The sequence below is a fragment of the Lissotriton vulgaris genome, chromosome 5 (genome assembly GCF_964263255.1).
Source record: "Lissotriton vulgaris chromosome 5, aLisVul1.2, whole genome shotgun sequence".
Lineage (NCBI taxonomy): Eukaryota > Metazoa > Chordata > Amphibia > Caudata > Salamandridae > Lissotriton > Lissotriton vulgaris.
In genome coordinates, this window is record NC_141693.1 from 110,682,123 (window position 1) to 110,754,211 (window position 72,089).

The following is a 72,089-nucleotide window of genomic DNA, read 5'->3' on the forward strand; positions in this document are numbered from 1 at the left end:
CTGACCCGTGGCCAGGGTTAGTCCTCATTCCTGTCCTAGGTAAATATACTCTATGGGTGTCCGTCTTTCTATCCCTCCTCCTTCTACCTTTCAAATAAAGCCTCTATGCCCATGATATTCTCCTTGTTCTCTCTAAATGTCGTATATGCAAACTGTTTATTAGTGTGTTCCATTTTTTCCATTTCCTGTAGGGCATATTGAAACTGTATTGTCTGATTATTGTGATAAACTTTATTGATGTCTAGAATTTAAGTTTAGTTTAACAGATAGACTAAGATCAGGGTTTGAATCACTTGTAGGTTTTTGAAGTTCACTGACTAATGTGTTTTAAGCTTACCCACCTTAGTATAAGCCTGAAACTGAATAACATGTTCCCTGTTACTCTTACCCGGTAGATTTTCCACTTGCACTCAAATGGTGCTTGCCCTTATCCATAGCTATGTCATATTAGTTATCCTGATTATTGAGGTTTTGATTTGCATTTGTCTTATACTCTTGTCACTTTCAAATTAATTACTATATAAAAATCCTTAAAACCCTTCAGGTGTTGGTGGTCATTATATATCTATCAAAGTAATTGTTGAATGTATAAAGTATTTTTAGGATTACCTTATCACCTGTCCTCTAATAGCTCCTGATCCGTCAGGAAGATAAGTGCCTGTGGTAAGTCAGGTACCATGGTAATGGTGTTAATGATAACACACACTAAGTACTGTTAGCGGTGTGTAAACTCTCCCAACTCACAAAATATTGTCAAAATCACGTCATGGGCCCAAGTGCGTGAAATCTGGTAAACTCAGAGTCGGGTGATCTGCGCGCTCTATCAGTATTTTCTGGTAGCAGAGATATGGTTAGGACTAGTTAAGATAGGTAGATAAGAAAGTTTCTGTTGAACCTGCAAAAATAAAATGTGCTGCTAAAATCTTTGCTGCTAAAATAAGGATTGTTATTGCATTTAAATGTCATAGAATAAGTTTATTATATCTCATGAAATGCTGCTACATTAGTACATATTACTAACCAATTGTGAGTGATTGTTTTTCGTGTTGTGGGGATCCCCGAGGAAATAAAATAGCAGGTGGTGAGTAGAATCCACTTGGCTGTGAGGTCACTGGCTAGGAGGGAGATTAGTGCATGGTTAGGCAGAACTGGAAGCGCTAATTAGGTTTTTTCACGAATTAATTGATGTGTAAATGTTAGCTACGAGTACCCTGATGAAACTCCTGTTGTGATATCACCTAGTAAGGGTCACGAACACGAACGGCAGGAGTAATAGGTTCTTTGGAGCTTGAATGACAGCAAAGGAGGTCGCTGGTGAAAATTTGACTTAGTATACATCCCGGAAAGAAGTGGATTAGTCAAAAGAGTAGCAGGTTCTCTATTGCTTGTGTGAGAGGATAGGCAGAAGAGATCTATCCGTAGTGAATGAAAAGTAGACAAAAGTGGTTTACTTGCAGTAAAAGAAAAACCCTCTTTCTTTTTAAAACCCTCAAGCACAGTGGCGAACGTTATACTTTGTTAACTAAAATTCACACTTGCACTTTAAGGAAAATTCAAAGTTTCCGTTACCTTGTGAAGGAGGGAGTCGGTCGCAAGGCTGCACTGATGTCACTCCGTGCCGCGCTGGTATTGGTTGAGCCAGCGGGAGTGTAGCGAAGCCAGAATTGTAAGGGAGGGGTGAGCGCCGAAGAGTGAGACCGCGTCTCACGAAGGGGCCGCGCACCCATTGGTCAAGAGCTTTTAGCAACCTCGGTGCTGATTGGGTGCCGAGAATTGAAAAACGCGCTAGCATTGGAAGCACATAAGTAAACAAAATTAATCAATCCGAGCTTGAAGATAGTTTTGAAAGGTGTATGTGGTATCCCGAATTCTTACCAAATCCGCAAAACCTAGGTTTTCATAAGGAGCAGATGCTAAGAGGTAGACCTTACAATATGTACGGAGGAAAGAGAAAATTGACCCTTGCTGAAAAGATCAAGAATTATTTCAAGAAAGACAAACCCATTAGAACTAGGGAGGGTGTGATCATTCCACCTCCTAATACTCCCGCTTCTTTTATGATGTTTGACAAAGGGTATCATAATTGTGTGTGGTTGGAAAATTGGGTAAAGTACACTGAAGACGATGGAGTCTTAGCATTTCCCCTCAATGGTACCTTTAATGGCAGAATCCTGTTTAACTTAAGGACCCGAATGAATGAATTATACCCCGACTCAGATTGACCCAGTATGAAGCTTTAGAGGAATGGGAGATTGAGGCTCTAGAACGAGACAGACCCCGGATGGATAAGGGAGTGAGCAAATGGTATCCAAAATTGCAGCAAGAAACAAAAGAGCAGAAGATGAAGCAGTGGAGACAGAATATGATGGTTGAGGGACTATTTCTGATGTTTGGGGTAACCGAACAAGGCGAAGGGAAAAAGACAGAGAAAACTCGACAGCTAATGGCCATGGGGGATTCAGAGGATGAATATCTGGAGGATTTATTAATGAAAAATCCACCTCCTTATGCTGAAGCGTCTGGGACCCTAAGTTCGAAAAATCCTTTTTTCCGACATCCCAGAAGTAGAAGGGCCAGCGAGACAGATGTAACTGGTGCTGGTAGCAAACCCAGTAATAGTGATGAATTTTGCAGACCTAGTACAGCAGTCCCAAATTACCGACCTTTTGGTGAAGACAGACCAGGGTTAGCCATCCCCACTGCCCCGAGTATATACCCTCCTTTAGTGCCCCAAATAATGCATGACAACTCGTCAGAAAGGGTTTTACATGAACGAGAAAGAGATGCCCTGATTAAACAGCGAAATGACCTAATCCAGACTATAGCTCAGATACATCCCAATCCTGACGCCTTGACAATGCCAGTAACTATTGGTCCTGCTATACCTCTTTACGGGATAGGCAGGCTAGTCCAAGAACTCCAGTCATTACTCCAATCACAGCACCCCCAAGAAAGGAGCCACTCATAGTTGATGATCGGGCCAGTGAATGTGAGTCCGTGATCTCCCTAATGGATTTGCCCATAAGGGAGCCTGCCTGGGGGCAGTGAACCGCGGGCAGGGAGTCAGGCTAAGGCAAAGGAAGTCCTAATTGAAACAACTTCAGGGATCCGGAGTGCCACAGTGGTGACTCCAGAAGAACTGGGTAGATGGACTAAAGAGATGGACAGAGAAACTCCCCCGCCCAAACCTTTGGATATTTACAGGCTAAGGATAAAAATGGAAGAACTAATGGCTGGAAATGTGGGATTAGATAGATTGAATACCCTTAACGAAGAAGAGTTGCTGTTTATCAGCAAAAGCCTTACCCGGAATACCAGAGTGCTCCACGAAAAACTAATGGACACTGCTGCGGACATGGGAATTGATGTAAGTCGATCCAAAGTCTTGCAGAAACCCTATAGAGCAGAATTCTCCGATAAAGATTTGGAGAACATGAATGTGTCAGGAAAGAAAATACAGATAAAGGAATTGCTGAACATACTGCAGAAATGGGGAGACCTAGATAAATGGAAAGCCAGATGGGCAAAGAAAAGGAAAGATGGTAAGGTCAAACCAAAGACGTCCAAATACGAGTTAAAAGAAGTAGGCCAAGCAGAAAAACTGTATCCCATGAGAGAAGTGCCAGGTGGGAAATATGTACATGTCCCATGGTCCCGACAAGACATTGTGTCTTTTACCAATGACTTCCCAAGATTAAGAGAGCAACCAGTGGAGTGGTATAGGCAGGTGGAGCGATTTGTGAAAGTCCAAAAGTGTCTCCTGAAGGACCTGGATGGGTTCTTTGACATTGTAGTTCCTGTAGATTTATGGACTGATTGCAAGATAGCAATTGATTGGCACAGTGACGAATATGCGAGAGACTCCCGAACCGGAGCTCCTTCTCCAGATGTAATGAGAAAGTATGACCAAGTCATACAATACCTAAAAGGAAAAGTGCCAGCAAAAGAAACTGTTTGGACCCGAATAGATAGAACTACTCAGGATCATAACGAAACTGTGCATTCCTATTACGAAAGATTACTACAGGTGTTCAAAACCTACAGTGGAATCAATAACATCGAAATGAAGGATATGACCCATTTCATTTATCGATTCGTATTGGGTTTGAGACCAGAAATATCCCAGTGGATTAGAGATAATAAAATCTGTTGGCAGGGAAAACCCATAGAAGAGGTTCTCAAGTACGCTAAGTACTGTGAGGATGAGATGGAGAATAAAAAGAAGGCCCTTAAGGAGAAGGTTATGTGGGCACAAGTAAAATTGGCTGAGCAACAAGAGAAACAGTTAAGTAAATTGAATAGTAATACTCCAAATACCTACTCTGGGGGAGGAGGGAAACCCCGAGTAAAGATGAGTAAAGAAGAAGCCAAAAAGAAGTTTCCCTGTCACGGGTGCGGTCAGATAGGGCACTGGAGAGACGAGTGTCCACATTTGCAGGCTGGTAATGCCCCCATAAATGGTTTAAATTCACAGGTGCAGAAAGAGGGGCCACGAAAGAATCAGCAACAGGTAAACCAGCATCCATTGCCTCGAGCTCCTAGACCTAATTATAAGAATCAGACTCAGCAGAATGAGGGGGTCGAGGTATGGGAAGGAGGGAATGAGAGAAATGCAGCAACTTCACAATTCCTGTTAAATGATACATTCCTCTGTGATGAACCATACTGACGGGGCCTGAGGGGGGAGGAAGAGGAGTGCGTGCTTGGCACCTCCTTACCAGTAGACCAGACAGGGCCATACATTGAAGGAAAGGTTGAAGGAAATGATGTCACCTTTCTGTTGGACACTGGTGCCACTCGTTCGACTGTGAGAACAGCGGACGTTCCAAACCTACCCCTCTCGGGAGAAGCTATCCAAGTAGTGGGCGTATCAAACCAGATCATTTGTACTCCTGTAACTGAACCAATGGAGATTTCTATAGGGAATTTCAAAGAAATGCACAGGTTTGTTGTCTGTGACTCTAGTCCAGTAAATTTACTGGGACGTGATTTGTTGTGCAAAATGAACTGCACTATCTTTTGCACCCCAAAAGGCGTCGAAACTCAGACCCCAGATGAAGATGGCCTGTACAAACTAATGTTGCTAAGGCCCGATGCAGCAGTTAAAGCTCTGACAATTCACGATTTACCTGAAGAACTCCAACAAAGGGTGATACCGGAGGTGTGGGATTTCACCGGGAGAGATGTAGGGTTAATGGCAAATGTGGACCCAGTTAAAATAGCCATTAAGCCAAATGCTACCTACCCAAAAACCAGACAGTATAAAATGAGTGCAGAAGTGAAAGCTGGAGTTGCAATCGAAGTAAACAGATTGCTGGAGGCAAACATAATACAGGAAGTAATGAGCAGTCATTGTAATTCTCCCATAATTGGAATTAAAAAGCCTAGCGGAAAGTACAGGGTAGTGCAGGACCTGCGAACAGTAAACCAGATTGTTGTACCTTGCTGCCCCATTGTGCCAAACCCTGCAGTGATCTTGTATCAGATCCCATGGAATGCGGGATGGTTCACTGTCATTGATTTATGCCATGCGTTCTTTTCCATCCCATTGCATCCAGACAGCAAATTTCTTTTCTCATTTGAGTTTGACAGTCATGTCTATGTCTGGAATCGTGTCCCCCAGGGGTACACAGAAAGCCCTTCGATTTTTAATCAGATTCTAAAAAGATGCCTTGAATCCTTAGTCCTGCCAAAAGAGTCTGTTTTGGTTCAGTACATAGACGATCTTCTAGTGGCGTCTAAAAGTCAAAGCGACTGTGTTACTGATACCATTGCCTTGTTGAATCATTTAGGCAAGGGAGGACATAAAGTATCACCTGACAAATTGCAGTTCTGCAAAAATTCGGTGAAATATCTGGGGCACCAGATAGAAAAGGGTGTCGGAAGGGTTACTTCAGAAAGAATTAGAATAATTCGAGATATGGAATTACCTAGAACCCAGAAGGAAGTCAGAATGTTCCTAGGGGTGGTGGGATACTGCAGACAGTGGATTGTGGGATTTGCTGTTTTAGCCAAACCTTTGATAAAAATGACCAAGAAAGGAGTAGATGATCCAGTTAGCTGGGATGACGAAAACATGACAGCCTGGATAAAATTACGAAATTGTCTGTGCTCAGCTCCTGCATTGGGAATGCCCAATTATTCCAAGAACTTTGAATTGTTCTGTGATACACGAGACAATTGTGCACTCTCAGTCCTAACACAAGAACATGGTCTGACCAGACGCCCAGTGGCCTACTTTTCAGCCAATCTGGACCCAGTGGCTGCTGGGCTACCCGGGTGTCTGAAAGCAGTGGCTGCTACTTGTACGAGTCTGGAACAGAGTGAAAACATTGTCATGGGACATCCTGTAACGGGTTATGTTCCACATTCGGTTGTGATTCTATTGACCCGAACCAAGACCCAGTATCTCACACCTGACTAAGTATGAGAGAATTCTTATTGGTGCAGAGAATGTGATAATTTCCCGATGCAATATTCTGAACCCTGCAACCTTGTTGCCCCTCACCCAAAATGCAGAAGTAGAGGGTGAAATTGAACATAACTGTATTGATTTAACTGAATTCAGCACCAAACCACGACCTGATATAAAATAAACGGCCCTTCCCATAGAGGACCTTGTGATGTTTGTAGATGGCTCCTGTTTGAGACATGAGGATGGCGGGTTGAGTGCTGCCTATGCCGTAGTCACTCTGGAAACGACCCTGGAAGCATCCTACTTAAGTGAAATAAAATCTGCCCAAGTAGCCGAGTTAATTGCATTTTCAAGAGCTTGTAAGCAAGGGAAAAATAAAAGAATAACCATATACACTGACAGTCAATATGGTTACGGGGTTGTTCATGACTTCGGCCAGCTTTGGTTGCAAAGAGAATTCATTACTTCCTCAGGTACCCCTATCAGAAATGGAAAAGTGGTACAAAACCTACTGAGCTACCCAAAGAATTGGCGGTGGTCAAGTGTGCTGCTCACAAATCTGGTAACGACGATGTGACAGCTGGGAATAGATATGCTGACCAAATTGCCCAATATTGTGCCCGATACAAAGTATCCCTAAAAATTAAATTATGGGGAGGTGGAAACAGCTGCCAACTTATGGTGTTTGAGAATGTATCTTCTTGGAGGGAACTGAAAGAGTTGCAGCAAGCAGCAGAGGAGGAAGAAAAGCTAAGATGGGAGACTGAGGAATGTCAGCCAAGGGACAGGGATGGTGTTATGGTTGATAAGACGGGTGTGCCTGTGCTACCAGATAGCATGGCTGCCCCAATGGCCCGGATGATTCATGGAGTTACACATATTGGGAGGGATGCAATGTGCCGAATGTTCCACCAAGTGTTTTACAACTCAAAGTTCAGAAACATTGCGGAAATGCTTTGCCAGAGGTGTTTAGTGTGCCAGCAGTTCAACGCAGGGAAAAGGACTGTAGTAGAGCAAAGTACAATTGGAAAAGCAGAAGGTCCCTTTGTCAGACTACAGGCAGACTTTATTCAGTTACCCATGTGTAAAGGAAATAGATATGTCCTGGTAATAGTTTGCCTATTCTCAAGGTGGGTGGAAGCCTACCCAGCAAAGAAAAATGATGCCATTACTGTAGCCAAGTTGTTACTCAGGGAGCTAATACCTAGGTATGGATTTCCAGAGACAATTGAAACAGACAGAGGTGGGCACTTTGCCAACGAAGTCTTAAAAGAGCTCTATACAGCATTCAAAATTGAGCCTAAGCTACACTGTGCATATCATCCAGAGGCTTCTGGAGTAGTCAAGTGAATGGCACTATAAAATCAAGATTAGCAAAGATGTGTAATTCTACAAAATTGAACTGGATAGAAGCTTTGCCCCTTGTCCTGATGGGATTGAGAAGCATTCCAAACCGAAAGACAGGCTTAAGCCCCCATGAAGTACTAATGGGAAGAGTGATGCGACAGGCATGGGTACCTGGACACAAACTGCTGAGTATTTCTGATGATTTGGTGCTAGAATACTGCAGGCAGCTGGGTGACCAAGTGCGTTCTATCTCTCACCAGATTGGGGAGGCTGCTGTCGAATGGCCAACCACTCCAGCCCATAAACTGAAACCTGGAGATTGGGTTGTGTTGAAGAAGCACACCCGAAAGAGTTGCCTTGGACCAAAGTGGGGAAAACCGAGGCAAGTGATCCTAGTCACTACCACTGCTGTGAAGTGTGCTGGCGTGCCAAAGTGGATTCATGCCAGCCATACCAAGAAGGTAACCGAAGAAGAGGCGGCTGAAGCTGAAGGTGGTGCAGCTGAGGAGACTCCAGACGAGGGTCCGGATCTAGCTGATGTAATACTACCGAGCACCAGTCAAGACGAATGGTTTCCAGCAGACGATCTGATTCTTGATCCAATAAGAACCAGAAAATATTCTTACCTAGATAGAGAGTGGGATAGTGAGGATGAGACAGGACTAGAAGAAGAAGGTCAGGCTATCAAGATTCACGTCAGACCTGATCAGGAAATAGGTCAAGTAGGGACAGACCAAGTCATTGACACCCCTCCAAAGACTCCAGAAACTGAAAAGGGACAGATAGTAATTAAGGCCGAAGTTCATGCGGAAGAAAATCAAGGGTTCGAAGTGCATGAACAGGAACAGATAGACATAGACGAACGTGTTCAGGAGACAGAGCCAGAAACAGTTGAAAACCAGAGAAAACTCCAATATATACCTGAACAAGGCCAGCTTAGAAACCAGGCAGAAGAAGCTGAAGAAAGACCTGGAACTAGTCAGACAGGAAGGGAAAGAGACACTGCCAAAACAATAGTGCCACAACAGAACGAAAATAAAAGAGCTCGTGAAGAGGGCCAAACTACAGCAATAGTTAAAAGGCTCAAGAAGAAAAGTGAACCCAGATACATAAAGAGACTGAAATTAAGACTAAAAACAGTGGAAGAGAAAATAGAAGACCGGAAAAGAGCTGCTAGTGAAAGACAGAGAGCCGGAACCCAGCAAAACAGACGCAGTACCAGAATAAAAAGACTAAACAAAAACTACCGAAGTCCTGAATGGACCTATTTGGTGTTGGAAGAAATTGATGATTCCGAAATAAACGACAAAAGCGACCAAGATTCGATTGAGGATCTGAGTCCTGAGGAAGAAGATCCAACTTGAGAGTAAAACTGAGTAAGCCTTTTGTGTTGAAAAACCAAGAGGGGTTGGAAAGCCACCTGTAAGCTAAAATGTCTGATTCAAATGTGAATGGAAGACCTAGAGGGAATTGTTGTAAAACTTGCTGTAAAATATGCTTATGTAGTGTAGCAATAGTAATAGTAATATGGATAGGACTAAAAGTCTTTATACCTTTTATGATAAGTAAAGATACTGACTTATACCCTACTAAATCGATGACGCCAGACACATAAGTTGTACAGACTGATGAAACACCACAAAGTGTAGAAAGACGTGAAAATTCAGTTAGCCTGAAACAAACACAACCTGACTTAGAAGCACCAGATGAGGAAGGATTACATTTTCACAAAATGAGAAACAGATCACATTTAAATGTCTTTGCAAATCTTTTAGTGCATTACCTAGAAGCTATGGAAATAGAAGATTGTTATGTCTGCATGAAGCTACCTACTTCAGTAGCTGAAGGTGTGACCTATCACCATTTACCCCTGACCTATGGAATTTCCTGTAGTATATTAGCAAGCTTGTTTTATAGAAGCACTTTACAGTACTACTATTCAAACACTGACGTGATTTTTTCTGAACTGCCTATTCGGGGAAACCTGAACATTGTACATGTTAGAAGCGAAGTGACCCGTTACATGGGAGAATACTTTCTGACTATAGGTGACATAGATTTAAATGAAGCTCGCAGAGATAATTTGACTTGTTCATTACATGAGCAAGAGAAAATGTTCTTAAAAATGGCAGAAAAGAGAAGGGAGAGTTTCCAAAGAAAGGCCAATGATAAGAGACAGAAAACTCCTAAATGGGCTGAAAACATGGAAAGCACCTCAAATGGCGAAGCTAATCCTGCACTGTTGCTGGACTTTGAACGGAAAGGGAAACTCTGTCTTGATAGAGAAAAGACTAGTTATTATAACTATGTATTCATCGATTCCAGTGAATGCGAACATAATTACAAGGTAATTGGAGGTTGGGGTTTCAAAAATGGGTCAGAACCTGTGTTTCCCGGAATTTATTATATATGTGGAAACAAGGCTTATTTCAAATTGCCGGATCACTGGTATGGAAGCTGCTATTTTGGCATTGTCTTCCCGAAAATATACCATGTGAACAACGCCGCTGGAAGCAATGAAAATACTAATGGTTTAGTACGTAGTAGAAGTGAAAGTGTAGGAGAAATTAGAGGTGATATATTTAGTGCACTGATACCTGGAGTGGGAGTGGTTCTGAATACTCACGGTATTTGCAAATTATCTACAGTAGTGGATCGGTTGTCAACTGACACTGCTGCTGGATTTCTGCTGGTCAATACTGAAATGGTTGCGATCAGATCAATGGTTTTACAGAATCGCCTTGCTCTTGATACCTTATTGGCAAAAGAGGGCGGAGTCTGCAGGATGCTGAAGGCGCAACATTGTTGTACTTACATTCCTGATAAGAGCATAGAAATTAAGAAATATGTACGAAACATAACTAATTTGGAAAAGGAACTCAAACCACTGGAGGTTGATAGTGCCTGGAAGAGACTGACTGATGGTCTCTCCTCTGTAGGTAGTTGTTTTTTTTAACATAGGGCGAAGTCCTGTTGGGAAAATACTGATGCCAATAGCTGGAATAAGTTTGATTGTGTTTGTTATAATTTTTTGCTGCAAATGTCAAAAGTGCAGAAAGAAATATATGGTAAATAAGAGAGGAGTCAAAAGAAATATTGACGAACTTGAATTAGAAGAGTTGAGAAATCAAATCTACAAAAAGGCCAAGAGTTTCCATCCTAATAAGGATGCTGAGAAGAAGCTCAATAACAAATTTGTTGAAATCGAAATGAGTGATATGTGAGAAAAATGAAGTTGGCATCTGTTTCCATTAATAGTGATGATAGTAAATATCATCAAAGAGGGGATTGATGGAGCAAGGATTCGCACGTAAAGCGACTTGCTCACATTCATGATCCTCGTTAACTTATAATAGTATTAACCAATCCTGTTTGTCATTAATATTACACTTTTTACAGTACACACGGGTGTCCCAGAGACGCTTGCCTATGTGTCTATTAATCCTAACAACGCTTGCATACTACAGAATGGCTGCTTCGCAGAAATCCAGTCTGCGCATGCGTCGGTCATACCCATGTGATGTGACGCACTCGCAGTTTTGGAGGGATATTTCGCTCATGCGCAATGTAGCTAAAATGGCCGCTTGTCTCTAAACACGCTCTCTGCTTGCCCATGCCGCTTTGCATTTCTATCTATTTCTGCTTAACTCTTAACCGCTATAGTTATTATGAAGTAAAAGGTGCAGTGTAGATTATCATGGTGTACAGTGTATTCATTTTTTCTGTGTTTCTAATTTGTTTTCGCTTACTTTTCATGTACCACGTATTTGGGGGCCTGGGAGTGGGGAGCCTCTCCATCTTAGAAGTCTAAGTGGACCCGATCACGTGACATGAGAACCGAGCCCAGCATCAGTGGAATTCAGCCAGCTGGCTACCGAAGCTGAGATGCTCCTGGGAACCTGCCCCTTAACCCAGGGAGAAGAAGCTGAATTTCACCTGAAAATGTTACATTTGTTTCTTTCCACTGTGTGCTCTATTGTTCTCTTCTACACGTATGCCTGGGAACAGGAATGTAAGGGGTGGGTACTGAAAATTGCATATTAAACATGGGAACCCAGAATTTTAGGTGGTGACAATGACCTAACCACCTCTCCTGACCAATTATAAGTTGGGGACCCTGTCACTTGCAACATTTGTGGGTGGTCTAGAGACCCGAAAAGGGTATAACTAGCCTAGTTTTAGCTAGAGAAATTGTCCGACTTGTCCGAGTAGCAGACCTGTCACCGACCCTACGAATTCTATAGGTGATTGATACAGAGAGCTGCGGAGCTTTCTGTCCGAAATTTCCACAAACTCCAAGGGGTGGAAAATAGTCTTAAGTGCTGGCGAAGCACTTTGCTGGGAGATTCGAGAACCCAATTGGGGTTACTGACGGATTCCGTGCAGAGAGGGGGTAGCGCAGGCGTTGCATCCGAAGCTGCAGGTGTTGGTCGTGCCCTTTGGTGAGCCCAGTCCTGACCCAAATCCTGAGGGGTATCCTGTCTTAAATGTCCGTGAGCTGTACCTGCTCACCTACTGACGTCCTAAATCCTTGAAGGTCCTTATCCTCGTCTTTGCCAAAGCTGACCCGTGGACAGGGTTAGTCCTCATTCCTGTCCTAGGTAAATATACGCTATGGGTGTCCGTCTTTCTATCCCTCCTCCTTCTACCTTTCAAATAAAGCCTCTATGCCCATGATATTCTCCTTGTTCTCTCTAAATGTCGTATATGCAAACTGTTTATTAGTATGTTCCATTTTTTCCCTTTCCTGTAGGGCATATTGAAACTGTATTGTCTGATTATTGTGATAAACTTTATTGATGTCTAGAATTTAAGTTTAGTTTAACAGATAGACTAAGATCAGGGTTTGAATCACTTGTAGGTTTTTGAAGTTCACTGACTAATGTGTTTTAAGCTTACCCACCTTAGTATAAGCCTGAAACTGAATAGCCTGTTCCCTGTTACTCTTATCCGGTAGATTTTCCACTTGCACTCAAATGGTGCTTGCCCTTATCCATAGCTATGTCATATTAGTTACCCTGATTATTGAGGTTTTGATTTGCATTTGTCTTATACTCTTGTCACTTTGAAATTAATTACTATATAAAAATCCTTAAAACCCTTCAGGTGTCGGTGATCATTATATATCTATCAAAGTAATTGTTGAATGTATAAAGTATTTTTAGGATTACCTTATCACCTGTCCTCTAATAGCTCCTGATCCGTCAGGAAGATAAGTGCCTGTGGTAAGTCAGGTACCATGGTAATGGTGTTAATGATAACACACACTAAGTACTGATAGCGGTGTGTAAACTCGCCCAACTCACAAAATATTGTCAAAATCACGTCATGGGCCCAAGTGCGTGAAATCTGGTAAACTCAGAGTCGGGTGATCTGCGCGCTCTATCACACTGATGGCTGTACTATTGGGTGTGATGCTGTTATTAAAAATATCAGCCAGAGTGTCATCTAAGATGGAATCATCAATAGTCAAGGGCATTGTCCTAGGGCCAACCTCTTCTTTCCCTGTGTCCACTTTGGAAGCTCCCCTCACTTGTTCTTTGATATTATCGGCTCCCGTTTTATGCACAGTTGCCGATTTTGTCTTCTTTGAGGTGGTAGTATTGTTTTTAGTATGCCAAATCTTTGGAATTGCTCCCTCCCTTTTCCCTTGCGACTCATTATTATTACTACTTTCCGCCTGGGAGTCTATTTGTGTGTTAATGAGGATGTTCCCCGATGGTACCAGGTACTGAGAGTCACAGAGAATAGAATCCCGGAGTGCCAGCTGAGTAGACGTGTTATTATGGACCTCTACAAGTGTCTGCAAAGGGATAGTATTACTTGCTATATTGTCCGGGCTACGGGCCTCAGCAATGTGGCCCATAGATGACCTCTTTGCAAATGCTAGATCCTGGGATACCCTTCTCTCCATAAGCACAATTCCCTGATCTATTAATGTGTTTGTACGTACTATAAAGTCGTCAAGGGTTCCTGTCAGCTTTGTCCCTCCTGCAGCAGCCTTACTTCTAGTTTCACGAGCCATTGCTTAGGAAGAGATTAATCAACAATCACAGTTTTATAGTCAGCCTCAAGTGACCGTAATGTACAAAATGAACTAATCTGTGTATTGGAGATGTATGCTTACATAGCCAAGTTGATCCAGCGGAGAATTGAGCAGAGTTTCCGGCCCAGCCCAGCCTCCTTCGGTCTCTGACGGTCTCAGACGGCCCGCCCCTTGCCTGGGCTCAGCCCGACGCTCCCGCGCGCTCCCGCGACGCAGGAGTAAATGGCGGTTATATGTCACGCCTGGAGCTGTGGGCGTGGTGGTGGTCCTGGCCAGGTGGGCTTGGCCAAAAGGAGACTTGGGACTTGCAGTCCCCCACAGGTTGGTGAAAAAGAAGTTCCAGTGAAAGAAAGCGCCACTCGCAATAAGGGCGCTACACGGCTGCCACTCCTCCCAGTCTATCCTCACAGGGAAACAAGCAGAAACGCCGACAAATGAAGGGCTCTCCCCGTGTTTACTCTCCTCTCGCAGCCACGCTCTCAGTCAGCTTCTCGCAGCGGCACCAGTCATTAGCACTGCATCCAGCACTGTTACATACTTATTCACAATCACTGCAATAATCAGTGTGCAAGCATCTTCACACTGAACCAGCACTTTTCAGGCTCATTTACCAGCACTGTATCCAGCACTGTTGCATACTTATTCACAATCACGACAATAAGCAGTGTGCAAGCTTCTTCACACTGACCCAGCATTGTTACAGGCCCATTCATCAGCACTGTATCCAGCACTGTTACATGCTAAGTCACAATCACTGCAATAAGGAGTGTGCAAGCTTCTTCATACTGATCCAGCACTGTTACATGCCCATTCATCAGCACTGTATCCAGCAGTGTTACATACTGATTCACAATCACTGCAATAAGCAGTGTGCAAGCTTCTTCATACTGATCCAGCACTGTTACATGCCCATTCATCAACACTGTATCCAGCACTGTTACATACTGATTCACAATCACTGCAATAAGCAGTGTGCTAGCTTCTTCATACTACTGGCCCAGCACTGTTACATGCCCATTCATCAGCACTGTATCCAGCGCTGTTCCAAGGGGTTCAGTCTGGACTCAGCAATGTTACAGGCACAGTCATAAGCACTGTATCCAGCACTGTTACATACTGATTAATAATCACTGCAATAAGAAGTGTGCAAGCTTCTTCACCCTGATCCAGCACTGTTACAGACCCATTCATCAGCACTGTATCCAGCACTGTTGCAAGGGGTTCAGTCTCGACTCAGCAATGTTACAGGACCAGTCATTAGCACTGCATCCAGCACTGTTACATACGGTTTCACAATCACTGCAATAAGCAGTGTGAAAGCTTCTTCACACTGATCCAGCACTGTTAAAGACCCATTCATCAGCACTGTATCCATCACTGTTGCAAGGGTTTCAGTCTGGACTCAGCAATGTTACAGGCCCAGTCATTAGCACTGTATCCAGCACTGTTACATACTTATTCACAATCCCTGCAATAAGGAGTGTGCAAGCTTCTTCAGACTGCTCAAGCACTGTTACAGACCCATTCATCAGCACTTTATCCAGCACTGTTACATACTGATTCACAATCACTCCAATAAGCAGTGTGCAAGCTTCTTCACAGTGATCCAGCACTGTTAAAGACCCATTCATCAGCACTGTATCCATCACTGTTGCAAGGGTTTCAGTCTGGACTCAGCAATGTTACAGGCCCAGTCATTAGCACTGTATCCAGCACTGTTACATACTGATTAATAATCACTGCAATGAGCAGTGTGCAAGCTTCTTCAAACGGATCCAGCCCTTTTACAGGCTCATTCACCAACACTGTAGTCAGCATTGTTACAGGTTGGTTCAGAACTGTGACTGCAGCATAAGCGGGTGGGTTACTGTGATGGGTTTGTTGATGATGCAAGATGGTTTGAAGCTGGCGCGGGCCATCAAGGAGAGCCTAGGAAGGTTCTATCAAGATAAGGGGGATGCAATAATATTTCACCAGGAACTCCATAGACATGCTTGTAGGATGCCCCAAATAGCCAGTGTAGAGTCTGAGAGGCTATAGAGTAGGCCATTACCCTCATCCAGATGTGAGCGTACTAGGGTTTGAAGAGCAGTTCTGAAGTTACTTTCTGGAAGAAACACTTTGACTTTCTTTAGAAACATTAGCTTGTCTACGGAGAAGTCTTTGAAGGATCTCAAGGTTTGATCTTCTGTCTTGTGTTGACCTTGGTTTGTTAATGAAACGTTGAACAGTGACTGCAAAATGGTCCACTCAATCCAAGAGTATGGGTGGTTTGCATTGGATTGTTGACGATTTGAGAAGGCAAGGTCGAGGGTGTGCTGTCTGTAGGGGGATTGAAGTACCCCAATAGGGTGATGTGGGTATGTTGGATAGACGAGGTGGTGAATGAAGCTGATAATTCATCAATGAAGCCGTTGTTCTGCCTTGGAGGCCTGTAGATGCCATGGACGTTGGTGGTCTGAGTTGCAGACAGCGGGAAATGGCATGTCAGCAGCTCCATGAAGTTACATTTTATTTACTTGCTAGGACAACTTATGGATGACTGCAAGACCTGCTTTCTTCTTATGAGTGCAGCCCAAATGTTGTCTTCTGAATATAGGGGTAATTCATGATGTTGGATATTAATTAATATGGTATTGTATGTGTGGACATGTATCATGTTAGACAATGTAAATGTAAATGTAAACAGGTATTTGTAGAGCGCAAACTTTCGCTCCGGAAGGAGCATCCTGGCCCTAGAAAAGTATCTTCCATGGAATATCCAGAGGAGTGCTAGATGGCAGCAAACACATATGAGTCTGGCAGGTTATATATCCAGGTTTTAAGTTTCTTTCTTAAGGCTGCTTCGGTGTGTGGCATTCTAAGGTCATTTGGCATGGCATTCCAGGCTTTGGGGGCAAGGACGCCAAATGATTTACCTCCTTTCATTTTAAGATGAAATTTGGGAACTTTAGCAAGATTGAGCCCCACGGATCTCAAAACTCTAGTTGGATTGTAGCGAGATAGTCTTTTCGACAGATACTTAGGTCCAATATCATTTAAGGCTCTGTAGGCAGTTACTAAGATCTTAAAGAGAATTCTTTTATGCATCAGGAGCCAATGCAAAGTTCTAAGGGATGCCGATGCAGAAGATCTCCTAGGAAGTTTACACACTAACCGTGCTGCCGCATGCTGGACACTTTGCAGCTTCTTTAATGTTTGTTTCTTTATTCCGGCCTTTAGGCCATTGCAGTAATCTAGGCGGGAAAGTAGGAGTGACGCTGCCACAGACTTTCTCGCATCAATAGGAAGAAAGTCAAAGAACTTCTTCAGGGATTTTATCATATTGAAACAGCTGCCTGCTAGGTTTCTCACATGATGGTCAAAAGAGAGGGAGGAGTCAAAGAGAATACCAAGGTTTCTGGCTGACTCAACCACGTCAGGAGGTGGAGAGGTGCCTTCGGGCCACCATTTACTGGGGCAGAAACTATTATTTTTCCCCATAGGCAGAATTTCAGTTTTATTTGAATTGCATTTAAGGTGGTTGATTGTCATCCACCGAAAGACCTTCGTTAAGCAGTTTTGAAAGTTTGCCTCTGCTCAAGTGGTGGTTTTATCCAGGGATAGAAGGAGTTGCGTATCGTCGGCATATGAAGTATCGCATATGATAAATGATTCAATGAGAGTGATAAGGGGAGCCATATAAATACTAAAAAGAAGAGGGCTAAAAATCGATCCATGAGGGACCCCTGCATTTATTTCTTTTTCTTTTGAAAAAAAAAGGTCCTAAAGATACCTTCTGTGGTTTATCTGTAAGGAAGGAAATAATCCAGTCAAGAGCTATGTCCGTTACACCATTCCCTCTCAGTCATTTATGAGGATGTTATGAGATATGGTGGAAGTGATAATGAAGGCTGACTGCAGACAGCAGGGGTTGGAACAAATATTAAAACATTTTCTAAAATATTTATTTTTTAAATGCTGTGCTTTAACCACTATTATACACTGGAGAAGTGTGGCCCAATGATTAGAGCAGCAGACCCTGATGCAGAGGTCTAGCCCGGGACCAGGGTTCAATTCCCCGCCTCGGCGGGTCTTGGGCTCAAAATTCCAGGTACCTGATAATTCTCGCCTCGGTGCCTATTCCAATCATAGAGTCCCACTCTGCAACTCTGGGCAATAGCTTGCTTAATTCCCACAACGCTAAGGATGCCTGGCCTCTACCTTGGGGGTGCCCAGGAGTGGACGCCTCACAGGGAAAGCCAGGATGGGTTCCACAGCGGTATTCGTACAAGCGCCTTGAGACCCTTGCGGGTGAGTAGTGCGCTATACAAGTATCAATTGACACTGTCAACAATAATTCTCCTTTGACATTAGTTTTTTTCTCCAGGTAAATTCATGTATTTAGTTGACCATCTCTCTTAATGGTGAATGTGTCTTTGTTCTTCCTCACCTTAGCCGAGAGCAGATGAGGGTGCTATATTTGTATCGCCAATCTTTGGGTAAAGGTGGATGAAGTTATAATGCTATTTTAATGGTGGATACCACTTTGTTTGCCCCCTGCCCTAGCCAAAGGCAAAGGGTGTGGTATAATTGTTTTTGCCGCCATCTTGTCCAATGGTGAGGAGATTTAGTATACTTGCCCTGGGGTAAAATGTACTTCCAACTACCTCGGGTAAAGATGCTGTTCTTTAATTGCTCCACTTCCTTGCAAAAGATCTGAGGGTGTGTTGGCTCCCCACATTGGGCAAGGGCAAATGGGGTATCTCGTTTTGCCATCACACCTTTCCTAAATGAAGAGACGTTTCCACCAATGTGGGGGTGTATTTGCTGCACTACCTTGGCCAAGAGTGGCCGGAGTACCTTTATATACCCACATACCTTGCCCAACAAGTTCGTTGGGACCACCCACCTTGACCTTGGGTGGGGGATTTGTTTCTATCCCTTTCCAAATGACCTAACTGTGGTGTATATTTTTTCCATATCCCTGCCTTCAACAAGAGTAGTGGTTATCTAAGTGACCTGCCTTGCCCAATCACGATTGCCTGTACTTTTGACCCTCACACCATTCCTGCCTTGCACATAGACAGGGGGCATTTGTTTATTTGCACACCCTCCCTTGCCCAAGAACAGGGAGTGGATTTGATTGCGAACCTGCTTTGCCAAGGGCAAGGATGGGTTGTGTTAGGACCCACCCTCCCATCGGCACAGAGACCAAGCGTGCATTTGGTATTCCCTCATACCCCCCCATCTCATGATTTTAACAAAAATATTCATAGACAAGAATGAAAAAATAAAAAATTGTAATGCAGTCCCTTTATTTAAAAAATAAAGTTGAAATTTCCTAATTGAAAATATATAGCTTTGAGAAAATTGCGGTCATTTCTCATATGTGGTGTGGGTGGAATATTGCTCTCCGTCACCAAAGTCTGTCCAAGGGAAAAGTGGTGTGTTTTGAAAATAATCTCATTGATCAATGGCAAGGAGGCATTATGGGGCATCTATTGGGAGAGGTGCCATTTATTTCCACTCCCTTGCATGAGGGTGGGGGTATACTTCTTTCCCATTCCATGCCCAAGGGGAGGACACCTCTGATCCAGCCGCCGCCGCTGCAGGTGAGATGGATGGGGCAGTCGGGCCAGGTGAAGTGGTATATTGAGAGATGACCACGAGGGAAAATTAAATAAAGAAATAATTTTCCCTCGTGGTCGTCTCTCGAAATCTCCCCTCACTTCGCCCCACCGCTCTTACCTGCAGCGCCCGTTGCTGCTCTGACTTCCCTCCCCTCGACCTTACCCAATGGACAGTCCACTTGCAGAATTAAGGTGATTCGGCATTGCAAGGTTGTTTCAGTCCAGCGCCAAGACACCTCTGGGTAATCGTGCCCTATAGAAGTTACAATAACATAACATAACTTGCCATCTTGATATCTTGGTGTTTGTGAACACAGCGCCGTGGCTGCTGTTAGCTCCACTAGTCTCCAGTACTGTGCAATGCTGTCTGTCAGTACCATGTTCACAATTGCAAACAATCTTTGCTGTGCACATCCGAGAGAAGGTTTGAAAAATTAAGTACATAATAAAAACGTTAAATTCCGTTGAAAGAACACAGTTAAAAACTGAGGGGCAGATTTATGTTGGGAATGCGCCACGTTTGCGTCACGCAACTGCGGCGTAAACGCGGCGCATCCCTACGACCCTTTTACAACGTGACGCATCTAGGCAGATGCGTCACGTTGTAAAGCCCTGCGCCACTTGTGGGCGTTCCGGCGCAGGGTAGGCGTTCCGGGGCAGGTGCGCCTCGCAAAAGTGGCTGAGTGAAATCTATAAGATTTCACTTAGTCACTTTCAGGCCAATGCTGCGTCAAAACCCTGTGCCTGCTTGAAGCAGGCGTAGGTGTTGATGCAGCATTGTAAAGATTGGGCACCCCCGAGCCTTGCTGGAGCTGCATCTCGCTTGCGACGCAACTCCAGCAATGCGCCACCTTTACAGCACAGATGCATCACGCATCTGTGCTGTTTTTGCCCCATGGTGCGCCGCATTGTAAATGCGGAGCACCATTGGTGGTGGAGCAGCAACGCAAAATAACTGGCGCATCGCTGGGGATGCGCCAGTTATCAGAAATCTGCCCCTGAGTTACGGTGCGGGCTCAAACGTGCACCTCCACTAAAGTTAACTAGTATTGGCGCAAACCAGAAATCACTCATGTTATCACTGAGGACTTCACAGGAGACATCATTGATGGCATTACTTGTGATGTCACCGCTATCATCAATGTTGAAATCAATACGCAAATACAAAGAAAATAATGAACCAAAAACACACAAAGATGGAGCTTGGGTTGGGCGTGGAGGGTTGTATGACGGAACAACGAGTTCCTCAACCCCGCATACCTAAACAACGCTGTCTGTATAACGATCGCATCTTAACCACGCATTGCTTTACCACACATGCGATTACCACAAATTTTCGTGGTAAAGGCATGCATGGTAAAGGGGTGTGCATGGCTACAGTTGTCACCCCACTCCATACCGCCCTAAGGTACAAACTCCCTGCCCACCCACCCCTTCCCGCCCTGAAGTGCAAATACCCCTACCCCCGCACTGTGTCCTCCCCTTGCACTAATGCCTAAAACCCTGCAACTTAACCCTGTCCCTTAACCTGACCAGCCCTGACATACCCCTAAAAACTGTCCGCCCTCCCCTAAGCCCTAAAAATAAACCTGACTACCCATTCTCCTCCCCCTGCCCTGAGGCCTAATACCTTAACCCCTAATTAAACAAGCATTGGCATAGCCAATAGGTCTCGCCTTTGGGACCGTGTAAGTGTTTAGCCTTGCAACAGTTAATGTTGTTGCACCAAGGATTTTCTGCTGCATAACTAAATACTTATAAGGTCCCAAAAGCAAGACCTATTGGTTATGCCAATGCATGTTTATTTTTATTCTTAACACGCTAAAAGAATACATTGTTTTTAAAAGGGCTAAAGGGCACCTCCAAAATCAAAACAAAGGTTTTTCAGCACAACTATAAGGACGATAGTGCATGGGCACTACATTTCTTTCAAGAGCACCAAGTCTCACAAGAGGTGAAATAGTCTGTGAAGAATGTACAACTTCATAAAGCCTATGCAAATTTCTAGCCTTGGAAAAAGCCCCTGTCTGGCAGGCCTTATGTGGGGAGTAACAGGTGTTGATCATCAATTAAAAAAGGTTTCATTACCCATATAATGGAAAGGATGCCTTGCAGATATGATATTTGTGAAGAACTGTGTAATAAAAAGCTTCAAAATAATGAAAAAAAGTCGTCTAGACTGTATTTACACCAAGGAATTGGACACCTAGAAAAAGCGAATCAGAACTATACAATGACTGTCTTGAGAAGGATAATAGGAAAATTGACACCCAGCACTGTAACAAATTTTTACATATTCGTAACACACCCATTGATCATCATCACGTGCAGAGGCAGAGTTTGGCCATGCATGTGTGTGCAAATAACATGCAAATTAGGCTTACTTGGTTGTTAAAAGGGGTTCAAAGACAACCAGTAACCAAAGACCCCTTTATGTTGCCCGGCGGTGTCGCCTCTATGACCCACCAATATTAATCAATGAAGAAGCAGGCGCTGGAGACTGGAAGGCAGGAAACGAGGATTTTATTTTCTCCGGAGGAGAACACATCAATTCAGACAGCAAGTATCGTCACGAGGTGCTCTAACCACATCTCTGAGGCCTGGCCTCTTATACTAGGGTTTACGACCTTTATTGCACGTAACACATTCTCGCAACACTTTGATATTTGAAAGACCATCCTCGGAATCTCCCCTTCAGACCCGTTCCCACATACATTTACAGTTGAATTCCCCACCCCGGTCACAACAGGTGATGATTGTCGCGCAGCAGGGCATTCCGCCGATTCACGGAATGCGTGGAGTTGATCGGATCTCATAGGGTGGGGGCTTTGATCGGCTCGAGGGTCTTTTGATGGGGAGGGGAAGCTTCCTACTGTACGGGGTAATAAACAGTATCCGCAGGGCCAGGTGGCGGCCTGGGAACAAGGAAGACAAACGGGGACGCAGGGAAAGGGGGTTTGCATCAAAAGGATCTGAGACCATGAAAGGAATGAGGGGAGGTGTCGCGCTGGGAACAGGATGGGATTCTGTGGTGAAGCTGCGCTGAAGAGGGGTTTATGACCCAAGGCATGAGAGAGCGGGGGTTGTCAGCGTGCGGGGGATGCTTGCGAGGTTAGGAGAGAGAGAGAGAGACGCGCTGGCTATCAGCGAGGGGCAGGGAGGCCATGGTGTTTAAAATGGCTGCCGCTTATGCGCAAGGCATGTGAGAGTGGGAATGACCGGTGCGTGGGGGTCTTTCGTGAGGGTGATTCTGATCGTAACGGCTAAAATATGGCGGATGTGCATGACGAAAAGTGTGGCATCGGGAAAAAGGCAAGATGGCGTAGATAATGTTCACCAAACTGTATTAATTTTCCACAGTCCTCCCTTTAACATTTCCAAGACATCTTGCTGGCCTATTTCCTATCTATACCTATTGCAGCGGTCATAAGTAAGGGAGAAGGGACTTAGGCAAAAGAACTGTACATAAACATCACATTATAAACATCACATTGAAAAATCTCATCATCTAGTAGGCGGGTTCATCGTTAAGTTGGTTGCAGAAAAAGTCACAGTACTGCAATATCAGACTAGAATTATGTAGCGAAGGCGTTGGGTACAGATCATAGATACTTATAGTCATTTGGAATAGGAACTGGTAAGTTATCATATAAGTAAGTCCTTTTTGTACTCGGCGGGAGCATAGTCAGTCCAATGGTGGTTGGGAGAGAAATGAGATATAATAAAAATAAAAATCAGAGTTCTCAGTGTCTTTGTCGTCTTCTGTTGGCACTGTTAAGCACCTGGATTACAATTCGTTCTGTCAGCAGGAATGTTCATGTGGATTGAGTTGTTGGAGGTCTGCGGGCAGGGGTACATTTTGTTTTGTTTCGCCAGATCTCATAGGAGAAATGCGTTACGGTTTTGGAGCAGGTGCATTTTCTTCCGTAACCCAGAGCATAGTTATTAGGAGGCAGAAAAAGGATTGTGATGAAAAGTGCAATTGTCTTTGAGTTGTGGGGTCTGTTTGTTTCTTGAGTCTCTGTGGTGGGTATTTCCTGTTGCTTCCATCATCATCGAGGCGTTCAGCAGCGGGTAGAACCACATACTTCGTTCATCTTCTCTTTAGGGGCGACCCTTGGTGGAGTTCTAGGTCACCGTTCTGAGATTAACATAGTTCGTGGTCTACTTAGTCGGAGCTCCCTCCCTTTTGACGCAGGGAATACCCTTCTCTGGATAGCTCAGTAGGATTTGGAGGAACTTGGAAGTTCAGGTGGAAAGGTGTGTGTGTGAACAGTCCTTATGGTAGGTCGGAGGAGGAGGGGATGGAGCAGGGCCAAGTCGGGAACAGATCAGGGGGACGGAGAATTTGAGACAGGCGGGTCCATAACCAGGTTCAGAGAGCGGGGACTTTTTTGGCACACGTCGATCATAGAGCAGGGGCTTCAGGTCAGCCCTTTCCTTAGCTTTGTCTGAAACAGTGCCTCATCCTGCGACTCCTTACTGCTGTGGTCTCGCCTTGGCCTCCGTCGCTGAGGTTCCACGATCCGCAGTCAGGCCGCGTGCTCCCACATCCGGTCTCTTTCTCCTCCGACAGTGGTACCCTTAAATGAGTTCGAAAAGACAGTATTTAGAGATTTTGCAGAAGAAGGTAATTACATAAACCTATTTCTCTCCCAACACCAAGCAACTGGGGTAAACATCCGCTACATTGAGATTTGCAGCCAACGTATAAACAATTGATGATAGGTTTGCTGGATTTCCTACAACTTCCCTTTGTGGCTAATTCTTTGGCATTTTGTTGGTTATTACATTCATTTGTCGTGGTACAAGGTCTGATACCCATTCATTGCATTCGTCTATTACAGTAGATGTCAGTTCTTCTGGTAGAGACCCATTTCCCTAGTACGAGTCTTGCAAGGCTAGGCCGGTCTTCAGGGCTTTGTATCTTACGGAAAAGTGCAACGTGCTATTCACCATAGTCTGATAGGCATCCTTCTGAGGGATGAACATAGGCTAAACGACTCTCCATTACATCAATGCGTCCTATCTTTTAGCTAAACATCCTATTTTCAACAAGGTTTACTGCAACAAGTTCTTTCAGTTTTCGATCTAATTTTAACTTTGCACACATCTTTCTAACTTTCTATATAGATTCTCGCAACCTGGCTACTACAAAAACTCGGGGGGGCTTGCGATAATTATTAAACTTATCCTTGGGGTGGGTGGGATCTTATGGAAAACAACTAGGAACACAGCGAATTGGAGCAAGGGGCGTTTTTCAGATTCTCGTTCAGGGCAGCTGATACCAAACTGGGGGCATTTTGGGAAGACGGGGGTGTCTCGATCATTTCTTACTGCTTGGGGTATGGAGACAATTTGGAATGGGGAAGGTCGCATTACCACAGACATTTATTTTTTTATCATAGAAGCCACTGACAAATAGTTCCCTGACTGTGGGTCAAATTTAGGGAACCTTAGTCGTCTTACCTGTCCCTTTCCTTTTGGCCAATTTAATTTTCATCCATATTTAGCAGAAAAGGAGAGGTAGTAACGTGGTATCGATACAATTTTATTTAGGACGAATTTGTGCAAATACTTGTGGTATTTGGGGCCAATCAGGAGGTGCACCAGGTTCGCCAATTAGGTGCCAGTCGCTAGGAAGAGGGAAAGTGTGGAGGGGTGAAAGAGAGAGAGAGAGAGAGAGAGAGAGAGAGAGAGAGAGAGAGAGAGAGAGAGAGAGAGAGAGAGAGAGAGAGAGAGAGAGAGAGAGTAACAATAGGCCAAATAGTACACGTGTGACATGGAGAATGACCGTGTATTGTTTGGGCTATTCAGTGCATTACCCAACGTTAGACGTTTCGGGTCTGTGTTAGGATGTAGAAAGCATGCAGTTTTGGGACGGAAGAGCATTAGGTCCGGTACAAAAAGGTCGCGCATTGAGTAGGGCGTCTTTTTGTGTCGTCTTGCAGCGTTAGTCCGTTTTCATGCATCGGGCGTGACGTGGCTCCAGATCCTTTACGATACCCTAATCGGGACTCCAATGTAACCTGCAGAGGGAAAAAGGAGGAAAAGGGAGGGGGAACAACATTCGAGCACATCAAATGTACGGGCACGAAAGTCCTTTACTTACCACATACTTGTACTTATCTCCCCGGGATATAATCCCTAGGGTCTTGGTTTCTGAAGTCAAGGGGGCGGGCAGTGTGATAGGTGGTTCATGGGGGGTTCGAGGGTGGCATTATGGATCGTGTGTAGGGAAACGCTAAAAAGAGGAATCAGAGGTGCCTAGCGCGAGGTACCTGGTTTTGTAGATGTATCTGGCCATCGGGATCCTTAAATCATTCCCAAAGCTGTGATGTTCTAAGGCATATCAGTTCTTCGGTCAACCCTGTCCCTTAGTACCTTCGACCACCATACCTTTATAACATTCTATCAATCACACCGCTTTACTTTACCCATTCTCAGAAGTCGAGGTCCTTCTTCATACGTTAGTTCCTGAGCTTAGTCGCATATTTTGGAGGCAGCGTATCATACCTTTGATTCGATCATCAATCCAGGGCCGAACAACCATTTTTCAGATAACCTTAAAAAAAAAAGCAGAACGATTGCGCACAGAAAAAGCCCTCCCACCAATTCCCACATTTACAAAAGCATGTGATGCCTATTCATAGTTTGGAAAACCTTTATTTGCATAATCGTTCAGTACGTAAAATGTGAGAGTGCAATCATATTTTGGCCGGACATGTCGACGATGGAAGCACATACAGTAGGGGGGTTATTTTGCGGCACAAGAACATGTTAAAAAGGCCTAATTAATTATTTGCAAGTAACTAAAAACGTTCCATTGCGTGATGAGGGATCAGGGGCATTTCAGTTCATAAATGGAAACACAGTCAAGCTCATCGTAATCGCATTTCCTAGATGTATACCGTGGGTGTGCATCATAAGCGACGTTATGTACCAGTTACAATAAATATCAGAATAAATCGTTCATTGAAATCAACATTTTTACGGGACCCCTTTCGAATGTTCGCCAAGTGAACCCTCCTCCCTTTTTCATCAAGTGCACAAAGGTTCGTATATAAATCTTAGTACATCAAGTTTCATTAGCTAAGGAACACCACGAGGCATCCGTTAGTTCCTATTGATACCGGCGCCATTTTGGGCGAGGCCGGTTTAGTCCGGAAGAAGCATCAGGGGCAAAAATGTCTCCGACGATTGGCGGTTGGACCAGGGTCCCTTTCGGCAGTTCAAAAAACCTGTGCTAACAGAGGGGCTGGTGGTGTGGACCGTCAATCAAGAGAGGGCGGGAGGCAGAGTCTTTCTTACCGGGTCATGTTGATGTTCAGCCGGAACTTACTCGAGTTCGTTAGCCCATAATGTTCCTGGGTGGTTCAGACGGAAGCTGATGCAGACACGAGAGCACCGCCATCTTGTTGCTGTTCCGTGGTTATTTCATTAGTGATCAATGCAGCTGTTCCCCACCGGAGGCCTGAAGGGGCTGAGGGCTCTTGGGACTTTGGTAGAATCTTCAAAGTCGAGGGGATGTTTGTCGATGGTGGGGGCTTGCGCCCAGGTGGGCAAGTGCCCGAGTTGCAATTTCGGACAAAGTTACTCCAGCGGCCTAGACCCGCCTTCCAGAGGGCCCAGGCGCCATTTTGAGACCCTGCAGCTGCCGCCCTTCGTCGTATCTATCAGGAGTGGAAGAAACTTCTTGTGGTGATGAAAGCGGAACATCATGCTGTTGGAGCAGGGCATTTTGGTTCGGGGCGCCAGGGTGCAGCTGTGGAGCCTTCATCTGGGGAGGTGAGGGAGGCTCGTCCGTGCCGTCTCCCTCTCCCGGCGCATCCCACGCCGTCCCTTTGAATCAGGGGTGTACATGATGACCACCCTACACCCCTGATTCCGACTCTTGGGGGACCATTGTACGTCCGGTGCTGCGCAAGTATGCCCGTCGGACATTGTATGTCCTGTGCTACGTAAATATATGTGCGTCGGACATTGTAAGTTCTGTGCTGCGCAGGTATATGGCCGTCGCCCGGCTGGAGGACATCGGCGCCGGGCCAGGGCTGGGAAACCTCCTACCTGCGGAGGCGGGAGAGGCTCGTCCGCGTCGCCTCTCCCTCCCTGCCCACCCTGCATCAGTTCGATGGAGGAATTCGTGATGGCCGGACCAGGAGATACGAGGGAGGGGGTCATTTGCATCCGCCCCCTCCCTACTCGTGGCCCGGGGGACGCCATCCCTGGAAGGGTAGTATGGGAAGACCATTTCATTGCCTGCTTTGAGGAGCCTCCTGTACCTTCTCGCCGGCGATCTCTTTTGGTCTATGGCTGTTGGCAGGCCCCGCCCCACACGTGCTATGTGTTTCGGGTGGGCGGGACCGTCGAACTGTTACATTTCGAGGACTTCCGGAGTGAGCGTAATATGTTTTGTATTTCTCCTATTAGTACAGTTTGCTTTAGAGAGTGTTCTACTAGTTATTCTATTTACCGTTGGTTGTGTGTTATCTTTACCGTAATTAAATCCTAAGTTATATAACAGATGCTTGGCTTCCTTGAGTCCTTTCTCTAACGGGGGTTGTTTACACTGGCCTGTAATTGTGTTTGTTTTTCAGAGTGGGGGAGCAACAGAGAGCAATCAGTCCCAGAACTCTAACATGTCGTTAAAATTGGTCTGACGAAATCTGTGCCATCGAGCATAATCAAATGTGGTGGTTCTATCCGTCCTGTCCGTGCTAGTCTGATTGGTTTTTATCTCGCGCCTTTTCCCTTTCTGTCGGCCAGTTCTTTCTGTCGACCCTCCGCTCTTACCCATGCTCTGTAGAGTCGGGCATTGGGCTTTCCAGTGCCCGAGGCATCTACAGAAAGCACATTGGTTTTGTTTTAAATCTGTTCGTCCTGTGCATAGTGTCGGGGGATTATTTTCGGGTTCTTGTGTCCCGGGGTTGTTCTGTCGGCACATCCCTTTACACCGTTCCCTTTTCATGTCTACTCCTCGGGACTGTGCCATCACTGGCCCTTCCCTTTGCCTACTAGACGTTTGGAGGGTTGTCCGTCGTGTCTCTTCACCCTTTCTGACTTCATCGCTTTCCTTTCGTCGTGTGGCTTCTTTGCGCCACATACCGAGACTGTCAAGCATAGTGGGCGTCGTCTTGTTTTTACCAAGGACTGTTTCTAGTGCGTTTATTTTATCGTCTTCAAAGGATCCTATCAGTGGCCACTGACTTTCTCGATCCTTTTTCGTATATTTATGCCACAGTTGGCTATAGGCTATAGCGATTAATCCATGCTTCATGAACATGTCCTTATTAGGGGTGCCTTCCAGCGGAGCCGGATGGTTCATCTCTAATAAGCGGTCCGGGCTAAACAGGCTACTAACCAGTGGGGAGAAGACAGGCATGACGGATCACAATGGGGATAATAGTCAGCACTACCTATCTTATCACTGCGTGCAAAGACTAGACAGAATATTTCTATTCTACGTTGTTTGCAGGCAGTGAATACCTCATGAACCAATCTTGAGCAATCAATGTTAGGTCAAAAATAAAAAATCAATATGGTCAATGGGGAGAATAAGTAGGCTCGCAAAGGTCCGCGTCACCTACCCTTTCACTATCTGCAAAGAGGGGACCTATTCTTCCCTGTTTGCAGACAGAGAATCTCCAGAAAACAATCTATAACAGTTAATCAATGGGGGAGGGGCAATTGTTCAGTGGGGGAGAAAGATAGGTCCGATGGATGCGTACCTATCCTTCACTGTTTATAAAGGGAGAGCCTGTTGTTTCTCCGTTTGCAGACAGTGAATCTCCAAATAAATTAAGAAAAAGTAATACTAGTATTTTCTCATCAATTATCAATCACTTTCGCAATTCGTCGTGTTTACACGACCTTACCCGGACCGCATGGACAGTTTCTTGTCTTCCGAATCCAGCGCCCGATCGTCCTCTTCTCTTCGTACTCCTTGTGGCACTCCTGATGGTTCCCAGTCAGGACCGCAGATCACTCGAGAGAGGTCTGTTCGGAACCAGTGAAGTTCGGATGATCGGCTGTCAGACGAGGGTCTATCGGACAGGGTACCTTCCGATCGTTGCAGTCGTTCACTCTGTCGTCAGGACCTCTCCCACTGGATCCACGAGTCGGTGATGGGCCCCACGCTTGGGACGCCAATTGTTAAAAGGGGTTCAAAGACAACCAGTAACCAAAGACCCCTTTATGTTGCCCGGCGGTGTCGCCTCTATGACCCACCAATATTAATCAATGAAGAAGCAGGCGCTGGAGACTGGAAGGTAGGAAACGAGGATTTTATTTTCTCCGGAGGAGAACACATCAATTCAGACAGCAAGTATCGTCACGAGGTGCTCTAACCACATCTCTGAAGCCTGGCCTCTTATACTAGGGTTTACGACCTTTATTGCACGTAACACATTCTCGCAACACTTTGATATTTGAAAGAACATCCTCGGAATCTCCCCTTCAGACCCGTTCCCACATACATTTACAGTTGAATTCCCCACCCCGGTCACAACAGGTGATGATTGTCGCGCAGCAGGGCATTCCGCCGATTCACGGAATGCGTAGAGTTGATCGGATCTCATAGGGTGGGGGCTTTGATCGGCTCGAGGGTCTTTTGATGGGGAGGGGAAGCTTCCTACTGTACGGGGTAATAAACAGTATCCGCAGGGCCAGGTGGCGGCCTGGGAACAAGGAAGACAAACGGGGACACAGGGAAAGGGGGTTTGCATCAAAAGGATCTGAGACCATGAAAGGAATGAGGGGAGGTGTCGCGCTGGGAACAGGATGGGATTCTGTGGTGAAGCTGCGCTGAAGAGGGGTTTATGACCCAAGGCATGAGAGAGCGGGGGTTGTCAGCGTGCGGGGGATGCTTGCGAGGTTAGGAGAGAGAGAGAGAGACGCGCTGGCTATCAGCGAGGGGCAGGGAGACCATGGTGTTTAAAATGGCTGCCGCTTATGCGCAAGGCATGTGAGAGTGGGAATGACCGGTGCGTGGGGGTCTTTCGTGAGGGTGATTCTGATCGTAACGGCTAAAATATGGCGGATGTGCATGACGAAAAGTGTGGCATCGGGAAAAAGGCAAGATGGCGTAGATAATGTTCACCAAACTGTATTAATTTTCCACATGGTCTGCAACCTAACCTGTGAAAAATACCCTTTGTCCAAGTGGGTCTGCTACTGTCATACAGGATGCTCAGTGAGGTGGTACAATAGGGGGCAAGAAAGGGAACATGAGCCGAGGATTCAGGGGGACATGGACATAGAGGCAGGGTGGGTAGGCCAAGACATGGGCACCCGACAGGAAAACAGGCGTTATGGATACAGAAAGACAGGCATACACAGATGCAGGCAACATCACGGGGTCACATGAATGGGAAGACGGGAATAGTGGTACTCGGACATAAAAACAAGAACATACGGGGAGAGAGACAGGGCACAGAGACATTGAACTGAATGATTTCCAGCTTGGCTGTAGATAAAGTGATGCCGATCCATGTAGCATCTGGGGTGACATGATGTGGCATAGCTTGCTCGAGACTGTGTTGAACATGTGTGCCAAGACCTAACATGGACGATGGAGCTGCCATGTGCACCCTTGTGACCTTGGACTCCATCATGCATCTTTTCTCATCCTACTACATTTACATCTGACCCACTGTGTGCAGCTCCACGCCCAGCAAGATGAGTTGTAAGGTGGAGCATTGTTCTGCTGCTCGTAATGTTCCACCACGTAGGAAACTAGGGTTTATTTCCACCCATACTTCCTGTTCCGGTCGTGGCACATGTCAGGGGACTATGCCTCAAGCCCATGCTAGCTTGTTAGCTGCATTTACAGAAGAACAGCCCCTGGCTGTGGTTTATTGCTATTTATGTTCCATGGGTGACTGCTTTCAGGTCTGTGATTCCTCACCATTGCGCCCAACATGCAAAATCTGTACCGTGCAGCGTCCCGCATGCAAGTCATTTTTTTTGTAAGCAGAATTTTCTAGTTTGCCACTGTGCCTTACCGTATATGGGCGCTGATGCGCATTCAGATTTATTCATAGAAATTGGCATGTGTGGAAACTTACGTACAAAACACTTGTGTGTTAAGGTTCACAATCAGAATTTACAAGTATAAATAGCTCTACTTGCCATAAATTCTAAATAAAGTCTTAATAAATCCCTGCTTTCTCTCAACCCACGTCCATGCAGAGTCATATTAGAAGCTATAATATTCATTTTTATTATGTGGCCTAGTATGTTTGTAATTCTTCACATAAATAAATCTAAAGAGAGTAGACATACAAATGGCGTTTTTAAACGAAGACAGCCCCCCACACTCTACTCTCACACAGAGACATGGGCACAGATTGAACACTGTATATCTGACTTTATCTCAGCCGTGAAGTCTAAATGTGGACAGTGAATACCTGAAAGACAGATCCAATTGTTGAAGTAAATCGATAAGCACACGTTGGCTGACCAAGGGTGAAACAAAAAGGTTCCGTGCTAATGAAACAAGCGGTCTTCGACATGGACACAGACAGGGCGGAGTGAGAATAACTGACCACTGGCTGCAAAATGTATAACAGCGTTTAAAGACAAAGCATACATTTGCCACACGCTGGCACGCACAGGCAAAACATGTTGCCCTTAAATCCCTGTGAAAGATTCATCTATAGGAGTGAGATTTTTTATACATAGTGTTAGATATGAATGCAAACATTGCTTACAAATGGAACCACAAGCCAGTAACCTCCATAATGTTCTTAGTAGTGGACAGATTATTGTGGGTTATAGTTTTCTAAATGTCTACCTTAAAAAAAAATCCAAAATTGGAAATGATGTGCTAGTAACCCAAAACAACCTTTCTCCCAGAATTACGTCTATTTCGGAACATGCACTAAATCAACGGGCAACAGACAACAGCTCGTGTGACTCATCAGCTGAAATTTCGACACTGAAATGGGCCCAAAAAGAGGTGGATATATATTCGTTCTCCTGACAGAGAAAATTGTGAAACCTCATGCCAGGGGGAGTTCATCTGAGAGCCACACCAGGTGACGCCAGGTCTTAGAAGCGGACCACGAGGAAGCCAAAATGAGGAAGCTGCTCCTTATATTTTTAAACACATACACACAAACGCCACAGACCAGTCCATCGTGAACGTGCCTCTGGAAGCCCTGATCCCGGTCTTCCAAACAAGAGAAAGAATTGGCGAGGAGTTATCCTAGATGCCAAACAAAGCGATTTAGGGTGTTCCAATGAGAGGATGAATTACTTGGCTCCCTCTCATTAAGAGTACAGTGCACAATAAATCCCAAAGTCAATTAGGTGTAAACTACCACTAGAAAGCAGCCCCACAGCAGCGCCTGTGCACTGAGATCATTTTAAAATAGGTACTGGACAGGGCGGAGCGAGTGGGCGCGCGCCTGCAAAAGCGAAAGCAACTGCAGCGTCCACATGCTTAATGACCCGTGACAGACAGATGGCGGCTGCGCGCGTGCATGCTCGTGTGAACGCAAGCGCTAGGCCAGCCAAAGCGTGAATTAGCACTTTGAAAACCCCCTTACTAAAAGTCGAGCAAGCAGCGCATGCGCTGCTCTAGGCTTGACCTAAAAAACTACCCCAACACTTTCCCAGCCCTAAAAACTACTCTGACCCACACAGCCCTGAAAACTACCCTGAAACCCATAGCCCTAAAAACTACCTCCAACTCCCAGCCCAGAAAACTACCCCCAACCCACCCCCAGCCCAGAAAACTACCCCGACCAATCCCCATCCCAGAAACCTACTCTGACCCCCCAGCCCACAAAACTACCCTGAACCGCCTAGCCCACAAAACTATCCCGTCCTCACCTCACCGTGGATATCTCCCTGCTTCCCTCACCCCCAGCGCACAAAACTACCCCCGACCCCCACAGCCCACAAAACATTCCCGAGCCACTACCTAGCCTAGAAAACATTCCCTACCAAGCCCACAATCAAACACCCACCCCCCTAGCCCACAAAAGTACCCCAACCCCCCCCCCCCGGCCTCACTTAAAACAACCCCGACTCACCCCCAGCCTACAAAACAACCCGACCCCAGCCCATAATATTACCCCGACTCACCCCCTTGCCCCACATATCTTATCGCGGAACTCTCACTGCTTCCTGCTTCCGTCCGTTTGCAAGACCTATCGTGCAATGTCTTAACCACACACATGCGTGGTGAAGGCATATGCATGGTTAAGGCATGTGTGCTAGGGCTTGCGGAGTTGAAACACTCGGTGTTCCGACTGTTGGCGCGGAGTGGTCATGCATCCAACCACTGCTGCACTCAACCAAAGGCCGTTACCAGTGAGTGTTGGGCGCAGGGCCTGGCCAGACTTGTAGTCCTGGTTCTATAACTGGATAGAAAGGGCAATAAGTCCCAGAATGCAAAGCAAAATCCTGAACTAGAGGAGGTTCCAGAATGCAAAGCAAAAACCCGAAAAAAATGAGCTGCTTGCAAAAGGACCATGATGGAACGCAAGAGCGCAGTGATAACCACAAGCGGATCACAATCTAATTCTATGGCAGGACGGAGGCTCCGATTATGCTATCTCTATTTCTTTACTGAAGAATACAGCAGCCAATCAGTACACAGTAAAGAAGAAAACTACAATACCCATGAATACACAGTCAGTATAAATAGGGTCACAGAGGTCATAACTTCCTCTTTTTTTGCTGCTTCGCAGCCAGTTAAGTGCCTTTATTCATATTACTTGTACTTGCCTTAACGTTCATATTGTGCATTTGTTGACCGCTTTGTGCGCTTCTTCTTTGCATATTGCGCTTGTTCCTTGCAGCGTTTTCTTGTTACCGCTTATTGGCTGTGCTCAGTTTTTCCGCGGCTTTGTTTGCGGGTTTCGGCTTCTCAGCCGCTGGCTTTGAGAGCGTGTGAACACCTCTCTTTACGGACACGCTGTGTCGCGTCCTTTGGTCTTTGGTGGAGCGGGAGATTTGGGAGCTGGAGAGACGCGCGTGTGTCGCGCGCCCCTCCTATGGGCAGTTCGCTGTTTGCGCATGCGCGACAGCGTTTGTTTAACTTCTGTGACGATGCGCATTCCTGAGGGTGCTCGTCTCACACGAAGGAATTCGGAGTATTTTACAGGACGTGCCCGGTATTTATTTGCCGTTTGAGCTCCATTACGCCCCTTTTGTGCTACAAATCGAAGGGGTTGTATAAATTATTGCATAGGCTCTGCCTATAGTGTTTCAGTGCAAGCCCTCCCTCCACATATATATATTTTTCTTTGCTTGTCAGGTTTTTCCTGCAGTTTGGCTTGCACTAGGGGTACCAATCCCCCAAATTCGGCTTTGGCCATTTAAATAATTTGAATTCTTTTGAATTTCTTCCTGTGGGCACTGCTGGGCAGACTTTGTCGCCATGGCTGATTTCTATGATGAAGAAGGATATGAATATTATAATGAGGAGGAGCCTTCTGCCTCCATGGATGACTTCATGGGGCAGGCATTATTCCAAGCGATTGCGCCTTTCAAACGGCATTTATCAGAGTATGCTGCGCAACTGGGCAGGTTGCCTCCTTCCTCTGGGCGCACTAAAAAGTCGCCCAAAAACCCCCATCATTCCGACTTTGCGAAGTTGGCGAAGACTTTATCTTCTGCTCCTGCAGCTAAAAAACGTCCTGCTCCTGCTCGTAATTCTCCTTCCTCTGATTCCGACAATGGATCGTCTTCATCCTCTTCCTCCTCAGAGCCTTTGACGCCGCCTGCTTCCAAGAAGGCTAGAAAAGAACATTTTGTGGATGCCCCTTCAACACCACAAGTATTGACTTTTGACCCGTCGGATATTGTTCATCCAAACTCCTCCTCATGGCTGCCCTCTCCTGAGGTGGCAGTTTATGTCCAAGACCACATTCGCACCCCTTTTGAGAAGGATGTGCGGGCGCGTTTGCGCTCTGAGTGTCCTCGCCCAGATCTCCCCAATAAACTTGCTGTCACTCCTGAGGTGGATCCGACCATGATCACCTACATGAAAAAATACTCGAAGGATCCCACTAAGGGTTTGGATCGCTCTTGGCGCTCATGTCAAGATAAGCTTTTGGATCTGTTGGGGCCTCTCACGAAGATTCTTGATCTGGCTTACCGAGCCAAGGAGTCTGGAGCTATGATTGACCCCGACGAACTGGTGGGGTGGTACCAACGCGCTGTTTGCATTCTGTGAAATGCGAATTGCGCCTTGTCTTCAGAACACCGTCGTTCTTTTCTAATGAAGCTGGACCCCAGGCTGACTGATTTGGCATCTTTGGAATCGGGTCCCCAGGCTCAGGGCTTACTTTTCGGGGCTCCTTTTCTTAAGGAGTTGACCAAGTTAGTATCAACATTCAGTGGGTTGGATAAGGCCCAGGCCAATCTCCGTAGAGCCTTTCGTCCACTTTTTGGAAGGGCCGGACGAAGGGGACGTTCGTCCGGCCGTGGCGCGGATCAAGCCTCACAGCGAGGCAATAAGTCCCAGAGAGGAAATCAATCTTACTCCAGCAACAAGTCCAATTTCTACCCCTCCAAGAAGGGCAGAGGTAACTACAGCAAAGGTGGCTACAACGGTACCCAAGGAGGACGTCAAGATTCCGCCTTAGGTGAGCTTGATTCTCGCTTCCGATGTGGTTTTGGGGGGCAGAGTGCAATCTTTTCTCCACAATTGGCAATTGCTCTCGAACGATGCCTGGGTGCTGGAGACGGTACAGGTACAAGATAGAGTTTTACAGTCGCCCTCACCAGCATCTTCGGCCTCAACATCTTGTTTTTTCCCAACAAGATCAGAGGGTTATCTCCGCAGAGATCGCCTCCCTTCTGGCCAAAGGGGCCATCGTGTCCATGACTCCTCATCCCGAGGCTTCGTCAGCAATGTTTTTCTCGTCGAGAAAAAAGGGGATGGGTCTCGTTTGGTTCTCAATTTAAAGGATTTCAACGGCGGAGAGGTATACCGCCATTTCAAGATGGAGGTCATCCATCTTCTACGAGACCTGCTTCGGGAGGGGGACTGATTGGTTCGTCTAGATCTCAAAGATGCCTATCTCTCGGTGCTAATTTATGCCCCTCATCGCCGTTATCTTCAATTTCAATGGCTCGGCAATTGGTACGAGTACAAGGTCCTTCCTTTCAGCCTTTCTTCAGCTCCATGGTGTTTCACGAAGCTTCTTCGCCCTGTGATGGAATCTCTGAGGTCCCGTAGAGTTCGTCTGATTGTTTACTTGGACGATGTCCTTCTCTTGGCGCAGTGTCCTCTCCTTCTTCGTTCTCATTTACAATGGTCCATAGATCTCTTGCAGTCTTTGGGTTACCTGGTGAATCCTCTGAAATCCGACTTTTCTCCATCTCAATCAATGGAATTCCTGAGCTTTCGGATAGATTCTGTCTCCTGCCAACTCCTTCTGCCCGGGCAGAAGATCAGGTCCATCAAGAGGGACTTGTGTCTGCTTATGGCCAAACAGACTGTTTCCTTACGCTCGGTGGCTCGCATTATAGGCCTCCTATCCTCTTCGATCCAAGCGATCTTTCCGGGTCCACTGCATTATCGAGCGCTTCAACGTCTCAAAATCAGACATCTTCAGAAGGGTCTGCGATATTCCGATCATGTTCCCCTTTTGGAGGATGCCCAAACGGAGATGTTGTGGTGGCTGGCCCACACGGAGTCTTGGAACGGCCGGGCTCTGTTCGGGAAGACACCCGATGTTGTGATCGAGTCCGATGCCAGCCTCTGGGGTTGGGAAGCCCGATGTGGTTCGGTGACGATGGGAGGTCGTTGGTCACCAGAGGTACTGTCTTTGCACATCAATTGCCTGGAACTTCTAGCGGGTTCTTTCGCAATTCGGTGTCTGTCTCTCCATCGCACGAATTGTTGCATTCTTCTCAGAATGGACAATATCTCTGCAGTTCGTTATGTGATCAAACTGGGGGGTACCAAGTCCAGGCTCTTTCGGAGATTGCAAAGGACTTTTGGCACCTGTGTCTGCAACGCAAGATCACAGTTATTGCAGAATACCTGCCGGGTTCCTGCAATCAGATTGCGGACTGGAATTCTCGCCATCTACGCGACTTCAGCGATTGGAGGCTTCATCCTCGGGTCTTTCGGAGGTTGACTCGCATTTGGGGGTCTTGTCAGGTGGACCTGTTTGCCTCCCGTCTCAATGCCCAGCTTCCCCATTTCTTCAGCTGGCATCTGGACCCAGAGGCCCTGGCGACGGATGCGTTTCTCCAGCCTTGGCCTCCTCTCCTGTGCTATGCGTTTCCTCCATTCCTAATGATTCCCCGGGTTCTGGCCCGGGCGCGTCAGTTCTCTTCGGAACTTGTTCTGATCACCCCTCTCTGGAGGGCCCAGGCGTGGTTTCCAGTTCTTCTGGAGATGAGCTGCTCAACGCCGCTCCTCCTTCCGCACATGTGGAACCTGCTTTTGGATCCTCTTCGCAAACCTCATCCTCTGGTGTTGTCGGGCCAGCTCCTGCTGGTGGCTTGGAGGATTTCGGGGGATGCTGGCAAGTCCCTGGATTATCGGGAGACGCTACCCGATTTATCAATGAGGCTTGGGCCCCCAACACACGCAAGCGTTATGCGTCTAGTTGGAAACACTGGTGTGCTTGGTGCTCACAACGGTCGGTGGATCCCGTATCAGCAGATCTCACTTTGATTAGCAATTTCTTGGCTTCTATGACATCTTCTGGTCTGGCTTACAGGACTGTGAATAACTTTCGTTCTGCCATTTCGGCAAGTCATCTTCCTATTGATGGCAAACCAGCGGGAGAACATCCCTTGATTTCTAAATTGCTGAAAGGCATTAGGATGGTTAAACCTCCTTGTCCCAAGTACGTTGCTTTGTGGGATGTGTCTGTTGTACTGCGTTTTCTTTCTTCTTGGCCTTCCAATTCCTTCTTGACCCGTAAACAACTTTCAGCCAAGCTGACTATGCTTTTGTGTTTGATATCCTGCAAACGGGTTTCTGATGTGCGGGCTTTGGACCTCGCCGGTCGCACGTTCTCCCCTGAGGGTGTCACTTTTGTTATTTCTAAACGGATGAAATGTAATGCCTCGTCCGTTTCCTATCCTTCTTTACCTCACAACCCTCAATTGTGTGTGGTCCAGTGTATCAAGGATTACGAGGTAAGCACTGCATCTTTTCGACATGATTTGCAGTGTCAGCTTCTTATTGCTTTGCAAAAGCCTTTCAATCCTGTTACTCCAGCTACGCTAGCTCGTTGGTTACGTTGGCTCATGCAGGAAGCGGGCATTGATACTTCCCTGTTTGGTGCTCATTCTGCAAGAGGTGCTATGGCTTCAAAAGCTTTTTCTGTGGGTGCCAGTCTTCATGACATCATGAGGGCTGCGGATTGGTCCTCTGAATCTGTGTTCAAGACTTTTTACTTTAAACCAATTGTTGATGTTGCATCTGTCGTGGTGGATAAGCTTCAAACAAGCATAATCGGAGCCTCCGTCCTGCCATAGAGTTAAAAATTTGCTAACATTCGTGCCAAGAATTTTCAATTCTATTAAGGACAGGAGGCGAGGATTATCCCACCCTTGTTATTCTGATTGATACTTGCATTGTTCTATACAGTTATGATGTAACTTGTTTCTGTCTTTATTATGCAATGTTTTATGCAATGTATCCCGCCCTCTCATGGTTTTTTCCTTTATTGAGTTGTGGGTGTAGGTATTACGACTATGTTTTTCTATTTTCAGGTTCCGACCTCAAATGAACATTGGATTCGGCGTCTTCGGTTGCTGCTTTGGTTCGTCCCTCTGGTCCTTGGATTTGCCTGTTTTCTTGACCTGTGGATGACCTGCGGCCAGATGTTCTTCATGGATCCTTGGTTTTTTCTTCTACGATTTTGACTTTCATTATTATTTAACTGTTATTGACAAGGAAAGAGGAAGTTATGACCTCTGTCAACCTATTTATACTGACTTTGTACTCATGGGTATTGTAGTTTTCTTCTTTACTGTGTACTGATTGGCTGCTGTATTCTTCAGTAAAGAAATAGAGATAGCATAATCCTCACCTCCTGTCCTTAATAGAATTGAAAATTCTTGGCACGAATGTTAGCAAATTTTTAATTCTTAGACCTGCGTAAACTCCATGTTAACGTTCCTGCAGACACGGTTTACAATGATGATTCCACCTCCTCAGTGCACGTATTTAACCCCTGATGCTTACGTTGCATTACAAAATGACCATGCTCAGCGCGCAGCATGGATGTGCAGCGAGCCTTTCTTCGTAATTTGCACTCTGATCTTGAGCTGTTCCTCCTCCACACCCCAACGCTTCCCTCCCTCCTTGTGCCCGTTCCTGTCCGGCGTCCCCCGCTCAAGCTGGACCTCATTAGAATCCGCTCCTCGAGACCCAGCGCGCGCGAGGCTGGCGCGAGCGGGACAGCGCAGCCGCAGCCGCTTCCCACGGCTTGATCAGGATGGACAGATATTCATTGATCGGCTGTAGTTTATTCTCGCCTCCTCATTTCAATAACGGGCAGTTGGAGAGGAGTAAGGGGGTGAATTAGGAACGAGTTCCTGCTCCTTTGTGTCATGGTTTTACTCTCCTAGATTTGCAACTACCTAGAACAAGAATGTTCACGTTTTGAGGACCCCCCTGTTTCTCTGCATGGAATCGTCTTGCACAAAACTGTGCATTTATTACAGTGAGTGAAGAAACCACACATGGGCTTAGGTGGTAAGATAACATAGTGGGTTGTGCGCCTACCTCAAAAAGCTTTTTATTATCTGCACAGTCTTTCTCTCGAGTTTGATGGAGTAAGCGTAAATAATAATAACAAAAGTATTATTGAGAGTGCTTGGAACTGCAAGAATGTCGTAAGAAGTTCTATAGAAATACAAAACAAAAAATATGAAACATCTATTTTGGTAGTGTACACAAGACGGGTCATCGAAAAGTTCTATTGGCTCCACTCAGGCAAACACCGTAACCAATCATCGACTTGTTTGATTTCCTGCCAAGTTGGAAGTTACAACATTGTTTCTTTCCTGCGTGTGTGCTCCGTGACTTTCGTTCTAAATAGCGCGCAAAGGGATACTTTCTCTGTGGATCATAATATCGAAAAATATAGTCCTAAACAGGGCACAAGTCCTATAAAACAAATTAGGAAGACTGACCAAGTTAGGCAGTATGCAAGTGGCATCTTGACAAGTGCCATCATAGCACATGATGTCATAACGCGTGACTTTCCACATGGCATCACAGGAAGTGACCTTAGTGGAAGGGACAACACAAGAAGTGACATCAGATACTAAGATCTCACACATATGTTTATCAGGTGTATCATGGTGTACATTTAAGTGCATTTAGATATTTAACACATGAGATTTGGAAAAAGTGGTGCAATCCTGACGCAAAATATGGGCCTCAACTAATACATTTTTTTAAAACCCTTCCACAAAGAAATTAGCAACAAGAAAAAGCATGGTAGCAGATCTGTTCTGCTTAATTGGTTGCAAAGTCTTGATTTTAAAATATTTTATGGTGTTAAGGCATATGCTGCGGTGGTGTCCAGTACATCTCAGGGAATAATAATAACGGTTGGATAACTTTGGAAGCTAACGCATTTGATGAAGAGATCTGCATTTTGTGAAGTCCCAAATTTGAATAAAAGTAGTATAGAAGACTAAGTTGTCTCCTGCAAAACACAATCACCCACTGATAGGGTTAGGGGGTTGGGGATTGTTGAACCTCTATGTTGTTGCTATCATCTTCGGGTTTGTTATTCATGATATTGCTACACACATGATGTGAACCTTATACAATGTTGTTAGCATAAATACTTCACTTAATTATGCAATAGCGCTCTGATATGTGTATGTTATAACATGTGCCAACTGAAAAGTAAGTGGATTGCTGCTTTGAACACAGAGATCCTTTTGTTACCTGCAGTTCATAAAGTGTACTCCTTCTAGTAGACCACAGTGAGGCATGAAGGGCATTTGACTCCCACACCTAATAATCCTGACTGTGTCATGTAACACATCTTGTACATTGATTTGTACACTTACATGATTAATTTTGAATGGATAATGTGTATGTTATGTAAAGCGCTCTAACACTCTGAATTGGGATGAGTAGCGCTATAAAATAAATAAATGAAATACTGCTCTTTAACATGTTATTTGTGTAACTACTGGGACAGAACAACACATCTGACATTCATACAATGCATGGACTTATTATATGTACATGGACTGAACAAAGTAAAAATCATGCATCCCTTAAGTACCTGTAAAGAGATAGCACACACTATGTTTTTGTTTTACTCTTTGGTGCCTTTGCATTTCAGTTTGAGGTTCCAGGTCACCTCCAGTACGATACTAGATCAAAAGGAGGCCTGAGGGCCCCTTCACTTTGCCCAGCTAGAGGTGAAAGATAAAAGCCCCCTTGCTGCCTGCATGTTGCTGCTGGGAATGGAAAGCAGGCAACGTACAGGCGGTGCTGAACCTATCCCGGTGTCTGAAAGTTACAACAGGACACGTTCAGAAAATTTCTGTGGGGTACACGTGGGCGGACGGTGCCCACCTTGTGAAAAGAGTGGGTGGACACTGTCCACTCGCGTGTACTCCCCAACATGTGCCCTGGTGCTAAGTTTGCAACAACAATACTCCAGTGTCCTCGGCCTGACCCTTAGATTCTTCGCGAATTTTTTTGGGTGTACATCTATCCTTTTATTATGTTATGCATGCTTTGATCCTCTAGTTGCCGATCGACAGATGTCTCACCTGAAGGGATATCCTTACTTTTCCGCGGCATTAAAGATCCTTATTTGACTTTCTACGGTAAGCGCTGCCTATGGAAACTCCTCTGACCCTTAGACTTCACGCGGCATTTTTTGTGTAAATCGATTTTTTTATTATGTTTTGCATGCTTTGACCCTCTAGTTGCCGATCGACAGACGGCTCATCTGAAGGGATATCCTCTCTCTCCCGCGGCAATCGATATCCTTTTGCAAGATCGAGTCAACTTAAGGTAGATATTGTGCCTATTGTGCATGTGTAAGATCGCCATGCAGCTATGTTAGAGATTTATTATTATTTCATACCCTTCCTCTGTTAAATGAACCCTGTATAACAGATATTCCTCTGTTTTCTCTTTTACCCCCCTTTCCCCCCTTTTTTGATTTGGTCCATAGATTTTATCGGTTTTTAGACCTACCAATTCTGTGAGCATTTTCTTTTTTTTTTTTAAATTTTTTGAAAACCTTTATTGTGCACGAAATAAAGAACAAATACGGGCCCACAACCATCCGGCCGGCCACGAACTCTCATGTAGCACTAGAGCATGCAATACGGTGACATAGTAATACAGCAGCACATCGGTTATTAAGCAGAAATCAAACTGGAGGACGCCGCAAGACCATGACACAGGAGTAATTAAGGTTAAATTTTTAAGTTTTTTGTGCAACTATTAAGTTCAGGTCGTATTGTTCCGTACTCATAAAATAATAAAATAAGAGCAAGGACCATGCAGGTGGGACATGACAGTAGCTACAGTTTCGGTTCAGTCCACATCTCGACAAGCAAGTCCCGACCAGGCAGGATGGCCACACAATATCCACGCTACAGGGTAGCAATCTCAACATCCCACTCGTATCTCCGCCGCCACCCCTCGCCCAATATGCCTGAACACGGGCCAAGAGAAAGGAAAAATTATAAAAGAAGCAAAAATAGGTCCCATAGAAACTAACAAAAATGAAATATAACCCCCCACCCTACACACATGCAGAGGCTATGGCCTACCCCCCCTAGCAGAGTGTCTGTCGCCCCATAAACCCGAAATACAGCAAGAGAAGAGAAGAAGAAGAAAAAAGGCGAGAGAAAGCAAGAAAAATGTAGAAAGAAGGAGAAAGAAATTGATAATAAACGAAGAATTTCAACACTTGAATATCGGGAGGAAGAAAAGAACAAGCTGATCTACCACTCCCAAAAAGAAGGAGGTGGGGAGGAGCCCTCACAATAACAGAGCTCCCGGACTCCCAGCCATCTGCAACCCCTACGCCGTTTTAGCGTTCCGGTCCGGATCCCCCCCGGCTAATCAAATACAAGGTCCGCAGCCATCAACCGCAACATCTGTCCCTGAACCACCAGCCCGCAAAAAACACAGTCGCCCCATAAAGAAGAAACGAAAATGGTAAAACACAATAATTGCGGCTTGAAATGGGGAAGAGGCCAGCGAGCAGAGCAGGGAATACAATCTGAAATGGGTGATAGTCGCACACAATGCGTAATCAATGCTTCAACAAATGTTTCAGTCCGCGGTCACAACCAGGCAGACAGTCAGTGCCAGCGAGGGAAGAATCATCAGCCCTGTCCCGAACGTCGGAATCCCACTAGGCATAGCCACAGCAAAACAAAGAGACAATATGGCCACAGAAAGAGTGAGAGTGTCTTAGGAACACAAAATGGCCGTCAAGAGTCACCAGTAAATCCACCGACTGTAATAATGAGTTCCTCAGAGACCTGCAGAATGTATGAGTTCTTCAAGAACAAAGTCGGAGGGCATAACCCAGGAGCCGGTGATAAGGTCGGCAATGTCGTGGATAGGTCCCAAGGCACTCGCGATGAGAAATCCAACAATGTTGCACTCTCCGGTGAAAGGGGAAACAAAGTATCCCAGATAGAGGTATCAGGCGGACGGTCTCGGGCGCCAATAGATTTGGAAGCGGGCACTGCAGTCCAGCGGGCAGAAGGAAGCACTTTATCCCCATGGAACGCAGGCGGAGATGAGTGTAGGCTTTGCGGGGTCAGAACGTTGCATCCCTGCCGCAGCGCCGACGCCATGTCGTCCAGCTTCCTTCGCAGTACTTGGTAGCCCTGGTGCATATCAGCACGGAAGTCGCGCAGGGCAGTCAGGATGATATCGAGAGAAAGTGTAGGCTGAAGCCCCTGCCCCTCACTTCCCAAGGAAGGTGCTTGAAAATCGGACCCCATCTCAGGCGGGGCAACACAGGCCACTGGCAGGGACGGGCGCTCTCCCCCACACCACGGAGCACCAAACAAAGCCATTATGGCGAAATTCCGGGGCAATCGCCAGGATAAGTGTGGCACAGGCGAGCGTCCTTGCAGGGCTGCAATATCACCAAGTACAGCGCCAGTGAGACATACATCACGGAGAGGCGCCCCGTAACAGAGCAGGGTAGTGAAGCGCGGGGCCAGGCAAACGTAGGCAAGCAAACATGGCCGAGCGACACTCTCCGCATAGCATCTGCCCCAAACAAAGGATCCGTTTCGGTAGGGTGCCGCAACGCAGCAGGCGCTCACTTCTCGCCGCCAGCTTCAAGTCCTCGCAAGCGGCGCAGCACGGACAGTGCTTCGCGAGGTCCCCACCGGTGCTCGGGTCATCAGCGCCGATCAAGTATTCTGGCCGCCATCAGGTCTCCGGGGCACGGCAGAGAGCGAATGTGCAGGCGGGGTCCAGGGCTGCAAGCAGTACCGCAGCTATCTCCGGCCGCCGGGCAGGTCGAGAGACCGGAAACACACCGCTGGAATCAGCGCCGCGCCGCACTCAATCCGATATTAAATTACACCAGGATATATGCCAGGATAACGGTGCGGCGGAGAAAGGCTGGAGGAGCCGGGAGCCTACAGGTCCGCTCCGGTCGCCATCTTGGCTCCTCCCCTCTGTGAGCATTTTCATCGATAAAGCGTCCTGTAACGCTCTGAGGACATATTCGACAGGTGCGTGGAATAGGTAGTTTGTTTATTTATTTATTTTTATTTTATCAGTCGTTTATTACTTTCTGTTCCTAACCAACACGCATGTTAATTCTGCTAGTTGTTGGTTCCATTTGTAGTTTTTTTTACATCACCCCAAATCTAAGAGCCATCGGGTTCCGTTTATTGACATATTTGTGACTATGAAATATGGAGCTGCTTTATGTTTTTCCACACGTTCCTTTTAATCCTTTACATGTAGTGTACCATTGTTTACTTATCGATTGTCCTATAGTTGATCTTGGTCATTGGTTACTTATTGGTTTTCTCAGGTGTATTCGTATTACTCCATTAATGGATATCCGCCTACAACCAGATCCATCATTAACTTGTCTTCTCTTATCTGTGATTCTGGCAGACCACGTTTATCATTTACCCCCTGGTATTTGCAGTTGGATGTCTAGGTTCCACATGTCTGTGTCACCTCATGTAATGTCCATTTGTTTCTTTTTTAGTCTCTTGCTCATTGAGCCCAGAAACTACAGTCCTTTTGATTGTTTGATAATCTGTATGCTTTAGGAACATATTCGGTTCGTGACCTTTGCATCTGTTGATTACCCAAGAAACGGATCGTCTCCCCAATGTACACAGTTTTGGCTATTTTTCTGAGAATAGTGAGTAATCTGGACTGCACTATATATGTTCCCTTTTTAATAACATCCATGTTTAAATGTAATGTGATCAATTCAGATGGTGATATATATGTATTAATGTTTATAAATTGAATGAACTTGTGTATATACATAAAAGAAAGAGTTTTATTACCATCATGAATGTATATTTGCTGCATATTAGATCTCTCTATATAAGAAAATTCTTCATTAGTTTCCGTTGATTTCATGAAATGGATAAATAGGTTTCCAAGTGTTTTTGTATATAGGTTTGTCTATTCTTGAAATTAGAAAATATATTTTTTCTATGAGTATGGCACAATTTTCTCTATGACTATATCAAATTGTTGTGGCAACATAATACTACATTTTCTCTTGACAGGGACTACTTAGGTTTTATATTTTTTCTATTTATGAACAAATGCTTGATTATTTTCTCTATGAATTTCGTATATAATGTAACATGAGATGTAATACATTGTCTTGATATTTTCTAATGTGTGTTTCAGATATCACCACGTTTGTGTGGCTCCTGAAGAAGGCGTCTTTACGCCGAAACGCGCATCGAGTTGCACTTGCCACAGTGTGATTTTTTTATAAATTGAGTGATATTAATTTTTATATGTATAAATAACAATGAAATGTATGTTTTTTAAGTCCTATGTTTATACTGTATGGTTCTGATTATGCTATGTATTTGTATAATTTTTAATTGTCTACATTAAAGCTTTGATTATTTTTAATTTTCCTTTCTTACCTTAAGTTCTTACTGTCATTTGATATTACTTGTTTTGCCACTGTTATTGACTGCTTAGGGTTTTTGCTCACACAGGCCAGATTTATCAAAGAGTTGCATTGTCTTTGGGTGACGCAAGGCAGCACAATTCCTTCATTCCGATTAACAAAGTTATTTAAAGAAATGCCGCGCAATGCAGCTTCTTGTTCTGCATTACATACATTTACAGCTGGGAGGCATTCCATGCGTGGAACATGGGCGCACCCTTGCATCCCCCCATGAGTATGACATATTTCCAGATATACAAAGGTTTGTAAACTTGGGATTCCATGAAATCCGTATGCCTCCCAGAGTCTGGCATAATGAGGTAAAAAAAATTGTTTTCCTCCTCTTTCTTTCCTCTTTCGGTGCCTGTTGCATTGTGCATCTGCCTCACACATAGAAAGAGAACAATGCCTCGTTAGATTGTTTTTATGCAGGTAGGTGCACAGAAACAACCCTGCACTATGGCGCAAGGGTCCCTGTATTGACAATGGTAGGCACACAGTGCGCTAGCACAAGGAGAGAACAGAAGTGCTCCATATCCTAGTAAATATGGAGCATTTCTGCTCTCTTTCTTGCTCTGCCCCGTTGTGTGAAATTACCGTAAATATGTCCCTCCTTGAGTAGCAAGTCCAATCTAGGTTTTCTTTTGTTTTTATATTTTTGTTTTCTTTTGTATTTTTATAGCATCTTGTCAGATTCTGTGACATTTAGTCATGAATTTATAATGGAATAAACAGTCTACAATACAAGAATGAGAGCAAATCCTGGGCTGGGTGAGCTACTCATAGCTCAATAGTTTAGCATTCCCCATTATAGAGAGTGGACATCACCTTTAAGAATTGGTATAAATAAAGGGAAAGGATGCGTTATTCACACTTTTTTAAACACAAACTTTATTGCATTCAAGTGATTCGTACCAATTACACATATGTTACGACAGCACGTATAACAGACAGGCAATAAAAAAGTCAGAAGTACCGCTATCAGTACAATAGACATGTTGTCGAAGAAAGAACATTGTAAATACCTCAACCAAAGTCACAGGTGAAATGTTATGTAGAAACGTTGAGAGTAATATAAGATTCAGGGGCATGGAATAGAGTTGACCTGACATATGAATGTACCAATGTAATCCAAACGAAATCAATCAATTAATCAATCAGGGGTTTATAAAGCACACTACTCACCCGTTAGGGTCTCAAGGTGCTGGGTGGTGGGGGGGGGGGGGGGGGTGCAGCTCCGGATCAGTAGAAAATCCAGGTCTTGAGGTCCTTCCTGGAACAAAAGGCCCAGTAAAATAATCCATACATTCCCATAACACCTCACAACTTCCCTCCCTCTTCTACAAACTCGTCATCGCCTGCATGCATAAGTGTACATGGGTGTTGCGCAGTAGAATGGAAACATCTGTACTGGGATGGAGCTCATGTGTCCTTATATTCTATAGGGGTTGGGTCTAAGTGTTCTGGTGCAGCTCGAATGATGTGTCTAAACACATGGCTGGTGGTGAAGACGTACCGGGTGGGCAAAGGGTAGGTGGCACTCACTATAGGCCATCGGTACTGAACCTTGGAGTAAGAGACAGTCGCGGGGTAGTGCATTCCCAAGGCAGAGTGAGGGACAACAGGTAGAAGCATGGATAGTTTTATTCCTCAACCGCCTCCTGGGACCTAAATGTTTCAAGCAGTGCATCCCATTCCATGGCTATGGGGCATTTCCGTAAACCTCGATATTCTTTCCTACTCAGTGTGCAGCTTTCATACGTACTCCAACCCAGAACCTCCTCCCACCACTGGGGCACAGCCGCAGCAGGTGCAGGCAAGAGCAGTGTGGCGGGGTAGAGGGCAGTCGATAGACGAAGACAAGGGGAAAAAATGGAAAGCCCTTAGACTTAGGGCATAATGCGTTACTCACACTTGACTTGGAACAGCTTAAGGTATCCCAATCAAGAGTCTGACAACAAGGGCAACTTAAAAACACACATTGACAAACCCAACATAACTGTCCAGTGTGCCAATGCTATGCATGTCACAGCAAGCCAGTCCTGTTTTTTTAACCACTAGGAAACTACATTTTGGGACACACAGTTGTGTTATTTTCAAATATGTTCTTTAATGGTCTCAAAGATCTCAACTGCAAAGCTGAGACCAACTCGAGGTGTTGTCACTCATGGCATGGGGCCACTTGGCAGCAATTAAAAGCTTTTGGATTCTATAAAGAGAGGGTTTTCTGAAGCTTCACTGATGCTCACAAACACACAGCAGCAGTTCAAGCTTAATGTGCCCTTGTCTTGTGGCTGCAAACCTGCCACACCTCACAAGTGACAATAGAGTTGCTCTCCGAAATGCGTTATCTAGATGGGGCAGTAAGAATTGTTCATTAGGTCTCACGTGGCGTACTGCGCACATGCGCAGTCGAGCTCACGAGGTTTTGTGTTTTAGAGTGAACTTCACTAGCGAGGGTTAAGCCCTGCCCCTCTTCTCCATTGGCTGGCCTCCTAAATGGTGGCCAGCCATTGGAGAAGAGGTCCTGGTGACGTTCTCCTTTCTCACTAAGCCCTGTCTTTTTCAGACTGGGCTCCTTGACTTACTGCTGAAGTAAAAGGTTTCTTATCTTCTTTATGGGTCCAACAGATGGCCCCATAATGAAGATAAGGAACCTTTTACATCAGCAGGAAGTCAATGAACCCAGTCTGAAAAGGACGGGGTTGTGTCATGGCAAGCGCTTGTTTCGAGCGCTTGTTGCTGGTTGACCATTGCTTGTTGCCCATTAGCAGTCCTGTACGGACTGCTAATGGGACTATTACTATGCTGACCTGGGTGTAATTGCTGAAATTGCTCTAGTTTCAGAGGGAGTGAACAGAACAACCAAAAGATGGTACAGATACAGAAACTCTGGGCCCACACAAGTCCTCGTGATATATAAGCTATAGGGGGTGCCAGGTACAACAAAAGGAAGTTGGTCCAGTTAAAAACGACTATCATTGCAGTACTCCTCCACCCACGCATCAACTGCATACCTATTCAAAATGTTGGCAATAGCTGACACACTCACAAATTCATTCCACACGGCAACAAACAAACCACAGATCATTTCGAAAACCGAACTCGGTGAACTTCAGGGGCGGGCGGTGCTGAGGTACTGGGTGAAGCGTGGGACCGCCGGCTCGCGGGCCCCCACCACTCTCTTCTGCGCAGACCGCACATCTGGCACGCAGCGCTCCCAGGCACTTAGGATGCGCACTAATGACCATATTTACAAATACCCAGCTCTGGCCCATCAATTACGAAGTCCAAGACAAAAGGAAGCGATCACACAGCAAGGATTCATTGCTCCTCTGGGTGTTACCTTCTGCTCCATGAAGGACACCAGGGAAGCGGAACGGTGATTGGCTCGCGGACGCGGACAGCAGTGCTGCGCATGCTGCTCTAGTGTACAGTAGCCAGATCGCTCTCTCGAAACTTGGAAATAAATGTGCCTCTGTCATTTGGTCCAACGCCAGCGTCTTTGCCGTGATTTCCATCATTCAGTGACAGCTCGGTGTATAAAATGTCAGAATTTACGGTGACGGCAATGGGGCTCGTCTGACTTTAGGTATGCCACTGACACTATGGGACAACAAACAGGGTGTGTAGCCAGGCCTGCTCAGACTTGAGTCAATCTCAGGCATTCCATAACGCACTCCATATTGTTACTAAAAGCAACTGGTGGTTTTGTCAGGTTTTTCGTTTCAAATAGGTCAGTTGTTTTTATCCATTTTTTACAAAGAATTTTCTTTTAAAAGGAATATGTAGCTTTTTTTTTTTTGACCTGATTGGTTGGTCTTTGTTTTAAGGAGGTCAACTATTGGCTACAATACAAATTGAAAATCTCTATAAAGCAGTCTATAAAACACTTTGTGATTAAGGTTTAGAAAATCAAATAAGTAAATTATTTCTGGTATTATAAAAATATAATGCAAAGTTTTTTGTTTCAGTGACTGCTCAGGCGCGACTTGATTTCTAGATGGGAGGTCGGCACTATGGAATTTGAGGTCTTCAACATAAGTGTTCACTGGGCTGCAAGTATATTGCAAACTCTAATGAGAAGTGACTGGGCAGGAGGTCTACGCAGAAGGAATAATGAGACAGACCATTGAATACTGATTTCTTTGTTTTCATAATTGCCTATAACATTGCATTGCTCTTTATTACTGGCAGTTTTAATTGAACATTGATGGTCACACCCTGTTGCAAGGTTTTTTGCTCCGATCCCGACCCCCTTTGATACTGTGATGAGCTATATCTGTTTGGATCTAAATTTTGGGTGTGGAGCTTCTGTCCATGTGCATGTATGATTGGAACGTGGATGGCAATTGTGGAGAATTAGGAAGGAGCAACAAGCGGTCACAACCATGCGCTCTGGATGTATACAGCGTGTGTAGACTGCAACAGAAGACGAACTCTGCAGTGAGATAGCAGCAGCAGAGAGGCGTTGGAAGGGGTGACGTCTTGGAGACACTATGGCAGCACCCGAGGTGAGTGAGTGTGCAAGGGGGTGACTTCATGCAGCAGCGTAGCAAGGAGGCCGCGGCCCCTGGTGCAAGCAAGGGGAATGTCCCTTTAGACTGCGCTTGGGGTAGTAGATTCAGATATTATCCAGGTGGTCCGGCGCCGGAGCCTGCTGTCTCGTGAAGGTGAGTTCAAGGTGCATTGTGTGTGGCTCTGTGTGTGTGACTCTGTGTGTGTGGCTCTGTGTGTGTGGCTCTGTGTGTGGCTCCGTGTGTGTGGCTCTGTGTGTGTGGCTCTGTGTGTGTGTGGCTTTGTGTGTGTGTGTGTGTGTGGCTCTGTGTGTGTGTGTGTGTGGCTCTGTGTGTGTGTGTGTGGCTCTGTGTGTGTGTGGCTCTGTGTGAGTGTGTGTGTGTGTGTGTATGGGTGCAAATGCAATAGGTCTCGCATTTGCGAGAGATTAAGCTATTGGCATTGTTAATGACCATGCCATTTATTTATCTGTTTTCAAAACCAACACATAAATAAAAATGTTGTCATTTACAATGCCAATAGCGCTAACTTTTGCAAAGGCGAGACCGTTGCATTGTAAATGCTTGTTTTATATGCTCCTTTCAAGGATATGCTACAGTAAGGTGAATGGTTCATGGGAGGGTTAGTTAGGTTTTAAGTCATTTTACACTGTTGTCAATGTTTTTACTGTTTTAGAATATTTAATGGACAGTTGTTTTCTACCCACCACAAGCCTGACAGAGATGCAGGTCATTAAACCATTCCTCCATCAGATAGGTTCTTAGTACTTAGACCTCACTCCTGCATACCACTCATACTCATTGTCTTGGTGCTTCACAGGGCTGGGATTCTTCATAGGACCTCTCTCATTCTATTCAAGGGCATGGGTGCCAGGCGAGGTGTGCTGGGGTTTGCACATGAGGGGGATACACCTTGTTCCTTTTGAGATCTGGAGGTGGGCAGTGAGTTTTCTTATTGGAGTTGGGAGACTTCCAGAACTTGGTAATCTGTATGAAATACATCCACACCTTTCTGTAAATGGGAACGATAACACAATGTGCCTCTTTTGTGCTCAGCTTTCGCCACAGCAGATGCATTTAAACCTTGTGTTTTTATTAGATCCAGTCTACCCCATAGAGAGCCCAACATGTGAATAAGGGGGCTTTGAACAAGATCCGCCTGGCACTGAATAGATTGAAGGACTGACGTGCTTTGGTCTCATATTTGCAGGTGCATTCGGCACAGGTCTGACATGATGTAGTCCTATGCTTGCAGTTACAGGAGGTAGTGTTGTGATGTAATGTGGTCCCATGCTTGCAAGTGCAGTAGTCAGCAGGATGACATATTTGGTACCATGGTAGCATGTGCAGTAGGTAACAGTCTGACGTGATGTGATCCTATGTTTTCTGGTGAAGTAGTCAGTGGTTTGACATGATGTGGTACTGTGTTCGCATGTGCAGTAGGTAGCAGCCTGACGTGATGTGGTCCCACACTCGCGGGTGCAGTAGTCCGCAGTCTCATGTGATGTGGTCCCATGTTCACAGGTACATTAAACATAATTCTGCCATTTGCAGGTGCAGTAGAAAATGTTCTGACATGACGTGGTCCCATGTTCGCTACTATGGTAGTCAGCGTTATGACATGATGCAGTTCCTTGTTCACAGGTGCAGCAGGCAGGATATGACGTGATGTGGTCCCAGGTTCACAGGGGCAGTAGTTTGCAATCTGACGTGATATGGTCCTATGTTAACAAGTGTAGTAGCAGTGCTCTGACGTGATGTGGTTCCATATTTTCTGGTGTATTAGTCAGAGGTCCTGCCTGATGCGGTTCCATATTCATTGCTGCAGGAGTCAGCGATCTAAGGTTATGTGGTCCCATGTCCACAGGTGCAGTAGGCAGCGATAGGACGTGATGTGCTACCATTTTCGCAGGTGTAGTAGTTAGCAGTCTGATGTAATATGGTCCCATGTTCACAAGTGTAGTAGGCTGTGCACTGACGTGATTCTGTCTCATATTTGTTGTTGTAGTAGTCAGAGGTCTTATGTTATGTGGTCCCATGTTCACCAGTGCAGTAGGCAGCAATATAACGTGCTGTGGTCCCATGTTCACCGGGGCAGTAGGCAGTGATCCGATGTGAGATGTGGTCCCATGTTCACTAGTGCAGTAGGCAGCAATATAATGTTCTGCGGTCCCATGTTCACCGGTGCAGTAGACAGTAATATAATGTTCTGTGGTCCCATGTTCGCAGGTGCAGAAGGCAGCGATCCAATGTGAGCTGTTGTCCAATGTTCACCGGTGCAATAGGTAGCGTCTTGATGAGATGTCATTTCACGTTTGAAGGTGCAATAGGCAACGTTCTGCTGTGGTGTGGTTCAATATTCACTGGTGCAGTAGTCAGCGATCAGAGGCTATGTGGTCCCATGTCCACAGGTGCAGTAGGCAGCGATATGACGTGATGTGCTACCATTTTTGCAAGTGCAGTTGTTAGCAGTCTGATGTGATATGGTCCCATGTTCACAAGTGTATTAGGCTGTGCACTGACGTGATTCTGTCTCATATTTGTTGTTGTAGTAGTCAGAGGTCTTATGTTATGTGGTCCCATGTTCACCAGTGCAGTAGGCAGCAATATAATGTTCTGCGGTCCCATGTTCACCGGTGCAGTAGACAGTAATATAATGTTCTGTGGTCCCATGTTCACCGGGGCAGTAGGCAGTAATATAATGTTCTGTGGTCCCATGTTCACCGGGGCAGTAGGCAGTGATCCGATGTGAGATGTGGTCCCATTTTCACTGGTGCAGTTGGCAGAAATATAACGTGCTGTGGTCCCATGTTCACCGGTGCAGTAGGCAGTAATATAATGTTCTGTGGTCCCATGTTCACCAGTGCAGTAGGCAGTAATATAATGTTCTGTGGTCCCATGTTCACCGGGGCAGTAGGCAGTGATCCGATGTGAGATGTTGTCCCATTTTCACTGGTGCAGTTGGCAGTAATATAATGTTCTGTGGTCCCATGTTCACCGGTGCAGTAGGCAGTAATATAATGTTCTGTGGTCCCATGTTCACCGGTGCAGTAGGCAGTAATATAATGTTCTGTGGTCCCATGTTCACCGGGGCAGTAGGCAGTGATCCGATGTGAGATGTGGTCCCATTTTCACTGGTGCAGTTGGCAGAAATATAACGTGCTGTGGTCCCATGTTCACTGGTGCAGTAGGCAGCAATATAACATGCTGTGGTCCCATGTTCACTGGTGCAATAGACAGCAATATAACGTGCTGTGGTCCCATGTTCACAGGTGCAGTAGGCAGCAATATAACGTGCTGTGGTCCCATGTTCACTGGTGCAGTAGGCAGCAATATAACGTGCTGTGGTCCCATGTTCACCGGTTCAGTAGGCAGCAATATAACGTGCTGTGGTCCCATGTTCACCGGTGTAGTAGGCAGCAATATAACGTGCTGTGGTCCCATGTTCATCGGTGCAGTAGGCAACAATATAACGTGCTGTGCTCTCCTTTTCACCGGTGCATTAGGCAGCATTATAATGTGCTGTGCTCCCATGTTCACCGGTGCAGTAGACAGCAATATACCATTCTGTGATCCCATGTTCACCGGTGCATTAGGCAGCAATATAACATGCTGTGGTCCCACGTTCCCATCTTGCAGTAGGCAGCAATTTAACATGCTGTGGTCCCATGTTCACCGGTGCAGTAGGCAGCACTATAACATGCTGTGGTCCCATGTTCACTGGTGCAGTAGGCAGCAATATAATGTGCTGTGGTCCCATGTTCACCAGTGCAGTAGGCACCAATATAACGTACTGTGATCCCATGTTCATCTGTGCAGTAGGCTACAATATAACGTGCTGTGGTCCCCTTTTCACCGGTGCATTAGACAGCAATATAATGTGCTGTGGTCCCATATTCACTGGTGCAGTAGGCAGCAATATAACGTGCTGTTGTCCCATGTTCACGGCTGCAGTAGGCAGCAATATAACGTGCTGTGGTCCTATGTTCACAGTGCAGTAGGCAACAATATAACATGCTGTGGTCCCATTTCCACCGATGCATTAGGCAGCAATATAACGTGAGGTGGTCCGATGTTCACAGCTGAAGTAGGCAGCGATCCAATGTGATATGTGGTCCCATGTTCGCAGGTGCAGAAGGCAGCGATCCAATGTGAGCTGTTGTCCCATGTTCACAGGTGCAATAGGTAGCGTCTTGATGAGATGTCATTTCACTTTTGAAGGTGCAATAGGCAACGTTCTGCTGTGGTGTGGTTCAATATTCACTGGTGCAGTAGTCAGCGATCAGAGGCTATGTGGTCCCATGTCCACAGGTGCAGTAGGCAGCGATATGACGTGATGTGCTACCATTTTCGCAGGTGCAGTTGTTAGCAGTCTGATGTGATATGGTCCCATGTTCACAAGTGTAGTAGGCTGTGCACTGACGTGATGCTGTCTCATATTTGTTGTTGTAGTAGTCAGAGGTCTTATGTTATGTGGTCCCATGTTCACCAGTGCAGTAGGGAGCAATATAACGTGCTGTGGTCCCATGTTCACCGGTGCAGTAGGCAGTAATATAATGTTTGGTGGTCCCATGTTCACCGGGCAGTAGGCAGTGATCCGATGTGAGATGTGGTCCCATTTTCACTGGTGCAGTTGGCAGTAATATAACGTGCTGTGGTCCCATGTTTACTGGTGCAGTAGGCAGCAATATAACATGCTGTGGTCCCATGTTCACCGGTGCAGTAGGCAGCAATATAACATGCTGTAGTCCCATGTTCACTGGTGCAGTAGGCAGCAATATAATGTGCAGTGGTGCCATGTTCACCGGTGCAGTAGGCAGCAATATAACGTGCTGTTGTCCCATGTTCACGGGTGCAGTAGGCAGCAATATAACGTGCTGTGGTCCCATGTTCACCGGTGCATTAGGCAGCAATATAACGTGCTGTGGTCCCATGTTCACCGCTGCAGTAGGCAGCAATATAACATGCTGTGGTCCCATGTTCACTGGTGCAGTAGGCAGCAATATAACATGCTGTAGTCCCATGTTCACTGGTGCAGTAGGCAGCATTATAACGTGCTGTGGTCCCATCTTCACCGGTGCAGTAGGCAGCAATATAACGTGCTGTGGTCCCATGTTCACCGGTGCATTAGGCAGCAATATAACGTGCTGTGGTCCCATGTTCACCGCTGCAGTAGGCAGCAATATAACATGCTGTGGTCCCATGTTCACTGGTGCAGTAGGCCAATCAATCAATCAATCAGTGACACTTATAGAGCGCGCTACATACCCGTAGGGTCTCAAGGCGCTGGGGGGTGGGGGGGTGCCGCTACTGCTCGAACAGCCAGGTCTTCAGCTTCTTCCTGAAGGAGAGGTGGTCTTGGGTCAGGCGCAGGTCGGTCGGGAGGGAGTTCCAGGTCTTGGCGGCCAGGTAGGAGAAGGACCTTCCTCCTGTAGTCGCTCTTCGGATGCGGGGGACGGCGGCGAGGGCGTGGTTGGCTGATCGGAGGTGGCGTTTGGGAGCGTAGAAGTTGATCCGGCTGTTGAGGTAGCTCGGGCCTTGGTCGTGTAGGGCTTTGTGTGCGTGGGTGAGGAGGCGGAAGGTGATTCTTTTGTTGACGGGGAGCCAGTGAAGGTCTCTCAGATGTCCGGTGATGTGGCTGGTTCGTGGGATGTCGAGGATGAGTCTGGCTGAGGCGTTCTGGATCCGCTGGAATCTCTTCTGGAGCTTGGCGGTGGTACCGGCGTAGAGGGCGTTGCCGTAGTCCAGTCGGCTGGTGACGAGGGCCTGGGTGACGGTCTTCCTGGTCTCGGTGGGGATCCACCGGAAGATCTTCCGTAGCATGCGTAGGATGTTGAAGGCAGCTATATAACAAGCTGTGGTCCCATGTTCACCGGTGCAGTAGGCAGCAATTTAACATGCTGTGGTCCCATGTTTACTGGTGCAATAGGCAGCAATATAATGTGCAGTGGTGCCATGTTCACCGGTGCAGTAGGCAGCAATATAACGTGCTGTTGTCCCATGTTCACGGGTGCAGTAGGCAGCAATATAACGTGCTGTGGTCCCAGGTTCACAGTGCAGTAGGCAACAATATAACATGCTGTGGTCCCATTTCCACTGGTGCATTAGGCAGCAATATAACGTGAGGTGGTCCGATGTTCACAGCTGAAGTAGGCAACGATCCAATGTGATATGTGGTCCCATGTTCGCAGGTGCAGAAGGCAGCGATCCAATGTGAGCTGTTGTCCCATGTTCACCCGTGCAATAGGTAGCGTCTTGATGAGATGTCATTTCACGTTTGAAGGTGCAATAGGCAACGTTCTGCTGTGGTGTGGTTCAATATTCACTGGTGCAGTAGTCAGCGATCAGAGGTTATGTGGTCCCATGTCCACAGGTGCAGTAGGCAGCGATATGACGTGATGTGCTACCATTTTTGCAGGTGCAGTTGTTAGCAGTCTGATGTGATATGGTCCCATGTTCACAAGTGTAGTAGGCTGTGCACTGACGTGATGTTGTCTCATATTTGTTGTTGTAGTAGTCAGAGGTCTTATGTTATGTGGTCCCAGGTTCACCAGTGCAGTAGGCAGCAATATAACGTGCTGTGGTCCCATGTTCACCGGTGCAGTAGGCAGTAATATAATGTTCTGTGGTCCCATGTTCACCGGGCAGTAGGCAGTGATCCGATGTGAGATGTGGTCCCATTTTCACTGGTGCAGTTGGCAGCAATATAACGTGCTGTGGTCCCATGTTCACTGGTGCAGTAGGCAGCAATATAACATGCTGTGGTCCCATGTTCACCGGTGCATTAGGCAGCAATATAACGTGCTGTGGTCCCATGTTCACCGGTGCATTAGGCAGCAATATAACATGCTGTGGTCCCACGTTCCCATCTTGCAGTAGGCAGCAATTTAACATGCTGTGGTCCCATGTTCACCGGTGCAGTAGGCAGCACTATAAAATGCTGTGGTCCCATGTTCACTGGTGCAGTAGGCAGCAATATAATGTGCTGTGGTCCCATGTTCACCAGTGCAGTAGGCAGCAATATAACGTACTGTGATCCCATGTTCATCTGTGCAGTAGGCTACCATATAACGTGCTGTGGTCCCCTTTTCACTGGTGCATTAGACAGCAATATAATGTGCTGTGGTCCCATATTCACTGGTGCAGTAGGCAGCAATATAACGTGCTGTTGTCCCATGTTCACGGGTGCAGTAGGCAGCAATATAACGTGCTGTGGTCCTATGTTCACAGTGCAGTAGGCAACAATATTACATGCTGTGGTCCCATTTCCACCGATGCATTAGGCAGCAATATAACGTACGGTGGTCCGATGTTCACAGCTGAAGTAGGCAGCGATCCAATGTGATATGTGGTCCCATGTTCGCAGGTGCAGAAGGCAGCGATCCAATGTGAGCTGTTGTCCCATGTTCACCGGTGCAATAGGTAGCGTCTTGATGAGATGTCATTTCACGTTTGAAGGTGCAATAGGCAACGTTCTGCTGTGGTGTGGTTCAATATTCACTGGTGCAGTAGTCAGCGATCAGAGGTTATGTGGTCCCATGTCCACAGGTGCAGTAGGCAGCGATATGACGAGATGTGCTACCATTTTCGCAGGTGCAGTTGTTAGCAGTCTGATGTGATATGGTCCCATGTTCACAAGTGTAGTAGGCTGTGCACTGACGTGATGCTGTCTCATATTTGTTGTTGTAGTAGTCAGAGGTCTTATGTTATGTGGTCCCATGTTCACCAGTGCAGTAGGCAGCAATATAACGTGCTGTGGTCCCATGTTCACCGGTGCAGTAGGCAGTAATATAATGTTCTGTGGTCCCATGTTCACCGGGCAGTAGGCAGTGATCCGATGTGAGATGTGGTCCCATTTTCACTGGTGCAGTTGGCAGTAATATAACGTGCTGTGGTCCCATGTTCACTGGTGCAGTAGGCAGCAATATAACATGCTGTGGTCCCATGTTCACCGGTGCAGTAGGCAGCAATATAACATGCTGTAGTCCCATGTTCACTGGTGCAGTAGGCAGCATTATAACGTGCTGTGGTCCCATGTTCACCGGTGCAGTAGGCAGCAATATAACGTGCTGTGGTCCCATGTTCACCGGTGCATTAGGCAGCAATATAACGTGCTGTGGTCCCATGTTCACCGCTGCAGTAGGCAGCAATATAACATGCTGTGGTCCCATGTTCACTGGTGCAGTAGGCAGCTATATAACAAGCTGTGGTCCCATGTTCACCGGTGCAGTAGGCAGCAATATAACATGCTGTGGTCCCATGTTTACTGGTGCAATAGGCAGCAGTATAATGTGCAGTGGTGCCATGCTCACCGGTGCAGTAGGCAGCAATATAACGTGCTGTTGTCCCATGTTCACGGGTGCAGTAGGCAGCAATATAACGTGCTGTGGTCCCAGGTTCACAGTGCAGTAGGCAACAATATAACATGCTGTGGTCCCATTTCCACCGGTGCATTAGGCAGCAATATAACGTACGGTGGTCCGATGTTCACAGCTGAAGTAGGCAGCGATCCAATGTGATATGTGGTCCCATGTTCGCAGGTGCAGAAGGCAGCGATCCAATGTGAGCTGTTGTCCCATGTTCACCGGTGCAATAGGTAGCGTCTTGATGAGATGTCATTTCACGTTTGAAGGTGCAATAGGCAACGTTCTGCTGTGGTGTGGTTCAATATTCACTGGTGCAGTAGTCAGCGATCAGAGGTTATGTGGTCCCATGTCCACAGGTGCAGTAGGCAGCGATATGACGAGATGTGCTACCATTTTCGCAGGTGCAGTTGTTAGCAGTCTGATGTGATATGGTCCCATGTTCACAAGTGTAGTAGGCTGTGCACTGACGTGATGCTGTCTCATATTTGTTGTTGTAGTAGTCAGAGGTCTTATGTTATGTGGTCCCATGTTCACCGGTGCAGTAGGCAGTAATATAATGTTCTGTGGTCCCATGTTCACCGGGCAGTAGGCAGTGATCCGATGTGAGATGTGGTCCCATTTTCACTGGTGCAGTTGGCAGTAATATAATGTGCTGTGGTCCCATGTTCACTGGTGCAGTAGGCAGCAATATAACATGCTGTGGTCCCATGTTCACCGGTGCAGTAGGCAGCAATATAACATGCTGTAGTCCCATGTTCACTGGTGCAGTAGGCAGCATTATAACGTGCTGTGGTCCCATGTTCACCGGTGCAGTAGGCAGCAATATAACGTGCTGTGGTCCCATGTTCACCGGTGCATTAGGCAGCAATATAACGTGCTGTGGTCCCATGTTCACCGCTGCAGTAGGCAGCAATATAACATGCTGTGGTCCCATGTTCACTGGTGCAGTAGGCAGCTATATAACAAGCTGTGGTCCCATGTTCACCGGTGCAGTAGGCAGCAATATAACATGCTGTGGTCCCATGTTTACTGGTGCAATAGGCAGCAGTATAATGTGCAGTGGTGCCATGCTCACCGGTGCAGTAGGCAGCAATATAACGTGCTGTTGTCCCATGTTCACGGGTGCAGTAGGCAGCAATATAACGTGCTGTGGTCCCAGGTTCACAGTGCAGTAGGCAACAATATAACATGCTGTGGTCCCATTTCCACCGGTGCATTAGGCAGCAATATAACGTGAGGTGGTCCGATGTTCACAGCTGAAGTAGGCAGCGATCCAATGTGATATGTGGTCCCATGTTCGCAGGTGCAGAAGGCAGCGATCCAATGTGAGCTGTTGTCCCATGTTCACCGGTGCAATAGGTAGCGTCTTGATGAGATGTCATTTCACGTTTGAAGGTGCAATAGGCAACGTTCTGCTGTGGTGTGGTTCAATATTCACTGGTGCAGTAGTCAGCGATCAGAGGTTATGTGGTCCCATGTCCACAGGTGCAGCAGGCAGCGATATGACGTGATGTGCTACCATTTTTGCAGGTGCAGTTGTTAGCAGTCTGATGTGATATGGTCCCATGTTCACAAGTGTAGTAGGCTGTGCACTGACGTGATGCTGTCTCATATTTGTTGTTGTAGTAGTCAGAGGTCTTATGTTATGTGGTCCCATGTTCACCAGTGCAGTAGGCAGCAATATAACGTGCTGTGGTCCCATGTTCACCGGTGCTTTAGGCAGTAATATAATGTTCTGTGGTCCCATGTTCACCGGGCAGTAGGCAGTGATCCGATGTGAGATGTGGTCCCATTTTCACTGGTGCAGTTGGCAGCAATATAACGTGCTGTGGTCCCATGTTGACTGGCGCAGTAGGCAGCAATATAACATGCTGTGGTCCCATATTCACCGGTGCAGTAGGCAGCAATATAACATGCTGTAGTCCCATGTTCACTGGTTCAGTAGGCAGCAATATAACGTGCTGTGGTCCCATGTTCACCGGTGCAGTAGGCAGCAATATAACGTGCTGTGGTCCCATGTTCACCGGTGCATTAGGCAGCAATATAACGTGCTGTGGTCCCATGTTCACCGGTGCAGTAGGCAGCAATATAACATGCTGTGGTCCCATGTTTACTGGTGCAGTAGGCAGCAATATAACGTGCAGTGGTGCCATGTTCACTGGTGCAGTAGGCAGCAATGTAACGTGCTGTGGTCCCATGTTCACCGGTGCAGAGGCAGTAATATAATGTTCTGTGGTCCCATGTTCACCGGGGCAGTAGGCAGGGATCCGATGTGAGATGTGGTCCCATGTTCACTGGTGCAATAGGCAGCAATATAACGTACTGTGGTCCCATGATCACTGGGGCAGTAGGCAGCAATGTAACGTGCTGTGGTCCCATGTTCACCCGTGCCGAAGGCAGTAATATACCGTTCTGTGGTCCCATGTTCACCAGGGCAGTAGGCAGTGATCCGATGTGAGATGTGGTCCCATGTTCACTGGTGCAGTAGGGAGCAATATAACGTGTTGTGGTCCCGTGTTCACTGGTGCAGTAGGCAGCAATATCACGTGCTGTGGTCCCATGTTCATCGGTGCAGTAGGCAACAACATAACGTGCTGTGCTCTCTTTGTCCTCAGTGCATTAGGAGCATTATAATGTGCTGTGGTCCCATGCTCATCGGTGCAGTGGGAAGCAATATAACATGCTGTGATCCCATGTTCACCGGTGCATTAGGCAGCAATATAACATGCTGTGGTCCCATGTTCACTCTTGCAGTAGGCAGCAATTTACCATGCTGTGGTTCCATGTTCACCGGTAAAGTAGGCAGCAATATAACATGCTGTGGTCCCATGTTCACTGGTGCAGTAGGCAGCAATATAACGTGCTGTGGTCCCATGTTCACCAGTGCAGTAGGCAGCAATATAACGTACTGTGGTCCCATGTTCATCTGTGCAGCAGGCTACAATATAACGTCCTGTGTTCCCCTTTTCACCCGTGCATTAGGCAGCAATATAACGTGCAGTGGTCCCATATTCATGGTGCAGTAGGCAGCAATATAACATGCTGTGGTCCCATGTTCACTGGTGCAGTAGGCAGCAATACAACAAGCTGTGGTCCCATGTTCACCGGTGCAGTAGGCAGAAATATAGCCTGCTGTGCCCCCATGTTCACTGGTGCAGTAGGCATAAATATAACGTGCTGTGGTCCCATGTTCAACGGTGCAGTAGGCAGCAATATAACATCTCATATTTGCTGGTGTAGTAGTCAGAGGTCTTATGTTATGTGGTCCCATGTTACCTGGTGCAGTAGGCAGTGATACGATGTGAGATGTGGTTTCATGTTCACTGGTGCAGTAGGCAGCAATATAACGTGCTGTGGTCACATGTTCACCGGTGCAGAAGGCAGTAATATAACGTTCTGAGGTCCCATGTTCACCGTAGCAGTAGGCAGTGATCCGATGTGAGATGTGGTCCCATGTTCACTGGTGCAATAGGCAGCAATATAACGTGCTGTGGTCCCATGTTCACTGGTGCAGTAGGCAGCAATATAACGTGCTGTGGTCCCATGTTCACCGATGCAGTAGGCAGCAATATAACATGCTGTGGTCCCATGTTCACTGGTGAAGTAGGCAGCAATATAACGTGCCGTGGTCCCATGTTCACTGGTTCAGTAGGCAGCAATATAACGTGCTGTGGTCCCATGTTTACCGGTGCAGTAGGCAGCAATATAACGTGCTGTGCTCTCCTTTTCACCGGTGCATTAGGCAGCATTATAATGTGCTGTGGTCCCATGTTCACCGGTGCAGTAGACAGCAATATAACATGCTGTGATCCCATGTTCACCGGTGCATTAGGCAGCAATATTACATGCTATGGTCCCATGTTCCCATCTTGCAGTAGGCAGCAATTTAACATGCTGTGGTCCCATGTTCACCGGTGCAGTAGGCAGCACTATAACATGCTGTGGTCCCATGTTCACTGGTGCAGTAGGCAGCAATATAACGTGCTGTGGTCCCATGTTCACCGGTGCATTAGGCAGCAATATTACATGCTATGGTCCCATGTTCCCATCTTGCAGTAGGCAGCAATTTAACATACTGTGGTCCCATGTTCACCAGTGCAGTAGGCAGCAATATAACGTACTGTGATCCCATGTTCATCTGTGCAGTAGGCTACAATATAAAGTGCTGTGGTCCCCTTTTCACTGGTGCATTAGACAGCAATATAATGTGCTGTGGTCCCATATTCACTAGTGCAGTAGGCAGCAATATAACGTGCTGTTGTCCCATGTTCACGGGTGCAGTAGGCAGCAATATAACGTGCTGTGGTCCTATGTTCACAGTGCAGTAGGCAACAATATAACATGCTGTGGTCCCATTTCCACCGATGCATTAGGCAGCAATATAACGTACGGTGGTCTGATGTTCACAGCTGAAGTAGGCAGCGATCCAATGTGATATGTGGTCCCATGTTCGCAGGTGCAGAAGGCAGCGATCCAATGTGAGCTGTTGTCCCATGTTCACCGGTGCAATAGGTAGCGTCTTGATGAGATGTCATTTCACGTTTGAAGGTGCAATAGGCAACGTTCTGCTGTGGTGTGGTTCAATATTCACTGGTGCAGTAGTCAGCGATCAGAGGTTATGGGGTCCCATGTCCACAGGTGCAGTAGGCAGCGATATGACGAGATGTGCTACCATTTTCGCAGGTGCAGTTGTTAGCAGTCTGATGTGATATGGTCCCATGTTCACAAGTGTAGTAGGCTGTGCACTGACGTGATGCTGTCTCATATTTGTTGTTGTAGTAGTCAGAGGTCTTATGTTATGTGGTCCCATGTTCACCAGTGCAGTAGGCAGCAATATAACGTGCTGTGGTCCCATGTTCACCGGTGCAGTAGGCAGTAATATAATGTTCTGTGGTCCCATGTTCACCGGGCAGTAGGCAGTGATCCGATGTGAGATGTGGTCCCATTTTCACTGGTGCAGTTGGCAGTAATATAACGTGCTGTGGTCCCATGTTCACTGGTGCAGTAGGCAGCAATATAACATGCTGTGGTCCCATGTTCACCGGTGCAGTAGGCAGCAATATAACATGCTGTAGTCCCATGTTCACTGGTGCAGTAGGCAGCATTATAACGTGCTGTGGTCCCATGTTCACCGGTGCAGTAGGCAGCAATATAACGTGCTGTGGTCCCATGTTCACCGGTGCATTAGGCAGCAATATAACGTGCTGTGGTCCCATGTTCACCGCTGCAGTAGGCATCAATATAACATTCTGTGGTCCCATGTTCACTGGTGCAGTAGGCAGCTATATAACAAGCTGTGGTCCCATGTTCACCGGTGCAGTAGGCAGCAATATAACATGCTGTGGTCCCATGTTTACTGGTGCAATAGGCAGCAGTATAATGTGCAGTGGTGCCATGCTCACCGGTGCAGTAGGCAGCAATATAACGTGCTGTTGTCCCATGTTCACGGGTGCAGTAGGCAGCAATATAACGTGCTGTGGTCCCAGGTTCACAGTGCAGTAGGCAACAATATAACATGCTGTGGTCCCATTTCCACCGGTGCATTAGGCAGCAATATAACGTACGGTGGTCCGATGTTCACAGCTGAAGTAGGCAGCGATCCAATGTGATATGTGGTCCCATGTTCGCAGGTGCAGAAGGCAGCGATCCAATGTGAGCTGTTGTCCCATGTTCACCGGTGCAATAGGTAGCGTCTTGATGAGATGTCATTTCACGTTTGAAGGTGCAATAGGCAACGTTCTGCTGTGGTGTGGTTCAATATTCACTGGTGCAGTAGTCAGCGATCAGAGGTTATGTGGTCCCATGTCCACAGGTGCAGTAGGCAGCGATATGACGAGATGTGCTACCATTTTCGCAGGTGCAGTTGTTAGCAGTCTGATGTGATATGGTCCCATGTTCACAAGTGTAGTAGGCTGTGCACTGACGTGATGCTGTCTCATATTTGTTGTTGTAGTAGTCAGAGGTCTTATGTTATGTGGTCCCATGTTCACCGGTGCAGTAGGCAGTAATATAATGTTCTGTGGTCCCATGTTCACCGGGCAGTAGGCAGTGATCCGATGTGAGATGTGGTCCCATTTTCACTGGTGCAGTTGGCAGTAATATAACGTGCTGTGGTCCCATGTTCACTGGTGCAGTAGGCAGCAATATAACATGCTGTGGTCCCATGTTCACCGGTGCAGTAGGCAGCAATATAACATGCTGTAGTCCCATGTTCACTGGTGCAGTAGGCAGCATTATAACGTGCTGTGGTCCCATGTTCACCGGTGCAGTAGGCAGCAATATAACGTGCTGTGGTCCCATGTTCACCGGTGCATTAGGCAGCAATATAACGTGCTGTGGTCCCATGTTCACCGCTGCAGTAGGCAGCAATATAACATGCTGTGGTCCCATGTTCACTGGTGCAGTAGGCAGCTATATAACAAGCTGTGGTCCCATGTTCACCGGTGCAGTAGGCAGCAATATAACATGCTGTGGTCCCATGTTTACTGGTGCAATAGGCAGCAGTATAATGTGCAGTGGTGCCATGCTCACCGGTGCAGTAGGCAGCAATATAACGTGCTGTTGTCCCATGTTCACGGGTGCAGTAGGCAGCAATATAACGTGCTGTGGTCCCAGGTTCACAGTGCAGTAGGCAACAATATAACATGCTGTGGTCCCATTTCCACCGGTGCATTAGGCAGCAATATAACGTACGGTGGTCCGATGTTCACAGCTGAAGTAGGCAGCGATCCAATGTGATATGTGGTCCCATGTTCGCAGGTGCAGAAGGCAGCGATCCAATGTGAGCTGTTGTCCCATGTTCACCGGTGCAATAGGTAGCGTCTTGATGAGATGTCATTTCACGTTTGAAGGTGCAATAGGCAACGTTCTGCTGTGGTGTGGTTCAATATTCACTGGTGCAGTAGTCAGCGATCAGAGGTTATGTGGTCCCATGTCCACAGGTGCAGTAGGCAGCGATATGACGAGATGTGCTACCATTTTCGCAGGTGCAGTTGTTAGCAGTCTGATGTGATATGGTCCCATGTTCACAAGTGTAGTAGGCTGTGCACTGACGTGATGCTGTCTCATATTTGTTGTTGTAGTAGTCAGAGGTCTTATGTTATGTGGTCCCATGTTCACCGGTGCAGTAGGCAGTAATATAATGTTCTGTGGTCCCATGTTCACCGGGCAGTAGGCAGTGATCCGATGTGAGATGTGGTCCCATTTTCACTGGTGCAGTTGGCAGTAATATAACGTGCTGTGGTCCCATGTTCACTGGTGCAGTAGGCAGCAATATAACATGCTGTGGTCCCATGTTCACCGGTGCAGTAGGCAGCAATATAACATGCTGTAGTCCCATGTTCACTGGTGCAGTAGGCAGCATTATAACGTGCTGTGGTCCCATGTTCACCGGTGCAGTAGGCAGCAATATAACGTGCTGTGGTCCCATGTTCACCGGTGCATTAGGCAGCAATATAACGTGCTGTGGTCCCATGTTCACCGCTGCAGTAGGCAGCAATATAACATGCTGTGGTCCCATGTTCACTGGTGCAGTAGGCAGCTATATAACAAGCTGTGGTCCCATGTTCACCGGTGCAGTAGGCAGCAATATAACATGCTGTGGTCCCATGTTTACTGGTGCAATAGGCAGCAGTATAATGTGCAGTGGTGCCATGCTCACCGGTGCAGTAGGCAGCAATATAACGTGCTGTTGTCCCATGTTCACGGGTGCAGTAGGCAGCAATATAACGTGCTGTGGTCCCAGGTTCACAGTGCAGTAGGCAACAATATAACATGCTGTGGTCCCATTTCCACCGGTGCATTAGGCAGCAATATAACGTGAGGTGGTCCGATGTTCACAGCTGAAGTAGGCAGCGATCCAATGTGATATGTGGTCCCATGTTCGCAGGTGCAGAAGGCAGCGATCCAATGTGAGCTGTTGTCCCATGTTCACCGGTGCAATAGGTAGCGTCTTGATGAGATGTCATTTCACGTTTGAAGGTGCAATAGGCAACGTTCTGCTGTGGTGTGGTTCAATATTCACTGGTGCAGTAGTCAGCGATCAGAGGTTATGTGGTCCCATGTCCACAGGTGCAGCAGGCAGCGATATGACGTGATGTGCTACCATTTTTGCAGGTGCAGTTGTTAGCAGTCTGATGTGATATGGTCCCATGTTCACAAGTGTACTAGGCTGTGCACTGACGTGATGCTGTCTCATATTTGTTGTTGTAGTAGTCAGAGGTCTTATGTTATGTGGTCCCATGTTCACCAGTGCAGTAGGCAGCAATATAACGTGCTGTGGTCCCATGTTCACCGGTGCTTTAGGCAGTAATATAATGTTCTGTGGTCCAATGTTCACCGGGCAGTAGGCAGTGATCCGATGTGAGATGTGGTCCCATTTTCACTGGTGCAGTTGGCAGCAATATAACGTGCTGTGGTCCCATGTTGACTGGTGCAGTAGGCAGCAATATAACATGCTGTGGTCCCATATTCACCGGTGCAGTAGGCAGCAATATAACATGCTGTAGTCCCATGTTCACTGGTTCAGTAGGCAGCAATATAACGTGCTGTGGTCCCATGTTCACCGGTGCAGTAGGCAGCAATATAACGTGCTGTGGTCCCATGTTCACCGGTGCATTAGGCAGCAATATAACGTGCTGTGGTCCCATGTTCACCGGTGCAGTAGGCAGCAATATAACATGCTGTGGTCCCATGTTTACTGGTGCAGTAGGCAGCAATATAACGTGCAGTGGTGCCATGTTCACTGGTGCAGTAGGCAGCAATGTAACGTGCTGTGGTCCCATGTTCACCGGTGCAGAGGCAGTAATATAATGTTCTGTGGTCCCATGTTCACCGGGGCAGTAGGCAGGGATCCGATGTGAGATGTGGTCCCATGTTCACTGGTGCAATAGGCAGCAATATAACGTGCTGTGGTCCCATGATCACTGGGGCAGTAGGCAGCAATGTAACGTGCTGTGGTCCCATGTTCACCCGTGCCGAAGGCAGTAATATACCGTTCTGTGGTCCCATGTTCACCAGGGCAGTAGGCAGTGATCCGATGTGAGATGTGGTCCCATGTTCACTGGTGCAGTAGGGAGCAATATAACGTGTTGTGGTCCCATGTTCACTGGTGCAGTAGGCAGCAATATCACGTGCTGTGGTCCCATGTTCATCGGTGCAGTAGGCAACAACATAACGTGCTGTGCTCTCTTTGTCCTCAGTGCATTAGGAGCATTATAATGTGCTGTGGTCCCATGCTCATCGGTGCAGTGGGAAGCAATATAACATGCTGTGATCCCATGTTCACCGGTGCATTAGGCAGCAATATAACATGCTGTGGTCCCATGTTCACTCTTGCAGTAGGCAGCAATTTACCATGCTGTGGTTCCATGTTCACCGGTAAAGTAGGCAGCAATATAACATGCTGTGGTCCCATGTTCACTGGTGCAGTAGGCAGCAATATAACGTGCTGTGGTCCCATGTTCACCAGTGCAGTAGGCAGCAATATAACGTACTGTGGTCCCATGTTCATCTGTGCAGCAGGCTACAATATAACGTCCTGTGTTCCCCTTTTCACCCGTGCATTAGGCAGCAATATAACGTGCAGTGGTCCCATATTCATGGTGCAGTAGGCAGCAATATAACATGCTGTGGTCCCATGTTCACTGGTGCAGTAGGCAGCAATACAACAAGCTGTGGTCCCATGTTCACCGGTGCAGTAGGCAGAAATATAGCCTGCTGTGCCCCCATGTTCACTGGTGCAGTAGGCATAAATATAACGTGCTGTGGTCCCATGTTCACCGGTGCCGTAGGCAGCAATATAACATCTCATATTTGCTGGTGTAGTAGTCAGAGGTCTTATGTTATGTGGTCCCATGTTACCTGGTGCAGTAGGCAGTGATACGATGTGAGATGTGGTTCCATGTTCACTGGTGCAGTAGGCAGCAATATAACGTGCTGTGGTCACATGTTCACCGGTGCAGAAGGCAGTAATATAACGTTCTGAGGTCCCATGTTCACCGTAGCAGTAGGCAGTGATCCGATGTGAGATGTGGTCCCATGTTCACTGGTGCAATAGGCAGCAATATAACGTGCTGTGGTCCCATGTTCACTGGTGCAGTAGGCAACAATATAACGTGCTGTGGTCCCATGTTCACCGATGCAGTAGGCAGCAATATAACATGCTGTGGTCCCATGTTCACTGGTGAAGTAGGCAGCAATATAACGTGCCGTGGTCCCATGTTCACTGGTTCAGTAGGCAGAAATATAACGTGCTGTGGTCCCATGTTTACCGGTGCAGTAGGCAGCAATATAACGTGCTGTGCTCTCCTTTTCACCGGTGCAATAGGCAGCATTATAATGTGCTGTGGTCCCATGTTCACCGGTGCAGTAGACAGCAATATAACATGCTGTGATCCCATGTTCACCGGTGCATTAGGCAGCAATATTACATGCTATGGTCCCATGTTCCCATCTTGCAGTAGGCAGCAATTTAACATGCTGTGGTCCCATGTTCACCGGTGCAGTAGGCAGCACTATACCATGCTGTGGTCCCATGTTCACTGGTGCAGTAGGCAGCAATATAACGTGCTGTGGTCCCATGTTCACCGGTGCATTAGGCAGCAATATTACATGCTATGGTCCCATGTTCCCATCTTGCAGTAGGCAGCAATTTAACATACTGTGGTCCCATGTTCACCGGTGCAGTAGGCAGCACTATAACATGCTGTGGTCCCATGTTCACTGGTGCAGTAGACAGTAATATAAAGTTCTGTGGTCCCATGTTCACCGGGGCAGTAGGCAGTGATCCGATGTGAGATGTGGTCCCATTTTCACTGGTGCAGTTCGCAGAAATATAACGTGCTGTGGTCCCATGTTCACCGGTGCAGTAGGCAGTAATATAATGTTCTGTGGTCCCATGTTCACCGGTGCAGTAGGCAGTAATATAATGTTCTGTGGTCCCATGTTCACCGGGGCAGTAGGCAGTGATCCGATGTGAGATGTGGTCCCATTTTCACTGGTGCAGTTGGCAGTAATATAATGTTCTGTGGTCCCATGTTCACCGGTGCAGTAGGCAGTAATATAATGTTCTGTGGTCCCATGTTCACCGGGGCAGTAGGCAGTGATCCGATGTGAGATGTGGTCCCATTTTCACTGGTGCAGTTGGCAGAAATATAACGTGCTGTGGTCCCATGTTCACTGGTGCAGTAGGCAGCAATATAACATGCTGTGGTCCCATGTTCACTGGTGCAATAGACAGCAATATAACGTGCTGTGGTCCCATGTTCACAGGTGCAGTAGGCAGCAATATAACGTGCTGTGGTCCCATGTTCACTGGTGCAGTAGGCAGCAATATAACGTGCTGTGGTCCCATGTTCACCGGTTCAGTAGGCAGCAATATAACGTGCTGTGGTCCCATGTTCACCGGTGTAGTAGGCAGCAATATAACGTGCTGTGGTCCCATGTTCATCGGTGCAGTAGACAACAATATAACGTGCTGTGCTCTCCTTTTCACCGGTGCATTAGGCAGCATTATAATGTGCTGTGCTCCCATGTTCACCGGTGCAGTAGACAGCAATATACCATTCTGTGATCCCATGTTCACCGGTGCATTAGGCAGCAACATAACATGCTGTGGTCCCACGTTCCCATCTTGCAGTAGGCAGCAATTTAACATGCTGTGGTCCCATGTTCACCGGTGCAGTAGGCAGCACTATAACATGCTGTGGTCCCATGTTCACCGGTGCAGTAGGCAGCACTATAACATGCTGTGGTCCCATGTTCACTGGTGCAGTAGGCAGCAATATAATGTGCTGTGGTCCCATGTTCACCAGTGCAGTAGGCACCAATATAACGTACTGTGATCCCATGTTCATCTGTGCAGTAGGCTACAATATAACGTGCTGTGGTCCCCTTTTCACTGGTGCATTAGACAGCAATATAATGTGCTGTGGTCCCATATTCATTGGTGCAGTAGGCAGCAACATAACGTGCTGTTGTCCCATGTTCACGGGTGCAGTAGGCAGCAATATAACGTGCTGTGGTCCTATGTTCACAGTGCAGTAGGCAACAATATAACATGCTGTGGTCCCATTTCCACCGATGCATTAGGCAGCAATATAACGTGAGGTGGTCTGATGTTCACAGCTGAAGTAGGCAGCGATCCAATGTGATATGTGGTCCCATGTTCGCAGGTGCAGAAGGCAGCGATCCAATGTGAGCTGTTGTCCCATGTTCACAGGTGCAATAGGTAGCGTCTTGATGAGATGTCATTTCACTTTTGAAGGTGCAATAGGCAACGTTCTGCTGTGGTGTGGTTCAATATTCACTGGTGCAGTAGTCAGCGATCAGAGGCTATGTGGTCCCATGTCCACAGGTGCAGTAGGCAGCGATATGACGTGATGTGCTACCATTTTCGCAGGTGCAGTTTTTAGCAGTCTGATGTGATATTGTCCCATGTTCACAAGTGTAGTAGGCTGTGCACTGACGTGATGCTGTCTCATATTTGTTGTTGTAGTAGTTAGAGGTCTTATGTTATGTGGTCCCATGTTCACCAGTGCAGTAGGGAGCAATATAACGTGCTGTGGTCCCATGTTCACCGGTGCAGTAGGCAGTAATATAATGTTCGGTGGTCCCATGTTCACCGGGCAGTAGGCAGTGATCCGATGTGAGATGTGGTCCCATT